The 72,089-nt window shown below is 44.7% G+C and overlaps 2 protein-coding genes and 1 long non-coding RNA gene across 3 annotated transcripts; 1 reads left to right on the top strand and 2 right to left on the bottom strand.

Annotated features, from left to right (window-relative positions):
* Window positions 1-2,392: 2,392 nt before the first annotated feature.
* Window positions 2,393-5,480, bottom strand: LOC120673639 (cinnamoyl-CoA reductase 1-like). Its single transcript, XM_039954588.1, has 5 exons — window positions 5,169-5,480; window positions 4,903-5,057; window positions 4,590-4,775; window positions 3,164-3,516; window positions 2,393-2,854 (listed from the first exon to the last, which is right to left on the bottom strand). Exons 1-5 carry the CDS (start codon window positions 5,311-5,313, stop codon window positions 2,662-2,664), a joined length of 1,032 nt encoding a protein of 343 aa, XP_039810522.1. The 5' UTR covers window positions 5,314-5,480; the 3' UTR covers window positions 2,393-2,661.
* Window positions 5,481-31,504: 26,024 nt separating this feature from the next.
* Window positions 31,505-32,335, bottom strand: LOC120673633. The gene is made up of 2 exons (XR_005674709.1): window positions 32,061-32,335; window positions 31,505-31,680 (listed from the first exon to the last, which is right to left on the bottom strand). It is a non-coding gene; the product is annotated as an uncharacterized LOC120673633 (long non-coding RNA).
* A 9,592-nt stretch (window positions 32,336-41,927) lies between these two features.
* On the top strand, window positions 41,928-43,390 carry LOC120673624 (glycine-rich RNA-binding protein 7-like). The gene is made up of 3 exons (XM_039954571.1): window positions 41,928-42,122; window positions 42,223-42,301; window positions 42,448-43,390. The coding sequence occupies exons 1-3, from the start codon at window positions 42,114-42,116 to the stop codon at window positions 42,867-42,869; spliced, it is 510 nt and encodes a 169-aa protein (XP_039810505.1). The 5' UTR covers window positions 41,928-42,113; the 3' UTR covers window positions 42,870-43,390.
* Window positions 43,391-72,089: the final 28,699 nt, after the last annotated feature.

The following is a 72,089-nucleotide window of genomic DNA, read 5'->3' as shown; positions in this document are numbered from 1 at the left end:
GCCTCCAGTGACGTTTCAGCAATGCGTCAACAAAGCAAAACTAGTTTCCTGACAAAATTTCCTTTCGTCATCGAAAAAATATTTTAGTGACGTTTTGGTTGTTTCATCAAGGCAGACCTAACTCGATGCTCCGTTTTTGACGAACCGAATTTCGTCACTAATCGTCAAAAATTCATCAGACGAATTTGGATCCTTTTGTGATGAAAGCTATTTGTCATCGATGCATCAATTTCCACTAGTGTATGTGAATGAAATCCCGCTTCCTAACCTAAGAATTCGTTTATATAAGAGCCGGAGTCTAACGTTTGAATTGCAGCCTATGAAAGTTCCTCGCAGAAGTAGTGTGTCCAGAAGATGACTAGAAGCAGGTCAAGAAATGCCGTGATGGACATGCCACCTCCTCCACCACATGCTTTTCATGGTTATGCAGGGTATGCTCCAGCTGGGGGAATGCCCAGGTCCTCATCCGGACAGCAACCAGGTTTTGACCAATATATCCCGCAACCCGAAGCTAGTGGATCATCATGGCAAAGCGCAAGCAGCGCCGCATGGGAGCAGCCCGCAAGGACTGACTGGACTACGGTGGTAGCTCTAGTTGAAGCAGGGCACCCCCACTCTTTGCAGCTCGCCGCTCATTCTCGGCTCGACGGTACCGCGACCTCAGTCAAGGACCACGATCTCAATATACGGTGCAGTGACATAGACAACAGGACGCAGCAAATCCAAGGCACCCTCAACCAACACATTGAAGATACCAGGGGCGGAGGACTCGGTATGGCGAGGTGTGGCGCTCGCCATACCTTGATTTGGCCACGAATGGGTGCAATAGCTCATAGCTACTGCCATCTTATGCTCCTATGTTTCTGATCTGAGCTTAGAGGAAGGAAGAAGACGCCATGTTTTGATTTCGCCATACCTCAATTCGATTTCGTCCTCCGCCACTGGAAGATACCACACAACAGCATACTCAGCAACAAACTAATTATAACGCCATGCATGCTAGAGATGCTGAGGAAGCAGCACGAAGACAATCAAGCATTCTACCGATTCCAGGGATATAACTCTGGACCCGGTCAGTAAACCAACTTGGGGGAGGGAGCCCCGGAAAGTAACATGTATCCTTGCATTTGCATATTTCCCTTTCTTCGTTGCATTGCATATAAAAAAATTATAATTTCTCTTTAAGCTTTTGTTTCCTTCAGTTTAATTGTTTTTGTTTTCCACGAGCGGTAAGAATGTTTTAGTTTCCAGTTGAAATGATGAACAATTGCTCTATTTGATTTTCTCTTCATGCTCAGTTTACAACTCATATTCTCTAAGAATTGATCAGTCTATTGTGCTCAAAGTTATCGAGTACGTTAGATCAGTCCGGCAGGGTCTAGGTGTTCACCAATTTATCGATAAAAGTTATCAATCCGTTATAGATTAATCCATTTACTCTAGATTTTTATTGCTTTTATCACAAGTTGTCAAGAGAAGTTATCATCTTGTTAGATTAATTGATCCATTAACCCGACTTGTTGTTGCTTTCATCACAAGTTATGGGCATCTACTTAGGTCTCGATTAATCCTTTTAATCTAGTTTGTTTTAAGTTTTTATCAAAAGTTATCCAGCCTAGATCTACTCGTTATCGGCTTCTTTTGTGTCATCACAACCATTCCCGATTGAATCTGGATCTAAGTGTTGTCTGCAGGTCACGTCATTCTAGGCGCGTCTTGCCTCCTACTGAATCGACTGTGCAATAGCCGATTTGCTCACGTCACTGATATCGGCTGGCTAGCCGATAGCCCCCAGAATTTAACACTTATCCTCCTTATCAATTGCAGGTCAAATTAACTAGCACACTGAGTGCACAACACATTAGGGCCGGGGAGATTGCTTCACTCCGTCGTTAAATTATAAAACTAATTACATGGATGGACGGGAAATCACGAGATGAATCTATTAAGCCTAATTAATCTATCATTAGAGGTTGTGTTACTATAGCATGATATTGTCTAATTATGGTCCAATTAGGCTTAAAAGATTTGTTTCGCAATCTCATCCAGAGTTGTGGAATGAGTTTTGTCAGTTATCCACATTTAATACTCCTAATTAGTGGTCAAATGTTCGAAGTTACTGTGGCGCTAGAAAAATTTTCGGAACTAAACGAGGCCATTGTGTAAAGCTCATTTTATTCTTGAGAAGTTGATAGTCAAAATGTGAAATAATGGTCGTCAACACGAACATCAATTATTAAAATTAGTTTGGTAGACACTCAAAAAAATTATAGGTTTAGAAAAAGCGTGGAAGAACACGTATGCAGGTTTTATCAAAGGAGTTGCATCCGCTTTATTTGGTCCTTCAATCTCTACTCGAGGACAAGCAAAAGGCCAAGTGTGTGGCATAGGATAGCAGCTAAAAAGGAGCCCAGTTATTGCTCAGAGCAGTTATATAAATTACAATCATATATATTCCACAAAGATGTGTTGCATGTGTACGTCATACAGCACTAACATTTGGGTCGTTCGGTGCAGTGTTTGTCACGCGTACATGCATGCAACCACGAAAGTTGCCATATATTAGGTTGATAAAAAGGTTTGCTTATAATATATTAATCAGCTAGCTCATGATATGCGTGGCAGCATGCCGTAGGCCATCAGTAGTGAACCTTGCGATGATCATGATGTCATCAGTTGGTCGGGGTGGTGGTCGTCGTTTGGCGGGAGGACGGGCAGCATCCCTTTCTCCTGGAGGCTCTTCACCGTCTCGTACAGGCACTGCAGCACCGGCACGAACTCGATCCCTAGATCCTTGAGCCGCTGGTTGCTGAACTTGTATCCGGCCACCGGAGGATTCACCTCGTCCTTACACCTAGATATATGCGTGTACAGATCACCAAAATTAATCTTATTAGAGATAAAACTAAAATTAAATGAATGGTACAAACAGTGCACGGATCGGAGTCACTTGTGTAAATAAAGATAACAACCGTGCTGCTGCTGCTGCTGCTAATAATAATAATAATAATAATAATAATAATAATAATAATAATAATAATAATAATAATAATAATAATAATAATAATAATAATAATAATAATAATAATAATAATAATAATAATAATAATAATAATAATAATAATAATAATATAACAAGCTAGCTTTTGCCTTGTCCACGTACTTGGTGGGTATGGGGTACTCCGGGAAGAGCTTGGCGAGGATACGGCAGAGCTCGCCGCGGTGGAGGGTGCTCTCGGCGCAGATGTAGCGGCCGTGCGCGTGGGCGGCCTCGTACACCCGGACGTGCGCCTCGGCGACGTCCTTGACGTGCACGTAGGCCTGCGCCGCGTTCACGTACGTCTTGGCCGACCCCGTCAGGTACTTCATCACGTGGTCCGTGCTCGCGTTCACCGTCGGCTGCAGCAGCGGACCCAGCACCAGCACCGGGTTCACAACTACCAGGTCCAGCCCGCGCTTCCGCGCCACCTCCCACGCGCCCTGCTCCGCCACCGTCTTCGCGTAGCAGTACCAGTTCTGTACGTACAGTAATGTCGTCGTCGATTTTGTAGAGCGTATCACATAATTTAAATGGTTTGCATGGCTTGGCTAGAGGTGCATGCATGGTGTCATTGTAAAATGTATGGAAGTAAAACTTGCCGTGACCATCCAAAGAAAAGCTAGTTTGCATGGAATAAAAATATGCCATGATTAACTATATAACAGGCCAAAATGAACGTGATTTATTTATAATAAAAAAGTACTTTAATACTAATTCCGTCCCAAAATTATTAGCGGTTTTGGCTTTTCGAGATACAATGATTTTAATGTGCACCTAGACACGATATATATATCTAGATGCATAGCTAAAGTTATGCATATAGAAAAGCCAAAATGATTAATAATTTGCGACAGAGGAAGTAGAAAAGTGTGTGTGTACAATCTTCAAACGCATGGTTTGGATCGAACTTGACCTAATAAAATGATCTGCTATCTCCTTATTGGTGTCCAAACAGTGCAAGCTGACGTATGTGTGAAACAAAAAGCTAGCTGCGCCCATGGTGATAGTTATCTTATCTGTTTACCTACAAGCATATATGTTGCCCATGTTTGGTCTCACCTACAGGGTAATGCTAGAGGGATCCCAGCTACATGTGGAGTAGGTAGCACATAAAAGTATCTGGAGTAGTTAAAAATGGCAGAGAAGAATATGGTCTGGTTGGTATTTGATGCCTGGACGACCAAGAAACTACACCTCATGACTTGTGTGGGCTGTGGCAGTTCACAGATCAACTTCATACGATGCCTTTTTCACCCCCGTTTGGTGAGGGTTTGACAGACAAGCGTGCTACAACAGAGGCACCGGCCCCATGGATTCATAGTCACACGTTACTAATTTTCTTCGGTGCCATCATTAGTTCTCTCATTGTGTCATCGTCTCATTATATTTCTTCGGAAAGGTGCAAGCATGAGGACATTATTTTATGGGAAGGATAAGAACATTCTTCATTTAATGTAAAACAAAATTAAGAACGTTAGAAAATTATAGCTAGTAATTACGCTGTCTTAGCTCCAATGTAAAAAAAGAAAAAGAAGAAGGTTTAGCGTACCTCGGTCTTCTTGCAGTACTCGAGGTCGCTCCAGCAGGTGTCGTCGACGGGCTCGTTGGGGTCGCGGTATGGGTTCATGTACACCGTGCCGATGGAGGACGTGAACACGACGCGCTTCACGCCGGTGTCCGCGGCCACCGTCATCACGTGCCTTGTGCCGCGGATCGCCGGCTCGATCATCTTCTCCTGAGAGTTCTCAGGTGCACGTTTCGACGAGACGATCCGGTCAGTCTTTGTGGCTGCTACTCACGGTGCTGCCAAAGAAAAAGATGTATATATAGTCCAATGCAAGACACAGGCATGTTGCACATACGGGATCATCGGTGACCGGGGAGGCAGCATGGAAGACACCCTCGCAGCCGGAGAAGGCCGCGAGAAGGCTGTCGGGCTCCAGCAAGTCGGCGCGGACGAGAGTGAGGCGGTCGGCGGCACCTTCAAGCGCCCTCAGGTGGTCGTTCTTGGGATCAACTGCGAGAGTCGTCGCACAAATAGGGGGACGACAATATGGCTATAAGTAACAAATAAATTTTTTCCAACTCTTGTAATGTTTGTAAAACGCAGGATCGAATGGAAACCCACCAGGGTTCCTGACCGTGCCGCGGACAGTGTAGCCCTTCTCCAGGAGGCGCTTGACGAGCCAGGAGGCGATGAATCCTCCGGCGCCGGTCACGCAGACCGTCAGGCCGTGGCCGGAGAGGGCCGGCATGGGCGTCTCAATCGGCATGGTGTAGTATCCCGGCCTCCAAGTCAAAAGGAAGGTGTGTGTTTGTGTGATGTGAAATGGTGCCTACCAGTTAGCCTGAGACAGGTACTCTTGGTGAAAAACTGTTCTCCAGGTATGCTCTAGAAGAGAAAGGCGATTACAGTGCTGGGGTATGTATGCAAGGAGATCAGGCGAGATTGTGGCCATATATAGGGCTGGGGAAACTCAGTGCGAGAGTAGGTTCAAAGACGGTTGAAAGGGTGGGGCCCTGAGCGAGAGAGTCCTAGCCTGGGAGTAGTTGGTGAGAAATTTTCTTTATTTGCTTGTACTCTACTTGATGAATGAATCTGCATGAGGATTATTAGTACATCTTCTTTTTGGATTTAAAATATTCCGTGTAGTACATGGTAAGAAGCTTCTATTTGTCAGTGTGGGATGGTAGCAGAGACATGGAGACGGCAGACTAAGGTACCTATTGATGGTTTGCTTTTTCTTAACCAGTTGATGAGCCGAGTCGCGCGTAGGCCACCCAGCAGCTCCAATCCGGATCTGCAAAGAGTTGGTAGCAGCTAACTAGTCGTCGGGAGCGAACGAGGCATCCACACGATTCAGGGGCGGATGATGGCATGATTCTGGACGAAGACAAACTTTATACTAAAATTGTAGAGGTTGATGAGAAATAAATTTTTTAGTTGACAACTTTTTCATTTATGGCAATTTAGTAGTTAAAAAATTATTATAAGTTCTCTAGTTTCAAAATCTAGAAGTTTTGATTTGTTTTCAAACAATTTTAGAGTACTTCCATATCAAAGTTGTAGTTGTACAGATCTAAAATTTTATATTTTATATATTATGTATTTTAGACTATTTAGGATCACAAGATTATTTATTACTTCTGCTATACATATGGTTATGACTATATACTACTCATACTCCCTCCGTCCCAGTATTAAAGCATAATCAACTCGAATTCAAAGACCAAAAAATGTATTTAATTCTCTCTATCAACACTAGTACTAGTGCATCGATATATGTGCCTCTAGAGGGAACGCGTCTTCTATTACGAAACTTGAGTAAAAAGTCGTTATGCCTTATATCTTAGAACTGAGGGAGTACAACTTAAACTTATATTTTCAAGTTTCTATATTCTTAACCTTCATATACACTAAAATATATATGGTATATTTTCTACGATATCTATAGTTCACAATAAATAACCATAGTACAAAAGTTTTAAATTTTTTGACTTGTTCTACTATATTTAAAGATTTAAATGAATTTTTAGAATAAAATAGAAAAATATTTTTACGGGCGAGTGATGACTTCACCTGCCACTGGAATGGATTTCTACAAATCGATTTCAGAGTTAATATAAAAGCATATAAATAGAATCACGAGTGGCTATGTAGTGTGGTGGAGAGAAGGGTACACGCGGGGCTTGTTGTAAGCGGTTTGAAGCCTGATTTATGCAAGAGTGTATATTTTATTAAAAAAATAGTACCTCACTAGTAGAGGGGCTTGTGGTGGTTTCCGGTCGGTTGGCTAGGATATTTTTTCTTTTGTTTTTTAAGTTTTTTCTATTTTTTTATTTTTTTGAAATCGACTTGTAGGGGCGGGTCATGGTGTCACCAGCCCCTACAAATGAATTTGTATGAATGGGTATGCTACCTGTTCATACAAATCGATTTTTAGCTGCGAGAACTAAAAAAACTTTTTTAGTAGTGGCAACATCTATAATCAGGTGCAATAATAATCAAATAGAATATCAAAATTTCGAACTCGTAATGTTCTGTTTCAAAACAATATGAATTTTATTTCCTCTTACGTGCAGCATATTTTCAGGTCAGAAAACATTGAATGTCATAGTGATGGACTATCGTGGTTGGTAGTTTATCATCATGCGCTGTTGAAAAATAGACCATGAGTAGTGACAAGGGCAAAGTTCAGACGCATCGACCGTTGTCCCATTCATTTTCATTGGAATTTCGCAACATAGTGGCTAAAATAGTTTTCGATTAAAAATGTGCAACGTGTTTGTTTCATTTATAATGAAAATAGTGGCCAACGTATCTGATGACTATATTTAAGGCGTCTACAAATTGAAAATTGACATAAACTTTGCATCATATGCGCATGTCATCAATCAGTCAACCGTCAATTGTACATATTTTTTGCAGTAACTCCGGTACACCATAAACCGGAGACATAGTAATTATCTTTTACGACTCACAGCAAAAAAATTTACTGAACAAAAGTTATATATCTATTATACTGTTACTAAAAGGGAGCAAATTCCAGTATTCCTGGACAACTACTACATAATTTACAGATAGAGTAGATGAGCTAGTGTTCGCCGACCATGCAGGGGGACTTCTAGAAAAGCAGCTGAATGTGTTTTAAAATTTGGACGAGCAACGCTTCCTGGACGATCGTGGGCGATATGAACGTGACAATGTGAGAAGCAGATGCTTCGGCTTTACTGCAGGTTTTCCTTCCATCCCCTGGATGTCTTTTTCAAAAGACACGCTCTTTCGACTCTCCACTTGACATATGGTGCCTCTTTGATTGACACGGTCACTACTCACTCATGCGGCATGCCAATACGACTAAGCAAGGGAAGAAACGTGGGACAAAGTGGGTAGAGGTGTGAAGCGTGCACGAGACTGAAAATAGTGACGGCAAACTCGCAGAAAGCTGTCTCAGGTCGTTATGTGTACAAAATTTCTCTGCTTTCAGCTACTCCACGGTCTACTTTTCCTCTAAAATCCTTTCGTGTGCGATTTGGGAAAGATGACCTTTGCTGCTTCAGATTCCCCGGCCCCACGCGTGTTCCTTGTGCTTGGATGGCTTTTTACCGCTTCGCATCAAGCCCAGCTAACAATCTTGCTGTAAATTACAAATAGGCGCCATCATTGGGATGCTACCATTGGAGCTGACGAGGGAGTAAAAAGGAGCAAGAGGCCATAAAAGGCTCACGGTAAAACGAGGCCTGTTGTTGGAACCGAACTTCACTTTTCCCCGGAGTTTCTCTAAAACCCATACAGATCAGGTAGCTTCAGGAAACCGGGAAGATCTTGCAGTACACACAAGGACCAGAGCTGGTTAAGGAGCAACATCTAGTATTGTACATTCAGTCTAAAGGAGTAAGTATTGAGTTGATCAGCTGGAAGCCTAGAATTGTGTGCCAGCTGGGAGAATCGCTCTTTCTACTGACGCGGTCAATGCGTGCTAAGCACGACTACAGCAAGGAAGCATAGGTAGAATCATACGGGATAGGACGACCGAATGAAGCTACCGTGCACACCTCATCGACCTAGTATTTATTTCATTTACTAATCGCCCAGCTAGTTTAAATGGTTTCACATGGAACTACTAACCTAGAAATCAAGGTTAATGTGACTAAAGGAACAAATCTAGAATTAGCCAATTTTCTATTTTTTTGTGTATTTACCTTTTAAACTACTGTTCTGCTTTAGGATAACATGAACACACCAGATCCCCTCAAGAACTTATTGTTGTAAACCATGGTACCTCATCTGGTTCTAGCGTTAGGTTGGGGAGAGTAAGGGCCAGAGTGCACAAACCGTCACGATGAAGAACGAATGAGTCTAGCGCTAGTTGGCCCTAAGTTTCCGCCGACCAATGCTAACACCAGTCCGAACACAACCGTTCCTCGAATTTTTGCAAATGCTCATAAGGATCTTTATTAATTGCTCCAGAGAAGGGTCGCTTCTGAACCATGGCTATAAAGCCAGGGTCAAGTTCATTGCTAGATGAGTAAGATGATGATGGCTCAGAAAACTTGCCCCTTACAGTAGAGAGCCGTGGAAAGGATAGCTGCTCCATGGGTAGCAGGATAAAGGTAGAATCAAGGAAAAAGAAAAAGATATGAAGACGAACTAGGTCCTAAGATAATATAGCTGTCATTCCCCGGTGACGGCGCCTGAAAGCACACGGATATCGTCGTAGGTTTTCACCCAAGAGTATTCTAGGGTATCATATGCACAGGGGAACGTGAGTATACTACCTAAGACTCTAACTCATCCAAGGACACCACACTACTGAAGACATAAGGGGCTGAGAGGATTTCCTAAGGCTCAGAACTTCAAATAAGACAAGATCTAAAGTCATCGTTTACTTCGGGCTAACGGCTTCCCCTAGCTAAAAGCCAGACGCTCCAAAAACTGCGTACTATTATGTAACCGAACATGGAGGATTACTGGGCTCTAACAGGGTTGACACCACCTGCAGGCTACCTCTACAAACTGTGGGCATATACATAACAACCAAGCGGTAAAAGCCAGCCTAGACACTAGGTCTACGCTACCTCGTACTAGCTCTAGAGACATACAGGATTATCCTTCTCTATCCGGAGTCCTATTCTAGAGTCATCCACTACCCTTGAGTGGACGCTCGATCCCGTAAATGATAGAAACTAGTACTTGAACTTAAACTCTATTTTTAAGGAACAAAAGGAAATCACGAATACTTACTATAATTGATAAGCATCCATCGCGGTACAAGTGAAGAAGAATAATGACAGACCCGGCACTTCCCCCAATTCTCCCTCAGTCTCGATCCAGTAGACCAGCGCCCCTCCTGAGTACCTCTACCCCTAATCTTTACAAGATCACTCTCAACTCTAAAAGTGAGTGAAGAATGAAGTGTGGGATGTGTGTCCTAATTCTCACCCCCTCCCCTCATATATATAGGAGGGAGCCAGGGCCTTGCGTCGCCGTGTTGCAGCCATGCCTCCTCAAACTGACATTCTCCACCAATGAGGAAGCGCCACCTCAAAGCTTGAGTTGGTGGGGCCCACTGGGCTATCAGCTGACCAGGCCCAGCTACTAACCGCCTTCAACTTTGGCCCAGGGGTTGACAGGTGGGTGTTTTGGTCTTTAACACGTGGTATTGCTTCTGATAAGTCAGTTTAGCTGTTGCATTTGGGTCCATAGATCCTCGCGCTCGCATCTGATTGGTTGAGAAGAGATCACCTCGGATCGCTTGACGTGTCATTGCTCATGGGCTGCGCCTCCTTCTCATGTGAGGCTGCCAAATATGCCCTTTTGGCCCTTGGGGTTTCTTGGGCTTGGCCAGGAACTTAAGCCTTGGATAATATTTGCTAATTTCATGCATTTTCGGCCCAAATTCACCTGGGCACATTCTCAGACCAGCATCTATGGAATTCGTCAACATATCATCCTAAGCTAACATTATTCCTTCTGATACTCCACTTTTTGCGCGATAGTTGACAGTCAAAATGGGTCGGAATGGATCGTCAACATGGTGCAAGGAACACAAAGATTTGCCCTGGTTCAGGCTGCCAAGAGTGTAATACCCTACATCCTGTGTGGTTGTTTGTATTGTCTTGATGGTTGATCAATGATTATATGTTTTAGCGGGGTCCCTACCCTTCCTTATATAGTATGGGGGGCAGGGTTACATGGAAAGTCCTAGTCGAGTACTATTGGAGTCGTTCCCAATGTTTATCGGGTAGTTTCCTCATATTCAACTAGTTCAACTTCTGTACGAGTAGTTACAATACGGCAAGGTACATTCCATGCGCTATCCTTTACTCTAGAATATTCTAGGTGAAAGGATCTTAGTGATGACTAGAGGGAGGCGTGAATAGGCGAACCTGAAAAAAACTTAAAAAATCTTTGCAGCGGATTAGTCTGTCAGAACTTCCGACCTGTAACATCACTGTGTTAATCATGGTGCTAATCACGTGCTTAACTCGATAATCATGGGCTTAAGCTTGTCATTAGCGCTAATCAAGTTTGAATAGTAAACATCAACTTAGCAGAGTTCGATCCAGTTTGTCTCCCTGATCCAAGGCTCAAATCAACTTTTGTCCAACATCAAAGTTGTAGATCTTTTCATCCTCTACAACTTTTGTTTTGGCCAAATTTCAAGTTTAAATATGGAATTTTGAGTATTGGACGGTCAAAGTTGAGCGAAAATCAATTCGAAAACATTACTGTGCTAGCTGCGACGTCGTACGCCGCCCATACCGGCGACCGCACACAGCGCCGGTGACTCCACGCATCGGCCATCGCGGCGAACCTCGTCCTCCGCATGCGCCATCCTTATCCGCTCATGGAGCCTATCCATTTCTCCCCGTCTGCTTCTTCCTCCTCGCGCTCGAGTCGAGCCAAGCCCGAGCAGACCTGCTGCAGGCCCATGCACCGGCCATTCCCCGCCGCCCGCCTCGATTCCTCGCGCCCCAAGCCGCTCCACCTCGCCATCCACCTCCGCCGCCCCTTCTCAAGCTCGGCCGAGCCCTACCCCGGCCGAATCGGCCCCTCCACCGCCGACCCGCCATTGCCGCTCCACCGGAGCTCCGCCCTCTCCGTCGACCTTCCCTCTCTGGCCATCCTCCGCCCAAATCGAGTGCGCGGTGAGCTTCCCCGCAACCTACTCATGCTTCCCAACCCCTTTCCCCTCCGATTTCCGGAACTGCCCTCGCCGAGGCGCAGTCGCGGGCAGCCCCTGCGTGGGGCCATGCACCACCAACGTGTGCCCCGAGGCCGCCTGGCTTCCCTAAGCGTCGCGCCGCCCCTCCCCGCGGCCGCCTTGCTCTGCATGCGCGCCCCGCGCCCACCGCGGGCCGCCTCAGCACGGGCCCGCGCAGAACTACTGCGCGCCCCTGCTCCGCCCGGACGCGCGGGCCGCGGGCCTAGCCGCCCCTCCATCGACCGGCCTCGCCGCCGCCGGGAGCGCCGCCGCTGCCGTGCCTGGCCGTGGCCACGGCCATGGCCATGGCGCGAGCAGAGCAAGGGGGCTGGGCTGGGCTCTCACTGACCCATGGGGCCCAGCTATCAGCCCCTGTTTAGGGTTTAGGGTTTTCCAAAAGTATTTATTTCGGCTGGAAATTTGTAAAATGCATATCAAATTATAAAAAAATGCTAAAAATGCAAACTCAATTTTGTTAGATTAGTTAGATCTAGTACTTCAGAGGAAAATTATCCATGCTTGTGTTATATCAGTGTTGCATGTGTTATATTTAACTTTGTGCTTAAGCTTATTTAATTTATTTATGCAGCTATAGTTGTCCAAAAATTATGGAATTTATGCAGTAGCTTACTCTTTGAATGCTTAGTTCAATGTAAAAATTTCATGTCCAGAAGCTATGTGCATGTTTGTAAATCTGTTTATGTTCTATTTGTCTTGTTGAGGCTTAAATAAATGTTTTCTGTTATCAATAATTGTTGGTAAGTTTTGTTGCATGCTTTATCACTAGCTTGTCTTGCTGGTAACTTTTTGTTACCAAATCTTGCCTGCAAGTTATGTTATTTTCCCTTGTTTAATTCCTAGCTATAGTTTACCTTTTGTGATGTTGCTAATAAATACTTTTGTGCATGGTAAATTCAGTTGTTAAGTTCTTGTTCATGTGTAAATCATGTTAACTATGTAATGATCAGAATGTGGGTTGCTTTTATTTAACTTGCTTAAGTCTACATGTTAGTGAAATAAATCTTTCTATAGTTGGTCCTTCTTTCTTATGCCTTTGCTTAACTTTTCTAAATAAGTTTGGTTATGCTTCTTGAAGGAAACACTTCAGGCTAAATTAAATTGATTGGACCCTCGTATTGCAGCACCAACTCTTTTGCCTTTTGAGCTTGTTTGTTGTGTTCACTCGATAAATGGTTGCCCAGTCATGTCTTTCTTCTTAATCGTATCGCATTGCATTGCATCATGTTCGTGCCCATGCAAGCGTGACTTTGTGCCTGCCCTGCTTACCCTTTTTGCTGTATCGTCTACTGCACTTCCATGCATTCAGACATTCGCCTTGGTGCATCTCATTTAGGTATGCTAGATGTATAATGCGTGGATGTGGAGCACGTGCCGACAGAACCGAACCACAAGACGGTGTTGGATGGACGCATCCTGAAGAGAGAAGGACCAGTTGAAGCAACCGAAGACCCAGCCCAAGGTCGGAAGGGCCCAAGTCCTTGATAGTACTAACACTGACTCAGTGTTATCCCAGGCAAGCCCCGGAGCATAACCCTTGCTTTTAGTATTCAATGTTTATCTATGTATTTGTGCATTTATGTTTATAGGAGTTGTATGAAACCTTAGTATGCATGTTTTTCCATAGATACATGTGAGTCTCTACTAGTGTGCAGGTCGTTAGTACTGCAATGCTTAATTAGGATTCGGTAGAAGTCGAGTGATTTCTATCACTCGCGAGTTATATGTCCTTGTTTCTAATGGCAAAGTTACTTGAGAATGAACGAATGAGAAAAAGAGAAATGGAGATCGGGCGGAAATGAGTTGAATTATGGATATGGATTGGATGAAAAGAAAATATCCGCCTGTGTCGATTGAGGACTGTACCGTTGTTGGCAGTGTTGATCAAGTTTGAACAGTACTAACCACATGCCGGGAGTAGGAGGTAGTCGAAATCGGTAAGCTAATTACCTGAATTGCAACGATACTTTGAATCACGACCTGCTACTCTGGGAGTGGAATGATGGCGGGTGTTGGAGTGTATGTCACCTCCGGGTTCTCCGGGAGTTCACCATGAGGGGCCCTTCACCCGGGTTTTGGCGGGCGTGATTTAGACGTCGGGGTGATGATGGGAACAATTGACGTGTGTGGCCCGACGGGGTTTTCATGTGTTGTGTGAGTTAGGTCCACCTTGCAAGGTTAAATCGAATCGATTCGCCATCTCTCTCAGTTAAGAGAACCTTGGTCACTTTGTCACATCGTAGTAAAGGGTTGAGATAAGATTTGAAAGGTGAGCATATGCGATGTCTTTTGTTTTCTGAAAGATAATAAGATCTACCATGTGTGTTCTAGCTGTTTAGGAAAATCTAGTTGATACTTGTTAAAAACTAAATAGAGCTAAAATATTGAAAGTAAGGATCTAGTATTAGTAGCTTTTCAGCAAAACAAACCCCAGAGACAAAAGCTTGCATGTCTAGGAGTCGGCTAAGTATATACCATAGTCGGGTAAACCTTACTGAGTACTAGTATACTCAGGGTTTGTTGTTATCCTGTTTTCAGGTATTTGTTGTTGGTTGGAGCTAACCAGGATTCACACCGGTGGGCTCGATGTGACATCCTCACGCCTTCGTATTTATCGTTGTTTTCAAACTAAACTTCTATTTGAATTCCGCTGCATGTTGAGCTCTGATAATTTGTTTAAAAACTCATTTTGTAAAGCTCTGTTGTAACTTAAATTTGAGAATTTTTGTTTGATTGTAATCATCTGTGCTCATCTTCGTGCGAGGCTTCCAGTGTTTTTCGATCCTTAACCCGACAGACGACCGGATTACACCGTTTTAAGTGCGCGGTAACTTGATTGACCATTAAGATGATAGTTAGCGCACTTAAGCCGGTTTAATTTGGGCGGTTCTGTTACAGCTGGTATTAGAGCCGAAATGCACTGGGGATGTTTACTTGCATGCTTAATTAAGTTTAAAATTGACAACTGTCTTGCAAATTTGTTGGTTTCGAAAACTTGATGCTAGTTGCGCTAAGGAATAAGATAGATAGCTCGTATGCCCTATCTATGTTATATTAGTTAGGTGGCATCTATATATCTATTTTATTTCAGCACTTCCAGCACTTTACTTTCTGTTAAAACTTACTTTCTTGCACAACTGGTATCTAATATTCTGTAACGATGCACCTACACTAAGGTAAGCAAGGTAAGCATTCTTGGTAGTCCTTTAGAATAGCCCACGTGTTTCATACGTGTGTGGGTCCCATATGATGAGCATACGAGGAAGTGATAAGGCTTAATTCAAACGAGCCTGTCACTATCTGACGCCTGATATGGAGTGCGAATTTCCTACTGTGTGATTGTAACCACGGCCATCTCGTAAGGCAATGTTACGAGATGTAGACCTATCATGCGGTTGGCCAAGACCGTGACCCTTAGGACACGTCTACCCTTGGATGTCCCGTAAGTCAAGTGTATGGGAAGTGACTACGTTATTATGACGTATGCAGCGCAGCCCATTCAGCGTCGAACGTTTGGGTGCCATCTCTATAATGGATGGTAATGTATGTGTGAATATGTAGGAAACTGCATATGCATTACCCGTGTGGCGTAGGACACATGGGGGCCGTTCGTGAGTGCTGGCACCAAGGGTCCAGAAGTGGTTATATATATACTATGTGTTCTTTTGCAGGTATACTGACCACGTTACGCGCGTTACGTAATCTTGGATCGTAAGCACGACTAGTATACATAGTAAGAGTACGTATTGTGCCACCAATTGTCCCCGTATGCCTAGTTATTGGCAATTGTTTGGGTGAGGAACGAATAGAACGTCCATGCATCATGGCATATCTTGGATTGTTTGATTGTCTTGTTTGTTACGTCATTCTGCTAAATGTGCAGTTTTTATCTAAATGTCCGCCTAGGTTTTCTGTTGTGGTAGTGGGCTAATGTAATTTGCTAGCCGATCTTGGGTTGAGAAGCTCTTTTGGAAATTAGAGGTTTTGGATCATGTGAGAACTTTACTAGTAATCTTAGCTTGTCTATCAATCAATCCCTTGATCAATGCCTTGAACTTGTTCTAGCAAAATTGTTGATACTTTTTCTCTTGCTAGCGGAACCTTGAGGTTTGTCAACAAAACCTTTTGATCCATGGTTCAATGAACCTTCTATTCTATCTCCATTTTGGCATTTTGATTCCCATAGTTAAAACTTATACCTTCGTTCTTGCTCAGTTAATCTTGAATAAATTAAAAAGGTTCATGACAATAATGACTTTTGCATACAGTTCTTATTGCAACAGTCGTGCATCACATCATGTCACGTCATTGGTCAATGCATTGTGTTACATTATCATCCGGAATCCATAGACTAACTACCGGGCATGCGTTCGAGTACAACTTCGGGTTGTCTTCGGTTTCCTAAATCTATCTTGTCGCTGCTGGCACTACTGGATTGCTATTCCTCTTTTTCTTGTGGTGGTGTTTAATCACATGACCATGATGCCGTGTCGGAACCTAGGGCCTCATGTGCGCTGTAGCCACATGATTGAGCCACTAGGAGCGCACTGGTGCCTAGGTATATGTGACGTAACTCACTGCAATCCCCTTTTATGCAACCTTACTAGTATTCTAACTTTTGATCCTTCCTCAAGGATATAGAACTTACCAGGTGGTAGTCTCGCGAGAACGGTTACGGGGTGTGAATCATGTGCATCCTCAACTCATACGTATGTGCATCATACTCATGTATCCCATAGCGAGCATCACTCAAGAGCATTGTCATTTTGCATCATGATGTGTGCATCATTGAGTCGACATCATGACAAATGCATCATGTCATATGCACCATTTTATTTTGCGCATGGAACATCCCATCATGGCATTACACTGGCATTGCAATCATCCGTTTCATGAATGCATCATTGTCATGGGTATCGAGCATTTGCACTCTGAGTTGCATTTTGTCATTATCCCTTGACATACTTGCATTGCATTGGCATAAATAAACATGTTTTGCAACTAACATCATGCAGCTCATTCTAATAATAAATCCTGAGCAAGGATGTTTCGAAATTTCCTCTTAAACCCCTCTTCCATATTATCCTTACTTGCCATCCGTAAGCCTTGTGATGAATCTCACCGACATTTTTTCCCTCATGTTGTGATCTCAGCTCAGTGAGAACATGACCCCTTCGTCTCGTGACCATACCTTGTTTTGTTTAACCTTTTTCCTCCTGGATCAGAAAGCTTTACAGTGACCGTTCTAGTCGAATAGCCATGTGAGAATCGAGTTCGGGTGTTTCTTAAAATCATCGTCGTCATCAGGAGGCATCCCTAGTTATACGTAAAGAGGAAGTTGCTCTCACTTTGATTGGAAATCCTGGTTTTGGAATGCGTGCGTGACCTTGAGTTCCCTAAACCACCCTGCTTAAGTTTGGAGCTAGAAACTCTTGTATGCAATGCTAGTTACGGTTGTTTGTACGAAGTTATCCTGCTGTTGAAAAGGTCTCCAACCTTACTCTGTTTCTTAGGTGAATAATGGAGTATGCAACGGGAAGCAGTAGGAAGGACCCCGACCAGTGGCACATCAACCTTATACCCTCCGACGTTGTGATAACCAAAGCACCAATGAGGCAATTTGAGCCTTGCCACTATTGTAAGATGTACGACCGCCCCTGTCTAAGAAGCAGCTTCAATGAAAAGAAAAGTGATCCCAGTGAAGTACTTGAAGAATATACTAACCCCAGACCTGAAATAAATTGGAAGCAAGAGGAGACACATAATGTTTACTCGGACTCCTTAATGCCACCATCGCGACTTCCGATGGAACTTAAAGATCACCAGGTAGATTGTCGGGCTCCCAAGCTCGGCGCAGGCAGCATAGACTTGAGTGGATGGGAAATTACGTGCACAGAATTCTTTCCACGTGGTAGAAGGCAAGCTAGCAGTACTACTAATGTCAACCCAACTATAAGAGCAAGAACTCGTTCACCTGTTCGGGGTTCAATGAAATCAAAGAAGAAATGTCGCTGCACTAGTTGCCGACCTTGTTTCAAGTGTGGTGAATACGGCCATTTTATTCGAGATTGTCGTTCATCCACTTGGGGAAATCCACCGAATTGGGTTAGCACCTCTAACAATCTGAACTGGACAAAGCTACTATCTGACGTTCTTGCGTCGGGAGACGAGACAAGCGAGCTACTTCGGCAATTGGCCGCACAGTGCAAACTCTCTACACAAGATCAGAGGTCAGATAAGCAATGTGACAGAGAAAAGTTATATAAGTGGCATCTTCAGGAAAGGATGGTTCATGCTGAATGTGCTACCCCCAAGAAAGATTCCAAAGGTAAGTCAGTTTGAGGAAGGTAATTTCAGGATAGTGTTAATATCCTTGGTTAACAAACATCTTCCATCCTTATCTATCACTTACGCACGTGAATCTCAGGACGAGATTCTTTTAAGGGGGAAGGGTTGTAACACCTCTGTGTTAATCATGGTGCTAATCACGTGCTTAACTTGATAATCATGGGATTAAGCTTGTCATTAGCGCTAACAAAGTTTGAATAGTAAACATCAACTTAGCTGAGTTCGATCCAGTTTTTCCCCCTAATCCAAGGCTCAAATCAACTTTTGTCCAACATCAAAGTTGTATATCTTTTCATCCTCTACTACTTTTGTTTCGGCCAAATTTCAAGTTTTAATATGGAATTTTGAGTTTTGGACGGTCAAAGTCGAGCAAAAATTAATTCGAAAACATTACTGTGCTAGCTGCGACGCCGTACGCCGCCCATACCGGCGATCGTGCACAGCGCCGGCGACTCCACGCGTCTGCCGTCACGGCAAACCTCGTCCTCTGCGCACGCCATCCTTATCCGCTCGCGGAGCCTATCCATTTCTCCCCGTCTCCTTCTTCCACCTCGCGCTCGAGTCGAACCGAGCCCGAGCAGAGCTGCCGCCGGCCCATGCACCGGCCATACCCCGCCGCCCCGCCTCGATTCCTCGTGCCCCAAGCCGCTCCACCTCGCCATCCACCTCCGCCACCCCTTTCCGAGCTCGGCCAAGCCCTACCATGGCCGAATCGGCCCCTCCACCGCCGACCCGCCATTGCAGCTCCACCGGGGCTCTGCCCTCTCCGTCAACCTTCCCTCTCTGGCCATCCTCCGCCCAAATCAAGTGCGCGATGAGCTTCCCCGCGACCTACTCATGCTTCCCAACCCCTTTCCCTTCCGATTTCCGGCACCGCCCTCACCGGGGCGCAGTCGCACCGCCGCGGCTGCCATACCGCCGCCACGCGCATATCGCGGGCAGCCCTTGCGTGGGGCCGCGCGCCACCGCCATGCGCCCCGGGGCCGCCTGGCTTCCCTGAGCATCGCGCCGCCCCGCCTCGCAGCCGTCCTACTCCATCGTCGCCAGAACGCCGTGCGCCACCGCCTGCGCGCCCTGCGCCCACCGCGGGGAGCGTCAGCGCGGGCCCGCACAGCACTGCTGTGCGCCCCTGCTCCGCCCGAACGCGGAGTGCCGCCGTCGCCGTGCCTGGCCGTGGCCACGACCACTGCCATGGTGCGAGCAGAGCAGGGGGGCTTGGCTGGGCTCTCACTGACCCGTGGGGCCTAGCTGTCAGCCCCTGTTTATGGTTTAGGGTTTTCCAAAAGTATTTATTTCGGCTGGAAATTTGTAAAATGCATAACAAATCATAGAAAAATGCTAAAAATGCAAACTCAATTTTGTTAGCTTAGTTAGATCCAGTACTTCAGAGGAAAATTATCCATGCCTGTGTTATATTAGTGTTGCATGTGTTATATTTTACTTTGTGATTAAGTTTATTTAATTTATTTATGCAGCTATAATTGTCTAAAAATTACGGAATTTCTGCAATAGCTTAATCTTTGAATGCTTAGTTCACCGTAAAAATTTCATGTCCAGAAGCTATGTGCATGTTTGTAAATGTGTTTATGTTCTATTTGTCTTGTTGAGGCTAAAATAAATATTTTCTGTTATCAATAATTGTTGGTAAATTTTTGTTGCATGCTTTATCACTAGCTTGTCTTGCTGGTAACTTTTTGTTACCAAATCTTGCCTGCAAGTTATTTTTTCCCCCTTGTTTAGTTCCTAGCTATAGTTTACCTTTCGTGCTGTTGCTAATAAATGCTTTTGTGCATGGTAAATTCAGTTGTTAAGTTCTTGTTCATGTGTAAATCATGTTAACTCTGTAATGATCAGAATGTGGGTTGCTTTTATTTAACTTGCTTAAGTCTTCATGTTAGTAAAATAAATCTTCCTATAGTTGCTCCTTCTTGCTTATGCCTTTGCTTAACTTTTCTAAATAAGTTTGGTTATGCTTCTTGAAGGAAACACTTCAGGCTAAATTAAATTGATTGGACCCTAGTATTGCAGCACCAACTCTTTTGCCTTTTGAGCTTGTTTGTTGTGTTCACTCGATAAATGATTGCCCATTCATGTATTTCTTCTTAAACGTATCGCATTGCACTGCATCATGTTCATGCCCATGCAAGCATGACTTTGTGCCTGCCCTGCTTGCCCTTTTTGCTGTATCATCTACTGCACTTCCATGCATTCAGACATCCGCCTTGGTGCATCTCATTTAGGTACGCTAGATGTACAATGCGTGGACGTGGAGCACGTGCTGACAGAACCGAACCACAAGATGGTGTTGGATGGACGCATCCTGAAGAGAGAAGGACCAACTGAAGCAACCGAAGACTCAGCCCAAGGTCGGAAGGGCCCAAGTCCTTGATAGTACTAACACTAACTCAGTGTTATCCCAGGCAAGCCTAGAGCATAACCCTTACTTTCAGTATTCAATGTTTATCTATGTATTTGTGCATTTACGTTTATAGGAGTTGTATGAAACCTTAATATGTATGTTTTTCCATAGATACATGTGAGTCTCTACTAGTGTGCAAGTCGTTAGTACTGCAATGCTTAATTAGGATTCTATAGAAGTCGAGTGATTTCTATCACTCACGAGTCATAGGTCCTTGTTTCTAATGGCAAAGTTACTTGAGAATGAACGAATGAGAAAAAGAGAAATGGAGACCAGACGGAAATGAGTTGAATTATGGATATGGATTGGATGAAGAAAAAATATCCGCATGTGTCGATTAAGGACCGTACCGTTTGTTGGCAGTGTTGATCAAGTTTAAACAGTGCTAACCATATGTCAGGAGTAGAAGGTAGTCGAAACCGGTAAGCTAATTACCTGAATTGCAACGATACTTTGAATCGCGACCTACTACTCTGGGAGTGAAATGATGGCGGGTGTTGGAGTATATGTCGCCTCCGGGTTCTCCGGGAGTTCACTGTGAGGGGCCCTTCACCCGGGTTTTGGCGGGCGTGATTCAAATGTTGGGGTGATGATGGGAACAGTTGACGTGTGTGGCCCGACGGGGTTTTCATGTGTCGTGTGAGTTAGGTCCACCTTGCAAGGTTAAATCGGATCGATTCGCCGTCTCTCTCGGTTAAGAGAACCTTGGTCACTTTGTCACATCATAGTAATGGGTTGAGATAAGATTTGAAAGGTGAGCATATGCGATGTCTTTTGTTTTCTGAAAGATAATAAGGTCAACCATGTGTGTTCTAGCTGTTCAGGCAAATCTAGTTGATACTTGTTAAAAACTAAATAGAGCTAAAATATTAAAAGTAAAAATCCAGTATTAGTAGCTTTTCAGCAAAACAAACCCAGAGCCAAAAGCCTGCATGTCTAGGAGTCGGCTAAGTATATACCATAGTCTGGTAAGCCTTGCTGAGTATTAGTATACTCAGAGTTTGTTGTTATCCTGTTTTCAGGTATTTGTTGCTAGTTGGAGCTAACCAGGATTCACACCGGTGGGCTCTGTTTTCAAACTAAACTTCTATTTGAATTCTGCTGCATGTTGAACTCTGATAATTTATTTAAAACTCATTTTGTAAAGCTCTGCTGTAAATTAATTTGAGAATTTTTGTCTGCTTGTAATCATCTGTGCTCGTCTTCATGTGAGACTTCCAGTGTTTTTCAATCCTTAACCCGACAGACGACCGGATTACACCGTTTTAAGTGCATGGTAACTTGATTAACCATTAAGATGATAGTTAGCGCACTTAAGCCGGTTTAATTTGGGCGGTTCTGTTACACGACCCTGTGTAGAAAGTTCCGACGAGAGTTAAGAATTTGAACGAAGTACAAGATTTTAGATGAGCCTGGGAAAAGTGTTTGAATCAAAAGTTCGCCAATATGTCCTAGAGTAACCTGCAAGTGAACTTATGCAACGGAACAACACATAAAAGTAGATCGGGTTAAAATAAACTCTAGGTCAACAAGAACAAGATATGAACAACAAGAACACGTGAAACAAGATTTGTTCTTGAAGTTCACTCCCACGAAGGGAGGTACATCTCCGTTGAGGAGCTCACGAAGAGCAAGTTTGTCCACTTAACCTATTCCCTCTCCCAACCAACCACGAAGGAGGATTGAGTTACTTACTATGAAAATCCACGAAGGATTGGGGTAATACAAACTTCCCAGGGGACGCACACACGAGAGGACGCTCCACGGACGACGCCAAACCGTCTAGAAGCAAGCTTCAAGAGTAACAAACGTAAATCGAAGAATGGAGATGCTTCAAGTGCTCATGAGAGGGAGGTGGCAGCTCACACAAGTCAAATCTCAAGCCTCACACTCAAATCTAGCTCTCACCCAAGCCCTAGCTTGAATATCTCAAGGGATTGGCTCTTGGAAGGAGTGGGGAGGAGTTTTGGAAGCTTGAGATTGTGTTTGAGTCGGGGAGAAGCAGCAGCAAGTGAAGTGGGGGTGAAGGGGTATATATAGGCGAGCTCCAAAAACTAGCCATTACAGTGCTGGTTATGTACTTGTCGAAACTTCCGACACTGGGTCGGAATTTCTGACGAATTAAATTCAGCTAAATCGAGGACCCCTGGTCGACACTCTTGAGAGAGTTCCGATGGGGGTCGAAACTTCCGACCCCTGGTCGGAACTTCCGGCCCCTGCTGTAAAAACAGGACTAAGTGTTCAAGTGAGTGCTTTGTGTCTCTCATGGGTTGTCAGCATTTCAGTTAGTCACTTTAGCATCTCCACATCATCTTTTCGCATCCCTCTTAATAGTACAGTATTTCCTATACTCAAATTCAAAATAGAAATTTATAAAAGATCTTCAATGAAGCTCATACACCGTCTCTTAAGCAAATATGGCGCGTTAATTGCTCTTTTTCATTTCAATGATTTTTGAACCTGTACATTTCTCAATAAACGCATTAGCTCCTTAACTGTGAGTGTCATTAACACCAAAACCCACTTAGGGGGCAAATGCACTTTCACTACGCCGCTAAGCAGTCTTGCTGTCTTACACCTAGATCTAGTTGCTATGGTCTTTTTTCACCTCAGCCTGACCATAGCCATCGGAGTTGGATCTTGGTGTTGTCTGCAGTTTGCATTATCAGAGACATGGCTTCATTTCCTCACGAATCGGCTGGATGATAGCCGATCCACGCATGCCACTGACATTGGCTAGCTAGCCGATAGCCCCCGGAATTTAATGTTTACCTTCTTTGTCAATTGCAGGTTAAATTAATTGGCACGCCCAGTGCACCGTACGCGCGCCGATTGGGTTCAGTATGACGGAGCAAAGTATATCTCTCCAGCCCTAGCGTACGTGGAGCGCGGGGATCCCGTACGGTGGGATTTTCACGTCAACACGCTTCTTGGCATACCTGGTGGGACACGTCATCAACATTCATGACAACATCATGTATGACTACATCAACATGGTCAAATTGATCAACAAAGCCAAGGCCACTGATGATGACACCCATGCGGAGGTCCAAATCAACAACAACATCAAGGTCACCAAGGAGCAAGTCAGTGACGAGCAAAAGCAAGAGCTAGCTAAGGCAGTTGAGGGCTTTGAGGATGAATGTCTCCTGACATCTAGTATGGTCGGCAGAGAGGGCAAAGTGATTCGGAAAGGTAACTTCCCAAAGTCGTGCCGTATTGTCGTCACTGAAGATTTTGTCAAGTTCAGGAGATATTCAATCTAGCCATGCATCATGCTCTGGTCATTCAGTCGAAGGTCATGACGAACTCAGTCTAGATGCAATCTACAAGATGATCAATGTTGACGGTCCTTAAGTGCTAAAATCAACCATCAACTCCTGCAGTTTTCATGATAAATAATCACCAAACTTAGATATATGGCTTATAACTAATCAATTCTACGAGTTTTGGTGAATTATATTTGCAGGCGCCGACATGTGGAATACATGAGAAAACATTAGTAAACATAGAAGAAATGAATAGAAGACCCCGTACTATGTTTCACTTACAAAGAGTGCCCACCTGGCAGAGCAAATGGGCACTCCTCGCAAGATGCACCTGAGGATAAGCTTCAGGGCCCACATGTCAGCTTGCCAGAGGAAGGTGGACCTGTGGGAGGTCCACCAGGGGTCGGCCGAACCTGGACGGCCTCCCGTCCAGGTGCACTTTGGGGTGGAGTGGCGCCTACTCAACCTCAACCCGAAGAGATAAGGTTTCCACATAAAGGATCACGTGGAGTAGCCCTACTCTACCACCACTACTATATAAGGGGGCCTCCTTCCCTCCTACCTATTCATTCATTCACACACCATTTCTCATGTGAGGGAGAAGAGTAGTGAGGTTCCACCACTTGTATCATTAGCCTAGGCAGTGTGTGAGGTAAGAGTGCGGAGAAGAGTCGGACTTGTAGGCATCTCTTCGGCTTTGTACCTCGATGGATACGGTACATTTGGCGGATTCCACTATTTGATGAGTTCTGGTTAAGTTATTCTTTTTTGTTTTCTTTCATTTGCGGGATTATCGTCCGTTCGAGTAACGGATACTCTAGAGGAGGGCTCCTAATAAAGATGGGATAACCCTGCACGACTCTAAAGTAGTAGTCGAAGGCATATGCGTGGTGTATGGGCCTTAGATTACCTTTGTTTGCTCCAAACTCCACAGTGTAACTGGGATTGGTGGCAGGTGGTGATAGTCTTGTCCGTCCTCTATGGAGATAGTCTGCATGGTTAGTGCACTCCTCGACGTTCGGGCTCGGTATTAGAGCTAGTATCCGGAGAGCCTTGGCAGACCAGGGTCAGACCGGCCCCCGAAGTAAATGAGTGAAGCACAAGTTTATCATCCCTTGAATCATCCTTAGATCAGGACCACACTGTCCTAAGGTCTCTCTATCTCTCATCCTTCATAGGGCAAACCTAGCTAGAAGACTGTTACACTACCGTTTCCCGTGGAAAAAACGATACTCTGAATACTCTCGGGTGAAGTGCTACAACGGTATTTCTGTGTGCTTGTGGATTTCTCTATGAGAGTTAAGAAACACCAACAAGCATTTCTAGTGTCGTTGCTGGAGAATGGTTGTTGTAGTTGTTGACGAAGCTAGTTTGTCCATTATCTTTTCTTTTAACTTTTCTTTTCTTTTATTCTTATTCCATGGACACCCTTTCTATCCACCAACTCTCTGCTCTCTCGTGCGAGTTCTTAGAGCCACCAAAATCATTCAAGCCAATCACAGCTTCTTGCTTTGAACTCTGCCCTAGCTTCATAGCCATGGTTCGAGAACAACCCTTCTCAAGATATGAACTTGAAAACCATTACCACCACCATCGACAGTTCGAGCAGATGTGCTCTTGCTTGTCAATTGCAGGCATGGCACAGGAAACACTTCGGTGGAAATTATTTCTTTCTCCCTTATTGAGATAGAGAAACAATGGTACAAGTTTCGTTTCGATTTGAGTCCTCCGTGATTGAAAATTTGAGTGCTTGATTTGTGCTCCCGAGCATTTTTCTTTTTTCACCTATTTTTGGGTGATTTTTAAGTGTTTTTCGATTCGCGAGATTTACTTGATCTTTTTGGAATCTTTTTCTTGGATCCGCTGGGTCAAATAGTCACGGATCTTTGGCTCAAGTTTCGTTTTGATTCATGGAGATTTGAGGAAGTAATTTAAGATTTATGTTTCGGATTTGGTTTTGTTTCTTCCCCTTTCTTCCTTCTGTTCTTGAGCAGATCTCCTGTCACGCGGCGCGTGCCACTCGTCCAGCGAAGCGGGGCCAGCTGTGCAGGAAAGTGCGCATGCTCACCTAGGCAGTGGGTGGCGGCTCGCAAGGCCAGCGCCCAGCGGCGGCGGCCGGCGCACTCGACTGTCAGCCAGCAGGGAGCAAGCCGGGGCAAGCGGCGGCGCTTGTAGGGGTGCAATTATACATCGCTGCCGGCGATGATTCCTCAACCCATCACCTCAAGCGCACCTGTGGAGTAATTTGTGCCACAATTAAGCCACTTAACTACCCGTGTTGTGCTTCCAAGAGGAAAGATTCTATCCATGCAAAAGAGAACAGAGACGATGATGTCACTCACGTGCATGTAAATTCGTAAACTAAAAAAAACTATAAATACTAAACCGAACATTCATATTAAATTTGAGTTGTACTATTATTTTTCTTATGACAAGATCTTCAAAATAAGACCACACTTGCCTATATTTGCTCGATATTTTAAAATATATATTTTTAAATAGCGATAATGAATTTTGGCTACCGGGAACAAATATTTTAACAAGAATAAATGATTATTTTATACAAACAAAAAGTTAAACATAACGAATAAATAATAATACACAATGAACAAAATATTACATGTTGCGAACATTTGATTGTATATGATAAGTAATAGAAAACAGATATCACGAACAAATAAGTCAACATCACGGAATAATTTAATTTACAAAGCGAAAAAATAATTTGATGTTGGGAACAAATTAGTGACATACAAATAAATAATTTTACTTAAATATAAATGCATCTATATTGTAAAAATATTTAATAATATATAATCGTAAAACGAATACAAATGATGCAAACTATGGCAAAAAGTAGAAACTAGTTTAAGAAGAATAAAGAAAAAATCCAGTTACAAATACAAAAGGAAAATAAGTAAAAATAAAAGGAGAAAGGAAAAATATTTTGTATTTGCAGGTTTACAATAAAATAGGAAAAGAAAATGAAAAGAACGAAGAAAAGGAATAAAAGAATAAGAAATTGAAAAAAAGAAGAAAAACTACTCCCGTAACCCAAGCATAGGCTGCATGCATACATGCACATGCAAAAGAATAAGAAAATAAAAACATTATGTTTGTAGGGGCATGTTGACCTAAGCATAGGCCGCATGCACTGATGCAAATTTAATTGCTTATGTTCTATTTTTCTCATTACGAACTAAGATAAATAATTCATCAAGTATACATTTGTTGAGATCTAGGTGTAGAGATCTAATACGAGTGATACAAATTATGGAAGAAGTAGTTGAAACTAGTTAAAGAATGAACCAAAAAGTGAAAAAAGAAATATAAAAGAAGATAAAAATAAAATACTATATACAATATTAGGAGAGAAGGAGGAAAATAAAAGAAGTAAAGGAATAAAAATATAAAGGAAAATGGATAAAAACTAAATTACCGACAAGACTTTTTTTTTGGGCAGAACTAACGACAAGACTAGGTATGAGTTGCATGCTCTGCATGCACAGGCAATGCCCATGCAAGTATGCATGCCGGTCGTTGATCTTTTCTAAAAAATAATTTATTATGAATTTTTGCACATCCAATTATAGAAATAAGAAGATAATACAAATTATAGGATAAAAATCTGCATGCAAATTAAAGATAAATTAAATTAGTAAATAAGAGAAAAGAGGAAGAAACAAATAGAATGGAAATAACTTGATTAGCAAAACAAAAGGAAAGAAGAAAGTGCCTATTGCAACGAAAGGATAAAAGAAGACATAATGGAAGGAAAAAGATTACGAGAACCGGAAGTGAAGAAAGAAATAGAAGAAAACAAGCGCACCTCGCAAACAGTCAACAAACAGTAAAACAAAAGGAATTTTTGGGATATCTTGATGAGGATGATGATATCTTGAGCTCTTGGCCCACAGATTCTGTGTTGGGCCAAGTTCACGAAATAAGCCTATGCAGAATTCGTCTAGGCGATGGAGTCCAATTTTATCAGGCGGGCGATATACAGCCACCGCGCCCTTGCAGCCACCGCACTTGAGCACTCCGAGCGTGCAGCAGCGCTTGCTTGCTGCAGCACGCACACGGGCAACGAGAGGCGGAAAATCACGCCGTGTCTATTCATCGTATCGTTCGCGCGGGTGCGAGCGCTCCTGTCGCAGAAGGAAGAGAAGGAAGAAAAAGCTGTCGCCACTATTCATCTTTCTCGCGGAGACGAGCACGTTGGTGAAGGGTGAGAGGTGGGGCAAGGTCGGCTGGGGGTGGGAGGTGGGGGGAGCGGCCGCGGCGTGGTCGCCGGCGGCCGGGGTGGTGGAGGGCGGCGGCGGCAGACCTTTAGGGTTTCGGGTTGCCGGGGCTGCCAATGGCCGGTGGCCGTAGAAGAGGGGGCCAAGGGCAGCAGAGGACCAGCGGTGCGATGGTTCGGCCGGCGGACGGTGAGGTGGCACGGGAGCGCCGCCGACCGGGCAGGAGCCCCGGTGGGCGGTGGTGGCGGCGGGGGCGAGAAGGCGTCGGCGGCGCGACGGCGAGCTTGGTTAGGGTTGGCGGTGGCGGAGACGCCGGGGCGGCGCCGAAGCCGAGGGAGGTGGGGGTTGGTGGGGGAGCGATGCCGGAGAGACTTCTACGACACAATCGTCGCCAATCGCAAATAGCGACAAATAGACGCCCTCGGAAATCAAAGTAGCCCCCCGTGGGCCGGTGCGCCGGATATACGAACGCTCCCCGAGGCTCCATCGCAGCAGGTTGATTTCGAGATTGGCTGTGTTTACCTCCCCAAACTCCTCCAAACTTTCCAAACTTTCCATCACATCGAAATCACATCGAAACATTAAATATAGCAAATGACTCTTGCATGGAGTACTAAATGTAGGTAAATAAAAAAATTAATTGCATAGTTTTGATGTATGTTGCGAGACGAATCTTTTGAGCATAGTTAGCCTATAATAGGACAATATTTACCACGAACAAACAAAAAGTGCTACAGTATCCGATGTGACCTTTTCCACCGTATTTTCGCAGACTAAACACACCCATTAGCGAACTGACTTCGATTTTCTATTCCCTATATATACGACAGTTTTTAAAACTTGTATACTGCAATATACGGGCCCACTAGAGACAGCTTTCCCCTGCATTTCTGGATCCCTCCACGCCGGTCTTCAGCTCACTCGTAATCCTTTCCTTTTCTCCGGGAGCCAGATCCGGATTCCGGGCAGCTAGCAACCGCGCGCACCGGCGGGCCTCCTCTGCGCGCCGCGCGTTGGGCGGACTGGCGGAGGCCTGGCGGGGAGGGGCCGCGACCGCCGGTCTGCTGCGGCGGGGAGGAGCGGCGACCGCCGGCCGGCCGGCGAGCGGTGGGAGGGGCGGAGATACGCGGCGGCGGGCATCCGCGCGCATCGGACCGGCCGCAGACGGGGGTGGTGGTCGCGCGCACCAGTTCGTCGGAGCTCTCCGGTTTGCGTGCTCAGGGACTCATGGCATGGGGTTGAAGAAGCAGCAAATCTGCTCAAGAAGCTAGACAAGTGGTGGGCATGCGCGCGCGCTGCGGCAGGTGCTACACATTTGCAATTAGTTACTGATTTATTCATGTTCTATCCTGAGCACCACCACGTCACTTGCAAGCCACAGATCTTTTTTAGGTTCTTGATTTCTTTCCTAGTATCTTGTCGTACGAGAACTGCAGTCTAGTGGCAATGGGGAACAAGAAAAGGTGATTTGTCTTCCGATATTTATTGGTCCATTTTTTAAAAACATTTTATTAGCCAGTTGCTTGTATTGCATGAATTTCACATTCCGAATGGAAATATGTTCATCGTGTAAATCAAACAACGTTAAGAATTTTTTGTTCTATTGAAAACGACATGTACCAACTTGAGTTTCATTTTCTTTCTGAGCACAAAATATGTATTTTATTATTAGCAATCTAGTGCATGACTTTGAATTTAACTTTACTGATGAACAAAAATATGAGCACCTCTAGATTTAACATTTTTGAGATTTTTTTGTTGTGCAAAATAATGCATCAGTTTCATATAATTTGTTCCCTAATGGAACAATCATGTGAATGACTTTGAATTCGGTTTATTCATGCACAAAATTATGTGTACCATTACATTTAACATTTCTGATTTTTTTCATGCACCAAAATATGTGCACCTTTATATTAATATTTTTTTTGTTGCTGAACTTTTCTTGCATCACTTTGCAATGCAAGTGGAATCTCTATCCGCGCACGAAAAATATATGCATGTTATCTACCGAGATAATTAGACATATTTAGCGTCCTAAAATATATGTGCATCTTGAAGATGTTGTAGTAATTAAATTAATTCACTACGAGTTACAAGAAATATTGTAAATACTTTTCTTGCATCACTTTGCAATGCAAGTGGAATCTCTATCCGTGCACGAAAATATATGCATGTTATCTACCGAGATAATTAGACATATTTAGCATCATAAAATATATGTGCATCTTGAAGATGTAGTAATTAAATTGATTCACTACTTGTTACAAAAAATATTGTAAATACTTTTGTCACAAATTAATTCAACATTTCTTAGGCCCTGTTTAGTTTCCAAAATTTTTTCTAAATGTAGTTGAAAAAATAACTAATTACACAGTCTAACTGATTAATACGAGATGAATTTTTAAGTCTAATTAGTTCATGATTGGACATTATTTATCAAGTAACAATGAAATGTTTTATAGTATTAAAATCAACAATTTTTCACCAACTAAACATGACTTTATTTTGTCTTGCACAAAAGTTTATTAAATATGATATAGTTTTGTAACTATTTTAATTTACATAGTACACCAATTTATCTACAGATACATGATAAACAATTTAGAGGGTGCCTCTATGCAAAAAAAAAAGCGTGCGTCTTGATTAAGAAAATATAAAATGAATATGTGCCGCAACCACGATCGTGTGTATCATTATTTTTTTGAAGTAAAGTGTGTATCATTATTCTTAATCAAACATTCTATGTGCATGCACCATGTATCCTACTCATATTTTTTGCACTGTAAGAAATATTTAAATCTAATGCATTCTCGATGCATCTGCGTGTAGTTTCTTATATTACCGTGAGCAACTGTTGCATCTGCGTTTGTACCGTGAGTAGGGGTGGTAAAGGGCCCAACATTTTGAACTAGAAAATCTAAGGATCGGGCCCTAAAAGGACCGGGCTCTAAACATATGTATTTTTGAACTAAAAATTTTAAGGGCTTTATTGGACTGTGAAGAGGCCATTAGGGCCATGGCCCATTACCACCCCTAACCGTGAGCAATTGTTGATCCATAGGTACAGCACTACAGCTGCAACTTATTTGTGTGGCGCAACTGTTGGAGATTCCACTCTGGAACACTTAGAGTTTTGTTTAGTTTATTTTGCAAAAACTTGTAAAGATGTAAATAGGGCATTTGAAGTATTAAATGAAGTCTATTTGTAAATTTTTTTGCATAAATGGGTTGTAAATCGCGAGATGAATCTAATGATGCTAATTAATTCATGTTTAATCAATAATTAACGGATGGTTACTGTAGCATCACTGTTGCAAATAATTAAGTAGGCTCATTAGATTCGTCTCGCGATTTACAGTCCATCCATGCAAAAAGTTTTGTAAATAGACTTCATTTAGTGCTTCAAATTAACAAGATTCTGTTTCACTTTAATGCGTTTACGTTTTTTTTCGTTTACATATAAAGACCTAAACAGAGCTTTATTTAAATATTATCAGTCTGTACTACTGTTTATCAACAGTGTAGCTCCCCTCCGCAGGCTGGAAGCCTCGGGTCGTGGTCTTCTCGATAAATGCGCCTCCAGTTCCTCCCAAATAAAAAAAGAACCACCAGCGCACGAACTGTTCATAAGGGCCTGTACAACGTCAATTAATGAGTCATCTATTTGCGGTTAATCACGATTACCAAGAGTCATTAACTCCCGAACCGGACTATGCCGTCGCCTCACGAGAGGACGGCAAGGGCTCGTGTCCCAAAGCCAAATCGCCAGAAGCAGCCCCGTTGTACATCTCGCCTTCACTAAGGCTGACCATAGCGGAGGGAGCAAGAGTAAATTTGCTCTCTCCTCGTTTCCAACGCCCTCTCTGTCTACAGTGCCAAACAGTACATCTACAGTGCCAAACAGTGTATTTGCTCCTTCATTTCCTCCTTCCACTGTGGACGGTCTAAGCGACGGCTTCTGCCGATCTAATGTGGCTGCTGAAATTTGGCGCGAACAAATCGAGAGAAAGATACCTGTAGCCTTCTTCCACCCGCTCTCAGTTTCCCGCGAGTGGCGAGGTCGGCGAGCTGCTCTAGAAAGACTAGCGCAGGCCTCCTCCAGGAGCTGCTCCAGGGGACGCGCCGGCCGGCATCTGCTTGGGGGAGGGCGCGGCGAGCCGAGGCGGCCACCGGGGCCGAGCGTGACAGGCGCTAGCAGCCGGGGCGATGAGGTCGTGGGGGGAGGCGACGGCCGTCAAGGAGCGCTAGGAGTGTGACCGAGAGAGTCAGAGAGGAGAGATTGAGATGAGATATTTTACCACTTTGACACTATGGTCCTTGCCATTTGGCAATATAACATAGTCATTAGGAGAGATAACAATGAACAGATAGTCTTTGACAAGAAAAGAGTACCGGCAATATTACATAAATACATTATTTTTGTTTATGCTACCATTTTAGAGCATGTGCAACAAACTAGTACATAAAGATCAATTGTATTGTTGATCACCACATTATATGTGCCAATACATGGATTAAATGGCTAACAGACACACTAAAACACACATCACTATACAAATTGTCTATTCTGTTATCTGTATGTGTTATTTTAGACACTTACGGCCAGCAGCCGTCTACACGATTGTACGTGCCCTAAATACATTGAAAATAATCCACCCGTACCTGTTCTTCACGACTCTTAATGCGATCCTGTCCGCACGCATCCGGCGCACCTGCCCCACGCGGCTAAAAATCCGCGCGCGGGCCCAGGAGGAGCAGCGGCCCACGCGCAATCAGCAGGCCGGAGCGGCCAGTGCGCCAGCGGCAGTCCAGCTCGGGCACGCGGCCCGGTGTTGGAGCAGGCCGGTTGCAGTGGCTGATGGGCAGGTGCAGGAGTGGCTCTGCAAGCAGCCCACGCATAGCCAAACAGGCCAGCTAGCAGGCAGCTCGGCACCGGAAAACCTATTTATCTTCCAGAATTTTTTTTTCAACATAATTTTCTGTTTGAGATTCTTGAAAAGAACCACAGCTCTTAGATCTATTCCAAATTCTATCTTCATCTCCCTCCCCTCTCTTCTCTCTCCCGTCGCCGGCCACCCGCGCCGCCCCGCACTGCTCGCGCGCCCCATGCGCTGCCCCCACGCCGCCCCACACGTTGCCCCGCCGCCGCCGCCGCCGCATGCTCCACACGTCGCCCCACGCCTACTCCACCGCAGCGCGCCCACGCCGCCGTCCGCGCCGCCGCCTCGCCGGAGAAGAAGCCACTTGGTCACCGTTCAATATTCCAACAGTTTGTACTCCCAATTTCAACATTTCGTCTTCACAATTCAACATTTAATCGTCAAATGTTGAACCTATTTAATAAAAATATTGAATTAATCATACCAAAATGTTAAACATAGATAGAGAAATTACACAAAATAATGGGCTATATGGGCTTTAAAGCCCATGCGCTGCCCCCACGCCGCCCCACACGTTGCCCCGCCGCCGCCGCCGCCGCATGCTCCACACGTCGCCCCACGCCTACTCCACCGCAGCGCGCCCTCGCCGGAGAAGAAGCCACTTGGTCACCGTTCAATATTCCAACAGTTTGTACTCCCAATTTCAACATTTCGTCTTCACAATTTCAACATTTAATCGTCAAATGTTGAACCTATTTAATAAAAATATTGAATTAATCATACCAAAATGTTAAACATAGATAGAGAAATTTACACAAAATAATTGGGCTATATGGGCTTTAAAGATGGATTGCTTGTTTGATGTGATTCTTTTTTCCCCTCTCATGTTTGTTTGTTTTATGCTCTCTTAAGTAAGATAGTTTAATTAGAATATAAAAAAAAAGATAGTTTAATTAGTCTCTGGTCTAGATAATACTTGTTAATTTGCATGCTTAGTCGGATCATTACTTTTGCTAATCTTTTGCGAACCGACCAAAGGTCCGGTGGCTAGCTCCGGCAGTGGCCGAGCTGCCCGCCCGGGTTCGAGCCCCGTCGGGGCCGAATTTCCGGGTGTCTCACGAGGTTTATCCCCAGAGAGGTACCGGGGTGCATGTGTATAGATGTGTGGTGTGTGCGTATGTAAGCCTCGGCAGGCGCGTTCTCGGACTTCCCGGCAGCCCATTTGCGTTGAGCGCGCCGTCATCGTGGATGTCCAACTGAGTTCTTATATGATTCCCCAGTGCTCCTGGGTGCTTTCAAAAAAAAAACTTTTGCTAATCTTTTGTCACATGCTTGGTCAAGTGAAGTTTTGGTGATAGCTTTGCACAAATGAATTACTTTGCTTTGGCTTCCACTTTGTGTCGTGCTTTCGGCGTTCTGATTGATTGTTGCTTCCATTTTACGCCGAGCTTTTTCTAACCGTTTCTAGGGTGAGCTTGTCACGAGTTGGCTTGCGTCACTTCAGCGGTTAGATGAGAAGCGTGTCGGATCAAATGTGGGGTATAGGCTTTGTTCTCATTAAAAAGAATTTTTTAAGAGCTCTCATTCACTTCTCCTCTCTGGCCACCTATCCGGTCCTTCACAAATAGAGCGCCAAACATTTCGTGAGAATCAGCCCAAGAAAGCACTAAATAAAGCAGCGCCATACTTTTCTTTGGCATGCACGCCGCAGTTTAGTCATGAACAAAATACTCCCTCCTTCCCCGTTTATAAGGCATGGTGGAACATGACACGGTCTTCTAAACAACACTTTGACCATTTATTTATCATATATTATATCACTTTTGATTATAAACTTATAATCATTGTAAAATATATTTGATTATGAATCCAATCATATGAAATTTGCATTATAAAAATAAAAATTTAATAGTCAAATTATTGGTCAAAGATGACAAGGTTTGAATCTTGATATACGTGTATGCCTTATAAACAGGGAAGGAGGGAGTACTGTAGAAGCCACTGTTAATTAGGCGCCGAAAGCTGTAGCGAGATCTTAATTTGGTCAAGAACTAATTAGTAACCAATGCAAACGGAGCCACAACAGGTCAACATTCACACAACCTGCGAAATCGCACCACGTAAAGCGTTCCCAGACGTACGGCTACCTCCAGCAGGAGCCAGAACTGTCAGCACATAGAAACAACGTTGACGTGAAAAGTAATCGGTATTCGCTGCTTTCGTGCACTCTAGATTTCGTCAACTGTGCAGCTACAGAGTAAACATCAATAAGAGCCTTGCTCGTGAAAAAAAAAAGATTATTTACGTGTGGTGTGACCTGCAATCTGCACTCGTAGCTAGGCACAAAACTGATATCGTCAACAACATAATCGTCTTTGGTGTGCTTTGTCAAAACGCCATCCAACAACCATTCTGCACAAGAAAGCAACTTTTCCAACCAATTGAGCTCTTTTCGACCAAAGGCATCCAACCAATTGAGCTCTACGGCCCAAAGTTATGGCCGTATGTTTATTTTTTGGTTCATGAATTCTGCAATTTACCGGATATTAAACATCATCTCTGCGGTTCTTTGCCAGCTTGACTGTAGTTGTGCCATATTCTAGAGCATGCCGCAAAAAATTGATAATCTATTTGCTCCGCCAAAACTATATATGAATATCTGCTCGACTGCATTTCAGTCCAGCAAAGCGATTTTGGCTTTTGATTAAATCCTGAAGTTAGTATTCGATCGATTCATTTTAATTGGTCCAAACTCTAATCCAGTTCAAAGGCCATTTTCTTTTGTACCCTATATTTGTTGACCGTTAAACTTATCATCTTATAGGCCACCTCTATCACAATTAATATACTGGTGCTGATATTTTGTGATCCACACACGACAGATGTAACTAATAACACGACTTTTTTCCATTCTGAGATGTTTTAAATTTAAATGCTCATTTTGGGGTCGGTCGGACAATAATGCACTTTTACATAATGACTATCGAACCGGCGGTGATAGACTATCACCGCCTGTTTCATGTAGAACCGGCAGTGACAGTAGGCATCACCGCTTGTTCGTATTATGACCCGACGGCGATTGGTTACACCATCGGGCGTAATACGAACTGGCAGTGGCAGTGATGCCTACTATCACCGCCGAGTCGTATCACGAGCCGGCAGTGATTGACATGCCCTCTTTTTTTTTCTTCTCCTAACACTACTACAGAAATCCTTTTTGGAGGCGGTCAAATTCGCTTTTCCGAGCCGGTTAATCTTTTAACCGAGGCGGTTGTCTTTACTCAACCGCCTCGGTTAATCTTTTAACCAAGGCGGTCCGGGAGCCTGCCCACACTACCGGACTCACCATATTTACCGTGTGCCGGATACACACGGCAAAGCCCGGATTGCACACGGCAAAGGCTTTGCTGTGTGTTGCACCCGGCAATCCGCTCACGGCAAATGCCGGCCGGCAAAGCTGGCTTTTGCCGTGGGCCTTTTTTCGTGCACTCGGTAAAAGAGTTTGCCGTGTGTTGAACTGGCACTGGGCAAATATTTTTGAAAAACATAAAAAACAAAACTCTCGGCCCCACTGGCAGGCCATCGCTGCCGCCACCAGCTCGCTGCCCACCACCGGAGCTCCCCACCGCTGCCCGCACCAGCCCTGCTGTTGCCGCCTCGCCGACTGCCTCGGCCCGCCGCCCCGCCACACGTCCGCCGTGCAGAGGATGGCACGGGCGCCACTGCCTCGGCCCGCCGCCCCACCTTTCGCCTTCGCGGCGTCCCCCGCCGTCGCCCCGCAACGCCGCCGCCGGAGGAGGCCGTGCCGGGCTAGATCCTCCCACGCTGCCGCCAAATCCGGCCCCGCCGGTCCGCGGTCGAGGCCCCGCCGGTCACGTGCTGCCGCCGCCACCGCTCAAGGTCGCGGATCCAGTCCCCGTCAGTCCGCCACGGACCTCGAGCGTGGACCGACAGGGGCAGATCCACCCCGCCGCGCGCCTTCGCGGTGTCCCCCGCCATCGCCCCGCAATGCCGCCACTGGAGGTGGACGCGCCGGGCTGGATCTGGAGGTGGCCGGCCGGGCTGGATCCGTCAGAGGTGGCTGCGCCGGGCCCCACCGGTTTACGCTCGAGGTCGAGCGCCGCCGATGCCACTGGTGGCCGCCGCCAGCTGGTGCTTGAGGCCGCGTCGTTGCCGGGGCCGACCGGTGCTGGTGGCCGCCGCCGGGAGGGAGAGAGAGGGAGTGCGGGAGAGATGAGGGAGGGAGAGAGTGCGAGAGAGAGAGATGAGGGAGGGAGAGAGATAAGGCGCCGGTCTTATCCGAACGGATGGAGAATTTTTGCCGTGTGTCTAGATGCACACACGGCAAAGAGTTTTTTTTGCCGTGTCCCTCTTGGAGGCACACGGCAAACACATATTTTAAAAAAATTCTATTTTATGAACTAATTCGATTTCATAAATTTTTATTATAAAAATTGATTGAATGAACATTAAAAATACTTTGCAAAAGACACTAAACAATTCATGTTTGATGATTCTTTGAAAAAAACTATTATTTCATGTAGTTATAGCTCAATTTAAATGTATATCAAATGATATGGTTTACCTGCAAAAAAAATTAAAATTAAGAAACGGATCCGAAAAATTACCAAAATTTGGCATTAAGTAATCTAAATTGTGTATTGCATAAACAAAAAGTTGTAAACTGAAAACCTAATTCGGCCGTCACTTTGACTCAAAATCAGAACGATTCCTTCTCGACTCTATGGATCTTCTCCGAAAATGTTTCGATCTATAAAGAGCATACATCAAACTTGTGTGAAACCTTTCCAATTTTTTACCATAGACTCAGCACATGAAATTATGATACCATGACAAATTTAATGATTTTTAGACTTCCCATGTTATTTATAGAATTTTAAAATGATTCAGACTCATGTTCTCGGTCATGGTTCGGGAAAAAGATGTTCGATATTGCCTCCCATTTCATGGATATGGCTTCAGATTGGACTCAATAACATGAATATGATTTTTCGATGGATTTTACTCGTTATTCAAATCATTTGCAGTTCAAATTGTTTAATGAAATTAAATGACTAAATATAGCAAATAGACTAAAAAAATACCATATATTAATATAAAGTACCATATACAATATGTGTATGTCTAAAAAAGTTGGGAGTGTGGAACCACTTTTTTTAAAAAAACTTTGCCGTGTGCTAGGGCTCAAACACACGGCAAACAAAAAAACACTTGGTAAAATTTTTGTTTTGCTGAGTGCAACTGTTTGCCGTGTGCTTTCCCTTGTGGCACACGGCAAATACCTTCTTTGCCGTGTGCTCATATTTTACCGAGTGTTTGTTTTCCTGCACTCGGCAAATGGCTCTTTTGCCGTGTGCCCAAGAGGAGACTCACGGCAAAGTCTTCCGCTCACGGCAATTTGAAAGTTTCCGGTAGTGCCGCCTCCGACGTCATTTTTAAGTGCCTCGCAAAATAGAATTCTATAATAGTGTAACCTTTCTTTTTCCCTTCACCCTTATCCACCCGATACCCTTCTTTCTCTCCATCTTCCATCTTTGTCTTCAGCAGATCTCGCTTCATCTCCTGTCTCCTCCTCCCTCTTCTTCCCTGCCGCTCTCCTTTTCCCTTCTCTCCACCACAGCCTTATCCCTCCTCCCCCACCGCCTCATCCTCCCTCCTCTTCCCTACCCTTTTCCACACTGCACCCCTCCTCCCCCGTGGCAGCTTCCTCTCCGAGGCATGCGGCCGCCTCCCCTCATCCTCCACGCCGCCTCCCCCGGTGTCCCTTCCCTCCTTGCTGCCCCTCACCTCCCCCGCCGTAGCAACGCGAGGAGAAGCGGCACACTGAATTGTGTCACGTGATGTGCGAGCAGGTGGGATGCGGTGGCTGCGAGGAGGTGGGATGCAACAGCTGGAGGAGCCGAGGAGAAGCGGCGGCGGTGGGAGGATGCGTGGGGTAGCGGTCGAAGGAGGCAAGGAGTTGGGAGGCGGCGTGAGAAGGCGACCAGTAGGGCCGTATTGTTTTTTTTTGAGAAGTTCCATACCGCTTGGTCATAAACCAGTGGTAATGGGTATGACCATCACCATCGACTTAAATTCAACGGTACCCAAAACCGGCACTTATGGACTTTTGCAACCGGCGGTGATAAGGGTAGGTGTAGTAGTGATAGTGGTACAAACTTTCATGCACATAAGAACAATGATTATTTTTACACTTAATAACAATTTATCTGTATATTCCCCAGCATTTTACAATCCACAATTCGCTAAAAACAATTCAGCCGTATTATTGGGGAAGAAATACAGATATGCCTTGGTGTCATGAGTCATGACTCTTCAGGTAAGCAATAAACCACATTTGTATTGTTGCACGTGGGTTTAATTGTTTTATAGGCGACCTACCTAATAACCGGGAGATACAAGCTAGAACGCAGTAGATGGAGATTAACACCGAGAATACTGAACTCCTCCACACCACACATGAGGTTCATCTTTTTTAGGCACACGTTACTTGGGCAATCATCAATATATCACCATCGTTCTTGTAGCTGATGGAAGATAAGCGACCAAAACGCATGATTGGTCTCGTCATCTTCCGGACACGGCCACTGCAGGCGCGCCACATCTGCAGGCCTGCATGGTAGCCACGGGCTAGGCCGGCTGGACGAGATGGGACAAGAAGCAACATCTATCTTTGTGCGGTACAGTGTGGGCAACCGTACGTCTGATTTTATCAATGGCTTCACGACAAGAATCACTGGCAACTCAAGGAATCAAATAATGGCCCGGGGGGTGACCATATGATACTCTGGTAGTCTGGTTTGTATGCTTGTTCCTTGCTAAAATTTTGCAGGAGGAACAACTTTGAAATTGTATAAAGGAACCACAGAAGTGATGATCAGTAACTAGAATCTCCATCTGAAAGAGATTTCTTCAGCTAATCAAACAAATTTGCAGTGACCCGATCGAGGGTGACAAGCGTTTCTTTGTAAGATTTTGACACAGGAATCGTGAAACTCTATACTTTTATTTGGATGTATAGTAATTCACATCAAGGAAGTAAATCGTTTTCCACCTTCACTAAAATAACATATGAAACTGAAAAAAAAACCTACGCTAGGAATTATACGTGGGAACTAGAGGATCAGAATATCAAATTAAGCAAGCGCGCTACACTGGATACTATTTTTTTCACTGATTTGTCTGCGCAAAGTGACAATTAAAGTGAACTTATTTTAATTCTAGCTAATCAATAGCTGTCAACTAGATAATTATACTAATTAATCAACTATATGACATGTAAATATCTTCGTCTAGTGACAACTTGGATAGCAACATGTTTTTGGATCTTCAAGTTCGGCAACTTTGTGTTTATCCAACAAGATAAAAAAGTATTCAGTAGAAAACCTATCCGTTACAGATGATTTGACTTACACTTGCTACTTCGTAACGATTTTGAAGTTTTTATATCTTATTGCCTTGCTTATCTCTTGTTAATGACATAACTTCTCTTTTTTAAGCAGACTGCTGTATGTCATACGAAACTTCCACTGACTTGTGTGCTTTACTTAGCAGTGATGTTACAATAACATAAAGATATTTTGGGGGTCCCTCCAATAATTGTTCTTGGAAAAGGTTAGCCAATAATGAAGAGTACTTTGATAGTGAAGCAGTACTAAAATTTTTAAGGAGACATGGTCCAGCTAATAGCATATATACATGTTTTTGTTCTTTCTGCTTGACTGCGATCTTTGGCTAAATTCTAAATAATGTAACATCATCTGAGCTATCTTGAACCATACAACAATGTCAGCAACTGTGTTAAACTCTCGCGTGGACATTTTCTAATTGTAACTATATGCATGTATCCAGCTGATATCATAGTTTTCACCATGCCCCCCCACCCCAAAATCACAATTTACATTTATTTTCTGGATATCATCTGAAGTCTGAGATCCCAATCAGGCTTTCAAAAACTGAGAAAGAATATAATTAAACAACCCATAGTAGCGGGATTATGTCGATATCATTGATAGATGCTTAATCAATTTTTATCCATTTATCTTCAGCTTTTGACAGCAAACTTTTTATTTGGTCAAGCATACAACATTGATTTGGAAATGTCATGTATCAGAAATGGTCAAGATCGCGCCGAAAGAGAAGCTCCAAATGCCTCAACTTCAAATGCCATGATTTCAGTTTTTTTTTTGTTGTTGTCATGCTCATCTCTTTCACTACCTTTGAATGGGACGACAGAGCATCCAAAAACTATCACCAACAGCAGACAGCACACAACAGCTAAAAGATGCCCCAGCGTAATAGAAACAGAACATGCTGTTCGATTGCCAGCTATCAGTTTAAATCATTTTTCAGAAGCCAAGAGCGAAAATTTCGTAAGTTTCATTTTCCATATGACTTTCCTAGTAATTTCCTAGGTATCAAATAATTAGTATAATGACGATGCTAACTGCTAAAAATTCCGTGATGAGATAACAGCTAGCCCCAATTATATTAGTAAGCTTAACCCAACTAATTGATAAATAATACTGCTATACCTTAGCAAACAGCACCTCCCCCTAGAAAAAAACTTGTTGCAATCAGCAGAGAGAGAGAGAGAGAGAGAGAGAGAGAGAGAGAAGTAAAATATGGAAAGAGAGAGCGACTTGACCTGTGTTGTGTTGTGTTCAAATCAGCTATAATCAAATGCGTGGAAACTTCTGCCACACCACCACCGACCAGACCCTACCAGCCACTCGCTGATGTTGAGTTTCCACGAGCACCCAGCCAGCTTCACCGTGAGCTGGGCAATTGGCACAGTGCGACTCGTGGATTATTCACGCATTTCAGTAGCCGTGCGCTGCTTGCTGATTGATTGGTTGTTGTTTGTTTTGTTCCATTTTGCTAACCTTTATTTTTTCTCTCTAGAGCCTTCTTTGCTGCTTCCTCCTCCCTCCCTCCCTCCCTCTCTCTCTCTCTCTCTCTCTCTCTCTCTCTCTCTCTCTCTCTCTCTCTCTCTCTCTCTCTGCAGCCTCCCTATAAATAGGGTGAGACAATATCTCCGCTCTCACAACTCACAGAACTTGCATCACCAATCGCACAACATACTCTTGACTCTAAGTACAGTCCAGTACCGTTGTACGGCCAGGACAGGATATTCCTGTGAAGAATTCAGTTCACTACAAGAAAGATGGGCAAGGTTGGTTCCTGTTCCTGCAAAAGATTTCCATCTCTTGATTTTCTTTTCTGGTCTGGATGTCTTTGTTCTGAATTTGTTTGGGGGTTCTTTGTCGCTGCAGCAAAAGATTGTGCTCAAGTTGCCCCTGGATGACGAGAGGAAGAAGAGGAAGGCCTTCAAGGCAGCCGTTGGCATGAATGGTAAGATCAACTAATTGCAGCAATTTGATTGGCCGCTCTGTTATGAACTTATAGAGTTATAATCAGGCTCGAAACAATTAAACATAATCAACTCTGTTTCGAGAAGTCTTCATCAATTCTGACGATCAAGGTACCGAATCCCGCAGGTGTGACATCCGCCACGATGGAGGGCGACAAGATCATCGTGGTCGGCGACGGCGTGGACCCGATCACGCTGACCACGATGCTCCGGCGCAGCCTCGGCTACGCGGAGCTGCTCAGCGTCAGCTCCGGCGATGACAAGAAGAAGGGAGACGGATACGGCTACGGCGGCGGCATGATGTACAGTGGCGGCGGTGGCATGGGCTACGGCGGCGGCTTCGGTGGTGGCAAGGAGGGAAAGGAAGGAAAGGAGGGCAAGGAGAGCGGCGGCAAGGGCGGCGGCGGCGGTGGCTACGGCCAGTACCAGGCGGTGGCGCCGGTCTCGTACCCGGCCTACCAGCAGTACAACGCGATGCCGTCCTATCCTGTCTACTCCTACCCTCCTTACCCGCAGCAAGAACAGGATCCTGGATGCAGTATAATGTAAATCTAAGAGCGAGCCTCATGTGCTTTGTCCAAGTTATAATCTGGAAAGTTGAAGGTGGCAAAAACTTGGAGAGGAACTCGTTGCCAAGATGATGCATGAAGGCTTCAACTGTGCAAGGCCGGATGTGATGCTAGCTGTGAGCAACAGAGCATCATCAGTGTGAGTATGTACAGGGTTGGTCAGCAAAAGCAGGTGGGTGCAGAGTTGAGAGTGGTGGTGGAGTTCATGGAAGGGAAGGCAGGGCTGTTATTACGGAAGCTTAGTGCATACAAGATGGTGATGATTCTAGTGCAAACTGAGTAGCTGCAGTGTTTTTTCTTTTGGTTTCTTTGTTGGTGGGGGGGGGGGGGGGGGAATGTAGTGTTTGTTGGAGAAAAGGAGGCAATAAAGAAAATCTGTACAATAATATCTTGGGCCTATGCTTGCAAAATAATTGAGTAGCTACTGCAGTTTCTTAATGAATTGATCACGTTGTTCATATATAATATATCAAACAATGTAAGCTGGCAGCATATTGATTAGTCTTGAGTTCAAGCCTTATTTTAGTACTCTTGTAGTACTATTTTACATAGTAGTACCACCGTATTGCTTGCACATGTATTCCTTTCACCCTTTGCTTCTTTCCTAATAACATAGTGTCCCTTAACAAATAAGATATCAAGGGGTTGCGCAGAGCCCTACACGTGTGTTCCTCTAGTGTCGCTGCAGCAAGGTTCCACTGAAATTTGGGGATTCTAATAATTCAGCTCCCATCCCACTACTTTTTTTTAAAAAAAATAAAGGCATGAGCACTGCCAGATCATATAAGGAGGAGTAGAAAGCAGTTCGTTACATAGTTGTGATTACATAAATAAACTGAAACACTCAAACTCAAACAAGACCTAAACACTAAAAACAAAAGGAAAGAAAAAAAGGTAACAAAAATTGACAATTTTTTTTGCCTCATCATGATCGCAGCCATAACTATAGTAATAAGCATACCGGAAAGAAAAAAAAATGAACTGCCATTGCGTGTAACTATAGTTATGGCTAGCCAGGGTATGCTTGTGTGGACAATAAAAATTGGGGTAAATTGTTTAATTTTTGAACCATAAATATATTTTCTTATCCGTCTTTAATTTTCTGTCTAGTTCTGCCACTTACCCCTCCATCTCCACTTACCCCTAGCAGGGAAAGTGCAGTCACATGCGACCCTCCATCCAAACCCCTTTTCGAGCTAGACAAATAGATCCCATCCACCGCATATCCATACACAGTCCCATCACTACGGGACTCAGTTTGTTTGATGTGTGCTACAGGCACACGGCAAATGCCTGTTTCCACATGGCAAAATCTTTGCCGTGTGCAACACACGGCAAATAGACATCGGCAAAAGCTGCCGTTGCTGTGTGCGATTTATCGAGCAAACAGCAAAGTGTTTGCCGTGTGCTAGGTCGACCCATGGCAAAAAAATGTATCGTGTGTCAGCTATTTTCCATGTGTCTTGTTGCCCTGCACATGGCAAATAGAGAAGTTTGCCCTGTGTCTGCTAGTTGTCGTGTGTCTTCTTGTCCTGCACACGACAAAAGCTGTGATTGCCGTGCGTGTTTTGTTTGCCGTGTGTTTCCCATGTGGCACATGACAAACATGCTCTTTGCTGTGTGCACAATATTGAGCACACGGCAAAGGCCTAGGCACACGGCAACTTTACCGTTTCTCATAGTGCATCGTCGCTGCATGGTCCCGCAAACAAACCAACTAAGGCCTCCTCCAAACAAGGGCTCTTAGCTAGCTCATAGAATTTTTTACTCCATGAACAATACCAAAAGTAAAGAGCTATCCCTTGTTCAAGAGATAGCCTCGTACATGAACTTCGAGATTACAAGAGGATGACGTGTGGTACTATGATTCACAAGCTTTCCTCCATATGTATGTTGTAGGTTTGGTTTGGTCCGATTCTATCCTGCTCCACCTTCATTATTTTTTATTGTTCTCTTTGAGGGCCGCAATGTGTGAGCTAACAAAACGGGCAGGGATTGCTTCCACATACATATGAAGGTAAAACAATTATAAAAAATATTATACACTAGAAACTTAAAAAATAAAAAATCTATCTTATGAAATTTGAATTCAAAAAACACATCATAGCATGGTATATGTATTCCTTATAGTAGTACGTGATGAATCAATTAAGAAATTTGATACCCTCATATTTAAGCAGAACTCCAAACTTTGCACCCTGAATTCAATAACCTGTTAGTAGCTCCTTTTGAACTTTGTACTTCCAAAACCAAAACTTTAATTCAAACCTCTCACTACAAATTCAGAAACTTTCTACTCTAGAGTCCATAACTTTGTCCACACAATTCAAGAATTTCCACAATTAAATTTTAAAATCTATACTACAAGATACAAAGCTTTATACATGGATATTTAAAACCATTTACAAATAGATTTAGAACTTTCTACATAAAAATTTTCTACATAAATAAATAACTAATGCTAAGGTCAATAAATTATGTATCCAAAACTCTCAGTTTGAAGGTCAAAACCTTATTACTTAGATATTGGAAAATTTTAAATTATGTATGAAAAATATTCTACACCTAAAATTTTCAGCTTGCATATTAGAATATTTCTACCTGAATACTGAAGTGAAACAAGTAGTGTAGTTGGAAGCCTGGAATGTCATATCTATTTCAAAAAATTCAATTTCATATGAACTAAATAATTAAAGTAGAGAAAATTTCCTATTTGGCCCTCCATGGCCTCTTTTTTTTCAAAACTTCACTATATGACCCCTTAACTTCGTTTCCTCTCTGGCCCTTCTATTAGTTTGAGTGCTAACGGTGTTAGCAGCAACGTATAAAAGACCATTTTAACCACTGTTGAGAAATTCCATAATTTGACCCATTTAAAGTTAGTGTTGGCGTTTCTTTGCTCAATATAATATGAATTCCACAAGCGCACAAAATCACCGCTGTAGCATTTCACCTTGATGTATTCCAGGATATCGTAACTTTCCTCAGGAAATCACTATGGATAAAGGGTATAAAAGAATCGAATGACAACTTTACTAATTATATCAACCGACTAACTTAGAGGGGGTAAGCCTGATAAGATAAATAAGATAATGGCCAAGCAACGACCATCTGACACAGGGGACTCTAATCCTTGGAGAGGTAAACAGCTGGGAGGACAACGAGCTAGAAAGACTCCTAAAACACTTCTAAACTATCGAGCTAGCCTTAAAGGATCTTAAGATGCCTAGAGGGGGGGGGGGTGAATAGGCAATCTGCAATTTAAAACACTTAACAAAAATGTCAGACGCAGACTATCCCGGATACTCCGGGTATATTCCCGGATACTCCGGGTTTGGCTGGACTGGAGTATCCGGTGCTATATCTGGAGTCTCCGGGTTTGAACAACCTAAAACCAAACTGTAAGAAACTCTGTAAGAAAAGTAGATCGAGCTAGAGAATGAGTACCATGGGTTCCTTGAGGATGATATCCAACAAACAAAGTTCACTAGAAACTCGTGAGTGAGTAGATTGAGCTCAAACCCTAGAAATGAAGTCTCACAAGCAAAGGGCAATAAAATCAAGTAAACTAGCACAAAGGAGACAAAGATTTGTTTCCCGAAGTTCACACCCGAAGGTGCTATGTCTCCGTTGAGGAAGGATTCGAGAGACGGTGCTCAAGAACCCCTATGCTCCTCTTCCAAGGGCGAGATCACCTCTCAAGCCCAAGGTTACTTACTATGGATTCCTCGGCGAGGAATGGAGATTACAAACTTCTTGTGCAGCTCACAATCTTGGTTGAGCAATCACAAGCACGCCTAGCCGTCTAGGAGCACAAGGCTCCAAGAGTAACAAACTTGAATCCGCGGGCTTGACCAAAACCAAATGCTCAAGAGATGGAAATGAGGCTCACTAGCACTAATCCTTGCTCTTGCTTGCTTCTCACTCAAATCCCTCAAGGGAATCACTCAAGAATGGAGAAGGGAGAGTGAGAGAGCTCTTTTTGGCTTGGGTTTGAGTTCAGCTCGTCAAAGTGGCAAAAGAGAGAGGCTGAATGGGTATGGAGGGGGTATATATACTCTTCAGCCTCAAAAGAGCCGTTGGGCGAAGGGGTACCCGGAGACTCCGGGTATATGCCCGGAGACTCCGGGCAACCCTAGGTGTAGAGAAAATGGCCTCTCATGCCATATTTCAATATAATGTTTTGGTGATTGATATAGACAACACAACACTTGGACTAATATGATTGTTAAGATAACCATTCTCAGGCTTTTAGGTTCAAGTGATGACAAAGGGAAGATAGGCGTAGAAAGGCCCAAAGGGCCGCCCCTACGAGGGTTCCGCTACCCGGTTAGTGGACGGGGGTCGAGGGGGAGCCGCCCCTTGCGGGTCTCAGGGCAGCGCCCTGAAACCTCTTCAGTCCAAGGGACAAGAATTGAAGAGACCGTGAAGAAATCCAAGTCGAAAAGATCAAGACAAAGCAAAATTGCTATCACCGGTTAAACCGATGATGAGCAAATTTGTACTCATCGGTGCAATGCACTGAGCACCGGATTAACCGACGTTGGGTGTTTTACACTCACCGGTGTAATGGACTTGGAGGCAGAAGAAACAACAGAAGTTTTACAGGCGCCGGTTAAATCGACGATCAAGGCAAAGTGAGCGTCGGTGCAGTTGTCCAGAGACTCCATTTTTCGGGGGGTTTCTGAGATTACATACGCCGGTTGAACCGACGTTGGTTTTTGAGAGCGTCGGTCGATTGATCAAATAGCCGTTGGAACAGTAACGGCTAGTTGCTTGGAAAATACACTCACCGGTTAAACTGGTGATGACAAAAACAGGAGCGTCGGTTTAACCGGCGTTAAGGGATTTCGTCAGCCTTTTTCCCAACGGCTAGTTTGGAGGGTTGGGCTATATATGCCACCCCACGGCTCATTTGAGAGTGCTGGAGACCAAGGAAGTATACAAGAGCCAAAGATCATCTCCAACCACCATAGAGCTTCATTGTACATCATATAGGCTTAAGCACACTTGTTAGAGTGCTTAGTGCTTGATTAGGGATTAGTTCTTGCGAGAGCTCCCTCGAGAGAAGTCTTGCTGTGGCAAAAAAACACTTGTACTCGTCGTGTGACCCTCCTACTTGCTGTGGAGAGGCAACGACACTTTGTGCGGGGAAGGATACCCCCTCTTGGTGAGAAGCTCCGATAGTGAAGACGGTGCCGTGGTGACGCTTCGAGATAGACGGTAGCGGTGACCTCGTCTTGGTGACTTGGTGGCACTTAGCCTTTGCTTGCCGGGTGCCTTGGTGGCCAACGCAAGACGGTGATCAAGCGAAGAGACTCGGCATCACAGTTGTTCGTGTTGGACAAGTGGCCGTGGACGTAGGGAGGGACTTTGGTGTCCTAACCGAACCACGTTAAATCGTGTGTCTTGGTGTCTTCACGGGAGTTTGCATATCCTCTCCCTTACCGCTTTACTTACCGCATTACGTTTCCGCATTTACTCTTTCTTGCTTACCTTTACTTTCCTAGTTAGTTTGATTAGGATTGGCTATAGGTTGCAAGTCTTTTGGGGTAAGTAGAGGGTAGCATAGATAAACCTTAGTCATAACTAGCATGTGTAGGACATGTTAGGTTTATCTTATGCAATTAGATTGAGCCCTAGGTTAAAAAGCGATTAGCGACCCTATTCACCCCCTCCCCCTCTAGGGTCGGACACCCCGGTGATCCTTACACTAGGTTTTCAGACTTTGAACAGAGCCCGGACACTCCGAGCAGCAGGGTCCGGAGTATCCGGCCCTATACCCGGAGTATCAGGGTATGGCAGGGGAAAAACTCCGGTTTTTGCTCCTTTGAGTTGTTTTGTGGCTCACAAGTGTTTGTCTAGGTTCTCTTGAGCACTAGTTTCAAATCAAAGCCCTTGAATCAAGTCCCTCTTGATAGTACGGCGTTCCTATACTCAAAATTCAAATATAAAATCTAATTCCATGAGTATCCTTTGAACTCCGCTTTTTCATTTCCTTTTTGAGGGGTCGTACATCGTCACTTGATTCACCTATACAAACTCACCACCTGCACACACACTCAATTACACAATTAAATACACATGTGTTTTGTCATTAACACCAAAACCCACTTAGGGGCCTAGATCACTTTCAATCTCCCCTTTTTGGTGATTGATGACAACCCACATATAACTCATTTGATAATCATAAAGCGATAAAAATCTAGCATATAAGAGCTCCCCCTTAATATATGCCATGAACTTTGAATTTCAAATTTGACTTGTCATGTCAACAATCTTGGCATATATATCAAGAGAACTACAAAAGCTCTTATATGTTTTACAGTGGGGTGAACAAGTGAGTGTAAAGACAAGTGTGATGCATATGACATGTTATCCACTCAATAAAATGTGTATCTGTCAGCTGGACCCGGAGACTCCGGGTATAGGTCCGAAGACTCCAGATAAGGAATCCGGAGAATCCGGCCTGTATCCCGGAGTATTCGACCCTTCTGAACCATAACACAGAAAAACAGCAGTCAGTGAGCTCAAACAAGACACATACTAGCAGAAATTTCTTAGAATAAACTTAAGTTCGATAGCTAAACACAGAGTAGCACACAATACAAGTTTCTCACACCACATAGTCCTTACAAGGATCAAGGAAGTTCAAAACGTAAATATAAAACGACATGAGTTCGAAACAAAGGGATACAAGGGCGACACATGCCCAAATGAGTACACAAATGGCCTTTCACTCCCCCTTTGTCATCAAGTGCCAAAAAGGGAATGAAAAGAAGCATGAAGTTCATCTACTCATCATCTTCATCTTGAGCAGCATCCTCGGAGGTATCCTCATCTTCATCGGAGTCGGGGTGCTCACGATAGCCTATGGGCTCATCTTCTTCGGTCTCCTCTTCCTCATCAAAGATCTCTTGGCCACTTGGAGGAGTACGGCGGGAGGAAGAAGAAGCACAGCGACGAGGAGAACGGGGCTGACGACGAGCACATGGAAGTGGAGCATGAGTAGCGGCAATAGAAGCCTCATCGGCGGCATCCCACTCAGCAAATGGATCATCAAAGTCTGGGAGCTCGCGGTGAGCATCCAAAGGAATTCCCAAATGACCCCGAATCTCATTGATGGACCTTGTGTTCTCATGCACATCATTTGCAATATTCCTACACATCCCAAATAAGCTGCGGAGGGCCCTCTTCACAAAGGAGTCATGATGACGGTGACAAGACGATGAAGAGGCACCCACAGAAGATGGAGCATGATCATGTCTTGGGTTCCTTGTTGCACCGGCATGAGCTGGAGGAGGAGGTGGTGCATCACCTGAGCGGGCACGCAAGTGGAGAGGCTCATGCTTAACTGTCGTTGGAAATGTGACCTTGGTCACCCTCTCTATCATATACATGATGTATGGTGCAGCAGGAAGGGACTTCTTGGCCTCAATCATAGTCCTTCTTAGCTCATTCCAAATGAAGTCCATAATGCAAAAAGTTCTACCACTTGGCAAAGTCCGGGCTAGAAGATTCACTGCATAGTATCTAAGTGCCACGGGATCACCATCCTTTGCATCAATGGTTGCTCTAAAGAATTGATTCATTGCATAGTAAACCGTCAAAAGATGGTTTGCCTTTCCTTCTTGAGCACAAATAGGATTGTAGAACAAGGTGGGTACTTGATATGTCTTGAGTTGTTCCTCAACATGAATGGGATCTCTCTTCTCATCCTCAGTGCCAAGTCCAAGTAATCTAGAGAAGGTCATGTAATCCACTCCATATTTTGCTCCTTCGGTGGTCCAATAAAATGCAATCTCATTTTCATCATAATATAAAGAAGAATGAAATTGAGCAAGGATCTCCTCATTCCAATCATAGCGAAAACGCATAATATCATAGAGACCCATCTCCTTGCACTTTTCCATAGCCTCATTAAAGAATGGATCCTTCATATTCTCATAATATTTCCAATCCACGTACTTGCAATGAACAATGGGAGCACGAGACTTACGCATCACAACTGAAGAATAGAAATATTCATGAAGCTTGCACCAAAAGCGCCGCTCAAGACCTTCACTCTTGTCATATCTATAAACTTTCTCTTTGCGTGCCTCCCTAAGTGCCACATCTTGCTTGTAATAGTTTCTTTCCATCTCTATTGTGAAGCCAGGCACTATCCCAGGTCGATGAAGTCTTGGAATGTTAGGATAAGTGCGCTGCCCGGGAGAGTACTCAACTACCAAGCGAGGAGGGGTCTTAGGACATATGTCATGAGCAATACCCTTGCTTGTCGGAGTCGGACGGGATGGAGGAGCCGCGGCTCGGCTTTGCAAAATGTAAGGAGCTTTCCTTGGCTCCTTAGAACTACTCCCAGCGGGTTCCTTCCCCGCACGATGACGTGGACGCGACTCCCTTGGAGGATTTCGAGGGGCATCTTCCCTTTGAGTGTGAGGATCATGACGACGCTTTTGTCTCCGTTGCTCTGCATCCTCCAAGGACTCACCAGGATGTGGCCTCACCATGCCTAAGGATAGAAAGGAAGGATCAAGACCAAGCTGGATAAAAATTGGAGGAAAAAGATGTGTTTGTGGTGTCCAAGTCCGGAGACTCTGGCTATAGCACCGGAGACTCCGGCCCAGAGGGTCCGGAGTATCCGGGTATATATCCGGAGTTTCCGGATTCAGGCAACTGAAACCTTAGGTTTAAAAAATCTAAGGATTTGACCATGGGATTTGAATGAAACTTGAGCCAAAGGTTCCTACACATGCTAGGAAGAGATGCCCTAAAGATTTTTCAAAGAAACCTACGACATTGGGAGATCGGGCGATCCGAAGTTCAAAAGTACCTTTGAGACCGTTGAGAGCACGGGAACTTCAAATCCAAGGCCTCCCCGGAGTTTCCGGAGGGGAGGAGAGTCTTCCTTCAAGGATTCACGAGTTTTTGATGGCCGGAAGGTTGGAATCGCCCCTAGGGCATGAGTGGGAGAGTAGAGAGAAGAGGGGGCGGCAGCTGTGGTAAAAATAATGAAAGGAACCATTCTCCCCGACCCTCCTCGCGGTATATATAGTAAATTTCAAATATCCGGAGTATCCGGCCTCAGGGCCGGAGTATCTGGATAGTCCGGAGTTTCCGGGCCCTGGGCCGGAGACTCCGGCTCCCCTTGAGACTGAGCAGAAAAGAACTCCAAGGAACTTGATCTAGATGGATTTGATATAGATAGATTTTGAGGATCTAATGGTGTGAAAGAAATTACTCAACTTGAGATCAGCCAACATTCAATCAAGGAGAACAATGATCTCAAGTGAGCAAAGTGAATAACCAAATTTTTTCATAAAACAAAGGTCACACAATTTGAAAGTTTTCAAGATTTTTTGTTGTTGTTTTTGTTTTGAGAACCACTTAATCTATGATCACTCAAGTGTATGCAGTAATTCAAGCTAGGTTACGAGAATCCAAGATGTTTAGTTCACTTCTCAAAGCACAAAACCTTGACTCATCTAGAGGCTTAGTGAAGATATCGGCAAGTTGCCCGTCGGTGCTTACATGTTGTAAAGCAATATCTCCCTTAGCCTCATGATCCCTTAATAAATGATGACGAATATCTATGTACTTTGTTCGGGAGTGTTGTACGGGGTTGTTTGCTAACTTGATTGCACTCTCATTATCACAAAATAGAGGAATTGCATCAAAATGACAACCAAAGTCACTCAACGTTTGTCTCATCCACAAAAGTTGTGCACAACACGCACCGGCGGCGACATATTCGGCCTCCGCCGTGGACAAGGCAACCGAGTTTTGCTTCTTAGAGCTCCAAGCTACTAAGGACCGGCCAAGGAATTGACAAGTCCCCGTAGTGCTCTTTCGATCCACTTTGCAACCGGCATAATCCGAATCGGAATAGCCAAGTAAATCGAAAGATGAGCCCTTGGGATACCATAAACCAAGGTTAGGAGTGAAGACCAAATATCTTAGGATTCTCTTAACCGCCATCAAATGACATTCTTTTGGATTAGCTTGAAATCTTGCACACATGCATACACTAAGCATAATATCGGGCCTAGATGCACAAAGGTAAATGAGGGATCCAATCATGGAGCGATATACCTTTTGATCCACGGCTTTGCCATCTTCATTGAGATCGAGATGCCCATTGGTTGGCATGGGAGTTTTGATGGGCTTGGCATTTTCCATGTCAAACTTCTTGAGCATATCCTTGATGTACTTGGTTTGACTAATGAAAGTGCCATCCTTGAGTTGCTTGATTTGAAATCCGAGGAAGAAGGTCAACTCACCCATCATAGACATCTCAAATCTCTTTGTCATAATCCTACTAAAATCATCGCACCAAGTTTTGTTAGTAGAGCCAAATATAATGTCATCGACATATATTTGGCACACAAAGATATCTTTATCAACTTTACGAGTGAAAAGAGTAGGATCGGCTTTGCCTATTTCAAAGCCTTTTCTTAAGAGAAAGTCCTTAAGGCATTCATACCATGCTCTAGGGGCTTGCTTGAGCCCATAGAGCGTCTTATGGAGCAAGTAGACGTGGTTTGGGAATTTTGGATCTTCAAAGCCCGGTGGTTGCTCAACATATACCAATTCGGAGATTGGTCCATTAATGAAAACACTCTTCACGTCCATTTGATATAGCTTTAAATCATGGTGAGTAGCAAAGGCAAGCAAGATACGAATTGACTCAAGCCTAGCTACAGGAGCATAAGTCTCACCAAAATCCAAACCTTTGATTTGTGTGTAGCCTTGAGCAACCAACCTTGCTTTGTTTCTTGTTACCACGCCATGTTCATCTTGTTTGTTTCGAAAGACCCATTTGGTTCCAATGATATTTTGCTTGGGTCTTTCTACTAAGGACCAGACTTCATTCCGAGTGAAGTTGTTCAATTCCTCTTGCATAGCCATCACCCAATCCGAATCATCCAATGCTTCTTCCACCTTAAGAGGTTCCAAAGAAGAAACAAACGAGTAATGTTCACAAAAAGTAGCCAAACGAGATCGAGTGGTACCCCTTTACTTATACTTCCAAGGATATTATCCACGGGATGGTCCTTTTGAATTATGTGATGAACTCTTGGATGTGGAATGGAGGATTGATGTTGGATTGGTTCAGCTTCTCTATCATCTTGAGATTGGTCTTGACTTTGAGTTGATGCTTTGGCTTGAGTATCCCGGATACTCCGGTCTGGAGTCCGGAGTCTCCGGCTTCATATCCGGAGTTTCCGGGTTTTGCAGCGGATGTAGAGGTAGATGGCCCTTGAAACATCAACACATCATCATCGTCATTGTCCACTTGTTCTTGAGGCTTTATTTCACCAATAGCCAACTTCTTGATAGCTTGACTTGATGATTCTTCCATTCCTACAACATTATCAACTTGCTCCCCTTGAGAGCCATTAGATTCATCAAATGTCACGTCACACGCTATTTCAACCCAACCGGAGGTTTTGTTGAAAACACGATAGCCATGAGCATTTGAGGCATAACCAAGAAGAAAACCTTCATCAACTTTAGGTGCAAACTTAGAGTTCTTGGGCTTCTTGTTAAGAATGAAGCACTTACTTCCAAAAACTCTAAAGTAAGACACATTAGGCTTTTTACCAAGTAGGAGCTCGTATGCCGTCTTGTTCAAGATCTTGTGAAGATATAGGCGGTTGATTGCATGACATGCCGTGTTGATTGCTTCCACCCAAAATTGATCCGAGATCTTGTACTCATCAAGCATTGTTCTTGCGGCCTCGATGAGAGTTCTATTTTTCCTCTCAACAATTCCATTTTGTTGAGGAGTGTATGGAACCGAAAATTCATGACCAATGCCCTCTTCATCTAGAAACTCTTCAACATTAGTGTTCTTAAATTCGGTGCCGTTGTCACTTCTCACTTTCTTGATCTTAGTCTCAAATTCATTTTGAGCTCTTTTTGCAAACTTCTTGAAGGTCTCTTGCACTACACTTTTGTCATGCAAAAAGAATATCCAAGTGAAACGAGAATAATCATCAACAATAACAAGACCATATTTGTTACCACCAATGCTAATGTACGCCACTGGGCCAAAGAGATCCATATGTAGAAGTTCAAATGGCTTGACGGTGGTGACGATGCTCTTTGATGGATGTGGAACACCAACTTGCTTCCCGGCTTGGCATGCACTACATACACAATCTTTCTGAAAAGAAACATTTGTTAGTCCTAGGATGTGATCCCCCTTTAGAAGCTTGTTGAGATTTCTCATCCCAACATGAGCTAGTCGGCGATGCCATAACCAACCCAAGCTAGACTTTGCTATCAAGCAAGCATCAAGTTGAGCCCACTCTTGAGAAAAATCCACAAGATGGAGTTTTCCCTTGAGCACCCCCTTGAAAGCAATGGAGTCATCGCTTCTTCTAATGACGGTTACACCATCGTTAGTGAACAAACAATTGAAGCCCGAATCACAAAGTTGTGAGATGGACAACAAATTATAACCAAGTAACTCAACTAAAAGAACTTTTGAGAGAGAGAACTTTGAGTTTAGATTAATGTTACCAGTACCAAGCACTCTTCCCTTTTGATTTCCGGCAAAAGTAATGAAATGATCTCCACTTGATGCGGTTATTGTTTCAAACATACTCCTTTCTCCGGTCATATGATTTGTGCATCCACTATCAATCACCCAAGTTGATCCACCGGAGGAGTATCCCTACAAAACACAGTTACTCTTTTCTTTTAGGTACCCAACAATACTTGGGTCCTTTAATGTTAGTCACAAGAACTTTGGGCACCCATACATGGTTTTTTACTTTTGTGTTCCATGTACGGTGGCCTACAAACTTGGCAACCACTTTACCATGGTGGTTCCTTGTCAATACATAATCGGCATAAAAGGATACATGAGATGATTCTTGTGCCTTGATCTTAGTTGGGTTAGAGGCCTTGAACTTATCTTCTTTGAATGAGGATGCAACAATCTTAGCACCCTCATCACATGTTGTACCTCTCTTGATGAAGTTGACATGACCACTTTCTTGAATCACATCATTTGTCTTGTGAATGGGAGTGGTCATGTTCACTAGACCTCCTTGAGCACCCAAGGCAGTCTTGTTCTTGTTCTTGGTAAATGGAATGGCATGTGGGGTACCTTACCCATTCCTACCAAGTCCCTTACCCACTTCAAACCCAAACTTGCTCATGTATCTTGACCCATATCTCTTGGTGTGTTTCTCAAACTCACCTACCCTTGTAAAGGGAATTTTCTTTGGGACTTGAGTATGTGATGGAGCCTCTTCTTGCAACAAATGAGTGAGTCTAAAGATTTCTTTCTTCATTGCATTCATCTCAACATGGTTAGTAGCACTAGTTTGAATATCAATATTAAAGCACCGTGCACATCCATTACTTGTAGAAGGACTAGATGAATTAGATGTCTCTTTAGTCTTAGAAGTACTTTCCCAAAGAGTATTAAATTGAACTTCAAGTGCCGTGTGATTAGCTTGTAAGCTTGTCATGCTCTCTTGAAGTTTCTCATTATCCTTCCTTAGGAAAGTGTTAGTGTCATTGACAAAAGAAAATTTTCTAGTCAAATCATCCACTTTTTCTTTTTCACTAGAGAGTGATTCTTTCAACTCAAGAAGAGTGCCATCCTTGACTTTGATTGAGTTCACAAGCATCTTGTTTTCCTCCCTTTCATAGGCGAGGTCCTTTTCAAGAGCCTTGAATTTTTCTCTCTCAAGTCTAATCAATTCTTCTTGTGTTTCAAGAGTCTCATCCGCTTCATCTAGTTTCATAACTAATTTCATCATTTTAGTTGCGGCCCCTTTACCATATTTCTTGACTAGTTTAGTAACTTCTACTTCATTATCCAATTCATCATCCGATGAGTTTGGAGATGTTACCTTGGAGTTTTTGGCCATGAGGCACATGATAGGAGCTTCATCCTCATCGTCGGTGAGATCTTCAAACAAACTTGGAGGATGTGGAGATGATGCCTTGAAAGCCATGGTTGCAACATCTTCTTTCTCGGACTCACTTTCTTGTTGTGAATCCCATTCTTGACCAAGATAAGCTTCTCCGGCTTGCTTCTTGTATCTTGATCTATCTCTCTTGGATGTGCTTTCTTTGGTGTCTTTGTTCTTCTTCTTCTCTTCCGGGCAATCGGCAATGAAATGCCCAACTTTGTTACACCCAAAACACGGCCTATTAGATCTTCTTCTGGCTCATACTTCTTGTTCCTTCCAAAGTTTCTAAAGTTGCCTCTCTTCAATACTCTTGTGAAGTTCTTGATGAAGAAAGCCATTTGCTCATCATTAAGCTCTTCATCATCATCACTACTAGTATTTTTTGAGGATTGGTTTGCCTTTTCTTTGCCTTTTGACTTAGCTTGAAGTGCCAACCCACTATTCTTGGCCGCTTGTTCTTGAAGCTCGGCTAGATCTTGGTTGATTTTGACTCTCTTCAATTGATCATGGTGAGCTTCAATTCTTCCAAGGACATTCTCAGCGGTGAAGTGTTTGAATCCTCTTTCGGCTCTAATCAAGCTAGGTAGAGTAACATCCCTAGCCATATACATGGTCAAGAGCTTGTCCACAATCTCACGGTCACCCCACTTGTCACCACCAAGAGATTTGATTTGGTTTGTGATCTTCTTCATACGGTTATACATTTCTTTCACACCTTCATCCTTCTTCATGGAGAACAAGCTCAATTCATCTTCTAAAGTTTTGATTCTTGATTCTCGTACTTTTCTTGACCCTTGATGGTTCACTAGGAGAGTGTCCCAAGCATCTTTGGCGGTTGGTGCATCCTCTATCTTGTCAAACTCTTCGGGACTCACGGATGTGTGTAGGATGTTCAACGCTTGGAAATTCCTTTGTAGCACATATGCTTGAACCGGGGTTGGAGTTTCATCTTCATCCAGAATTTCACACCCAACTTCCACAACTTTCCAAAGATCCTTGTGAATTGCATTCATGTAACCAAACATCTTAGTCTTCCATTGATTATATCCGGTACCATCAAAGAAAGGTGGCTTGCCCATATGAATTGATGCATTGTGCTCACTAGGTAGAGAAAAAGTATAATCATGAGCAACTCTTTGATAATCACCTTTGCCTTTTGACTTTGATGAGCTGCCCTTTGTAGCAGCACCGTCCAAATTAAACCGGCTTAAATGCACTAACCATCATCTTAATACTTAATCAAGTTACTGTGCACTTAAAACGGTGTAACCTGACAGGCTGTCGGGTAAAATCCCGATTAAACTACTGTACTCCAGGATCACAATTGCACTTAGACCCGTATGACGACGAGCATAGGTGATACCAGCACACAGAAGTCTTCAAATTAATTTACAACACCGGTTTTACATAAAAGGTTTAAATACAAACAACAGAGTTCAAACGCACAACGGAAGTTTAAAACTGAGTTCGAAATACAATACGATAGCCACGATGACGATAAAAGGGTGAGCTCCACATCCTGCCCACCGATGTGATGCCAACCTGCCCAATCTTCACGGGGAAGGCGGGGCCCACTCGACGGTCCAACCCAGAGGAAGCGGCTGTCCAATCCAGGACGCATAGATCTCCTCGAAGTCAGCGGGAACACAACCTGCTTAAAAGGTTTCAACAACAACCCTGAGTATACTAATACTCAGCAAGGCTTACCCGACTTTGGGTATACTTAGCCCAGTATCTAGACATGCAAAGCTTTTTGGCTCTGGAGTTTGTTTTGCTGAAAGGCTACTACTAATGAATCCTTACTTTCAATATTTTAGCTCAATTTAAGTTTATCAAGTGCCAACTAGATTTGACTGACATCTAGAGCAAGCATGGTTGATCATATCAATCTTTATAGAGTGACATCATTATATCACCAACATTCCAAATCTTTACTACGATGTGACAAAGAGATCAAGGCTCTCATAACCGCGAGTCACGGCGAATCGATCCGATTTAACCTTGCAAGGTGGACCTAACTCACACGACACATGTAAGCCCCGTCGGGCCACGCGCGTCAACTGTTTCCACATTACCACGGCATCTGAACTACGCTTGCTAAAACCCAGGTGATGGGCCCCTCGCAGTGAACTCCCGGAGAACCCGGAGGCGGCATCCTATCCAACACCCGCCAACTCCCACGCCCAGCGTAGCATGACGGAATTCAAATCACCGCTGTAAAGTGGTACACAGCTTACCGGTTTCGACTACCTCCTACTTCCGGTATGTGGTTAGTACTGTTCAATCCTCGATCAACACTGCCAACAACGGAACGGTCCTCAAGCGACACAGGCGGAGATTTCTTTTCATCCATTCTATACCATTAATCCAACTCATTTCCGCCCGGTCTCCATTTCTCTTTACTCAACAATTCATTTCAAAGCCACAGCTAAGGAATAAGATCCTAAAACTCGCGAGTGACAGCAATCACTCGACTTCTACCGAAATCCTACTTAGCAGAGCATTGCTAACGATACCTGCACACTAGTATGGACTCATAGGTACCTAGTGAGAACATGCATAATAGGGTTTCATACAACTCCTAAAACTTAAATGCGCAAATACTTAAATAAACATTGAATAATTTAAATTATGGTTATGCTCCGGGGCTTGCCTTGCAGGTCAGCGGGGTTAACAAAATCTTCTGGAGCGGGCTCAACGGCGTTCTCCAGCTGCTCTTCTGCTCATGGCTCCTAGACCAGCTCAGCAACTAGCTCGTGGACAGCTGCGTTCGCGGCGTCTACACGAATAAAATATGCCATGCAACAATTAGAACACAGTGCAATGCATGAGCACTTACGATGCGATGAAAAGATCAACACAAAATAGCCTGAAGTGTTCCTTCCAAAAACAACTACTAACTTTGCTTAGAGCAGCATGAATTAACACAGAGGCTTGCTTTGCTAAGGTTACGCATACATGAAATAATAACTAACAACATTTATATAAGGAAAAGAGCAACTAGGGCAATTTATAAGTAAAAACCCTAACTTGCATACAAGCTCTAGCACAAGAATTTACCAGCTTAACTTGAAAGCAGTAAGCATGCCACCCAAATTTTTCTAACATTTATTGATATAGAAACACATTTCTTTTAGCCCTAGAAAAGGAAAACAAACACTAATAGATGCACAACCAAGCACATAGGCTATGCATCTGTAAATTTTACAGTGGATTACACATGCAAGGATAAGGCTACTACAAATTTTTCATAATTTTTAGAGCAACAGAACAACTGGTACAAAATAAACTAGGTTAAACACAAATTGAATTTTCATTAGAGCAAAAGTGACAATTGCTCTGCACAGCTATTTTTCTTCTAAAGATCTCAGTTTTAGAAACCTAACAAAATTTACTTTGCATTTTTAGGAATTTTATACGAATTTTTACGCAATTTAGAACTATCAGCCGAAAAAAATAGAAATGGAAAACATGAAAAAGGGAGGGGGGGGCTGACAGCCGGGCCCCACTTGCCAGTGGCCCCGCCCGCCCCCCACTCCTCTGCTTTACGCGCGCCGTGCGCCACGGCCGTGGCCGGCGGGGAGGCCAGCACCGCGGCGGCGGCGGCGTCCTGGCCCGCCCGCTGCTCGCCGGCGGTGCGGCCTGGCCCGCCCGCTGCTCAGCAGCTCGGCGGAGCCGGCGCCCGCGGCGGCGCAGGGGGGCGCGCGCGCGGCGCGGCTAGCGGCGGTGCAGGGGATAGGGCGACGGCGGCAGTAGCGTACCGGCCCGGTCAGGGCCGGTCAGCGGCGAAGGCGGGCGGCAGCGCTGCCAGGGGTTCTAGGCGGCCCTAGGGCGCGCGGCAGCGGCGCACGGGGAGGCGCAGGGAGGTCCGGCGGCGTGCGCGGGCGGCGGGCGGTGCAGCTTTGATTCGACTACGGCGGCGCCGATTCGGGTGAGGAATAGGTCGGGGAGTAGGAGGAGGCCGCGATTGAGCTCACCGTGGGTCGATTTGGGGCGGAGGATGGCCGGGGAAAGGAGCTCGACGACGATGGCGAAGCTCGATGGAAATAGCGGTGGTGGACGGTGTCTGTGCTCGATTTCGGTCGGGTTTGCGCACGGTTGCGCTCGTGGAGGGTCGGATTGGGTGGACGGTGAGGCTGTGCAGCTCGGGGTGCGACGAATCGAGGCGGGGTGGTGAGCCGCGGCCGGCGCGGCGGACGGCGGCGACTCTGCTCGACCTAGCTCCGCTCGAGCTCGAGGATGGGGATGGAAGGGAAGGATGGGAAGGTTCAAGGCGTCCGCGTGGCTAAAAGCGGAGCTCAGACGCCGAGGTCGAGCGCGATTGCCGACGCGTGGACACGCTTGCCGGCGACCAGCGGCGGTATGGGCGTCGGGAGCTTCACAGTAGAAGCACTGGAGACTACTGTTTACTCGCTGAACAATTTTGACTCCAGTTTGACCCGCTAAAACTCCAAATTTCATATAATAACTTGAAATTTGGCCAAAATAAAAGTTGTAGAGGATTAAAAGATCTACAACTTTCGTTTTGGGCGGAAGTTGATTTGGAGCTCAGATCAAGGACAAAAACGAGATCGAAAACGGCTAAGACAAAGATTAAATCGCGGACTCGGTGAACGCTAATGACAAATTTTGAGTCCACGATTAGCGAGTTAACTCATGATTAGCGAGACGATTAACACAGGGGTGTTACAGCCTTCCCCCCTTAAAAGAATCTCGTCCCGAGATTCACACACGAGAGAATTCAAACAGGCGGAAAGGGTTCGAAGATGTAGTACCTGGATGAGCGTTTAAAAACTCCGGATACTTGGATCTCAGGAATTCCTCCTTCTCCCAAGTAGCTTCATCTTCGGAGTGATTACTCCATTGAACTTTGTAGAATCGGTTGGTGGTGCGACGAGTAACTCGATCCTTGCGATAAATAATCTTGATAGGATGTTCTGGATAGGTGAGATCAGACTCTAATTGAATCGAATCGCTTTCTACAGCTTCCGTCGGAACTCTAAGGCACAATCTGAGTTGTGACACATGGAAAATGTTATGAACTGCCGAAAGATTCGCTGGAAGATCCAACCGATAAGCCACAGAACCACATCGTTCCACAATTGGATATGGACCGATGTAGCGGGGAGCTAGCTTTCCTTTTATTCCAAACCTTTGCACGCCTTTCCAAGGTGAGACTTTCAGATAGACGTGGTCACCGACCTTAAAGACGAGTGGATCTCTTCTTTTATCTGCATAGCTCTTCTGTCGAGATTGTGCAATCTTTAAGTTGACTTGGATAAGACGAACTTGTTCTTCGGCCTCTTGAACCATGTCGGGCCGAAAGACAATTCTTTCTCCGGTTTCAGACCAGTTGAGAGGTGTACGGCATCGACGACCGTATAATGCTTCAAATGGTGCCATTTTGATGCTCTCTTGATAACTATTGTTATAGGAGAATTCAGCTAATGGCAAACATTGATCCCATTTCTGTGGATAGGTGAAGACACATGCACGAAGCATATCTTCCAAAATTTGATTTATCCTCTCAGTTTGGCCGTCTGTTTGAGGGTGATATGCAGAGCTGCGAATAAGATGCGTTCCCAAGCAAGCATGTAATTGTTCCCAAAAACGAGCAACGAATTGCGTTCCACGATCAGAGATGATAGTCTTTGGCACACCATGTAAACATAGTATGCGATCCATGTACAATTCCGCATATTGCTTGGTCAAGTACGTCGTCTTAACTGGGAGGAAATGTGCCGACTTGGTCAGTCTATCCACTACAACCCAAATAGAGTCGTAACCCTTTTGAGTTCGAGGTAAGCCGACGATAAAATCCATACTTATATCTTCCCATTTCCATTCTGGAATATTCAAGGGCTGGAGAGTTCCAGCTGGTCTGAGATGACTAGCCTTAACTCTTCGATAGATATCACACTCTGACACATACTTGGCTATTTCCCTTTTCATCCGAGTCCACCAAAATCGTTGTTTTAGGTCTTGGTACATCTTGTTGCTACCCGGATGAATTGATAGTCGTGAAGTATGAGCTTCGGCAAGAATTTGTTTTCTGAGCTCAAAATTCTTAGGCACCACTAATCGATTTTTGAACCATAACACATTCTCGGTATCTTGGTGGAAGCAATTTACTTTAGGATCTCCTTCTGATAGTCTTCTCTGAATTTCCTTCACCCCCTTTATCTTGCTTTTGTGCCGCTATGATGAGATCACGAAGAGTAGGAGTAAGCTCTAGATGGGCCAATGTGCCCTGTGGTACAATGCTTAAATTCAATTTTTCCATTTCATAGCAAAGGGATTCGCTTAATGGTATAGCTGAAATGCAATGACAGTGAACTTTGCGACTCAGCGCATCGGCAACCACATTTGCCTTGCCTGGATGATAATGCACTTCGAGCTCATAATCTTTAATCAACTCAAGCCATCTTCTTTGACGCATGTTCAAATCAGCTTGAGTGAAAAGATATTTGAGACTCTTGTGATCGGTATAGATGTTGCACAATGAACCTAAGAGATAGTGTCGCCAGATTTTCAGAGCATGGACCACAGCTGCTAATTCAAGATCATGAGTGGGATAGTTTTCTTCATGCCTCTTAAGTGATCGAGAAGCATAAGCAATCACTCGGTTTTCCTGCATCAAGACACAACCGAGTCCTGTGCCCGAGGCATCACAGTAGACATCAAAAGGTTTTGTAGTGTCGGGCTGGGCCAAGATTGGAGCTGAAGTGAGAAGTGTTTTCAATTTCTGGAAAGCTTCCTCACATTGGGCACTCCAATAGAACTTGACACCCTTTTTCAGAAGTTCAGTCATCGGCTTCGCAATTCTGGAGAATTCTGGGATAAATCGCCGATAATACCCGGCTAAGCCCAAGAAACTGCGGATTTCAGGAACTGAAGTTGGGGCTTCCCAATCGAGTACATATTGTACTTTACTGGGATCCACAGAGATGCCCTCAGCAGATATGACGTGACCGAGGAAGGGTACTTCCTTCAGCCAGAAGTCACACTTGCTGAGTTTGGCATAAAGCTGGTGCTCTCTCAGACGCTGAAGTACTATGCGAAGATGATGGGCATGTTCTTCCTCATTCTTGGAATAGATCAAGATGTCATCAATGAATACCACGACAAACTTGTCTAACTCCGGCATGAATACCGAATTCATGAGGTACATGAAGTAAGCGGGGGCATTGGTTAATCCGAAGGACATCAACAAATACTCGTATAAACCATAACGAGTAGAGAAAGCTGTTTTTGGTATATCCACCGGTCTGATTTTGATTTGATGATAACCAGATCGTAGATCTATTTTTGAGAATACCTTAGCTCCAGCTAATTGATCAAAAAGAATATCAATACGAGGAAGTGGATATTTGTTTTTGATGGTGACTGCATTCAGAGGTCGATAATCCACACATAGCCTCAGTCCGTGATCTTTCTTCTTCACGAACAGAGCCGGGCAACCCCAAGGTGAGGTGCTCGGACGAATAAAGCCTTTATCTAGCAACTCTTGTAACTGGATTTTTAATTCAGCTAACTCAGTCGGAGTCATTCGATATGGCCTTCGAGATATGGGCGCTGTACCGGGCTGTAATTCAATGACAAACTCAATATCCCGGTCGGGAGGCATGCCTGGCAAGTCCTCCGGAAACACATCGGGATATTCACAAACCACCGGAATTATTTCTAGAATTTTCCCTTCAAGGTGGTATATGACAGTGGCTGGAATTGCATGCTGGGAAAGATGAATATCCAGAGAACCATACATGGAAGAGTTGAACTGAAGGATACGAGAAGAGGTATTGATGATAACGCCATGCTTCTTCATCCAATTCATTCCAAGTATGATATCTATCCCTTGACTTGGAAGAACAATGGGAGTGAGTGGAAAATTTTTCCCACCCAAGCTAAGGGGAACATTTCGAACTACTTGGCCAGCATTTAACCGGTTGCCAGGTGTCTGAATAATGTAGGGTCTATCTAGGCATGTTACTTGTAAGTGAAGTCGTGCCACACATGCTTCACTGATAAAGTTATGAGATGCTCCCGAATCAAATAACACAGTAACAGGGCAGTGATTAACGGAGAACGTACCCGCCATCACTTGGGTGCCCTCCGGAACTTCTTCTAGAGCGGTGTAGTTCACACGACCAGTCTTGGCAGGTACAACCTTCTTTTTCTGATCCTTCTGGCTGGAACCTTGACTCAGTGCTGGAGTCTTGTAGTTATTCTGCCGAGGTGGCAGACGACAGTCTCGTGCAAAGTGCCCCAGATTACCACAATTGTAACAGGGGTAGTTGTTGGGGCGAGGTCCTTGTAACATTAAAGGCCTCTGCTGCTGTGTCGGAAAACGGGGTGCCCACTGCTGCTGTTGCTGTGGTGGTCTTGCAACCCAACGGCCCTGCTGTGGAGGACGGTTTGAAGCCTGCTGATTCCCTGTCTGAACCAGCTTGTACCTCTGGGGTGCATTGCTGGATGATCCAGCAGGTGCCTTTCTCTTCTTGTCAGCTTTGTGCGCCAGCATGGCATCTTCCTGCGTGATGGCCTTATTAACCAGATCAGTAAAGTTGTTGCATGTGGTGAGAGCTAGCTTATCCTGAAGCTTTGTGCTGAGTCCCCTCCTGAAGCAATCCTGCTTTTTTTCATCCGTATCCACATGGAAACCACCATACTGGGATAGCTGATTGAAGGTCTGAGCATACTGGAGCACAGTGTTGTTCCCTTGCTTCAGGGCTAGGAACTCTGCCATCTTTCTCCGCATCAAACTGGTAGGGATGTGGTGGGCTTTGAAAGCTGCCACAAACTCATCCCAAGTGAGACGTGTGCCAGCGGGAAGTGGAGCCTTGTGATTGACCCACCATATTTTTGCAGGTCCTCTCAGCTGTTGTGCTGCAAAAGCGGCTTTGTCCATTTCAGCGCAATTGAGGATGCTGAACTTATCCTCAATGGTGCAAATCCAAGCATCTGTCTCCAGAGGATCATCGGCCTTGTGGAACAGAGGTGGCTGGGTGGCCAGGAAACCGACATAGTCAGTTTCTGCTGGTGCTAGCGGGGGAGCGTGTCGACCTCTGCCAGCATTTGCTTGGGCTTGCACAACTGCCTTATCAACTCCGTCTGCTCGTTGCGGTCAGCGATAAGAGCTGCAACAGCTTGAGCCAAAGAGGGAGGTTGTTGGGGCAGTGCTTCGTGATTATCATTGTCATGATTATCACCCATCTGCAAAAATAATCATTCCCCTGGTTAGCCATTTCGCTAGCAAGACTAATCCATGCAAGTAAAGAATGTGCATATACAATATGAACACACGGCATGAATCATTTCTCTCGCGAGATGGTTCACCAAGGGAATTAAAATTTACTTGCTTCGGTTGAAACCGTTTCACTCAACAATTTCCGTCCAGAGTAGTTCTAACGTACGCAATACTAAACCTCGCTCAACAATGTTTCAGATTTAAAGACGGTCAAAGCGCAACTCAAAGCTGAAATTCCACACACTGACAGAAAAGATCATTACGGGAGTAAAATTTACATTAAGCAGCCACGATGCTTAAGCTAGAACAAGGGCTATTACATAACCAAAGCCCTGCTGCAAACCAACTAACATTAGAGAAGGGTTCACAAACGACCCAACAACACACCACTACGGGGTCTTACACGACCCGGCTACACACCACACTAGCGAGGGGTTATCCTACATGACTCGAACTACTGAGCCACAAAAGAATTCTCAACCCAAGGTTAGCCTAGAGCACTATGTTGGTCATTCTACCCAACTATCCTACAGTTAGGCTACACTGCAAGGGGAGAATCAACACTATCCATGCACATCCTCACGGAGTCCCAGGTCCTGACTCGACTCCAGACACTCCCTCGATCTCCTCAGGGTCCTCTTCCTCTTCTTCCTCTTCTTCTGGCTCCTCCTCGGCTGCCTCGGCCTGCATGTCTGCTGCTGCCTGCACCTGAGCCTGAGCGTCCTCAATCCACTCCTGGGCCTGCTGAAGCTGACCCTCCAGGTGATGCACCATCTGAGTCCTGTTCTCCAACTCCTCCTGCAACTCCTGAATCCTGATCTTCCTTGCTCTGGACTTGGCCTTTAGGGTCTTGATCTTGTCCTGGGCACCAATCATGTGCTGCTCATGGAGGTGAGCCTCTCGAGCTTTGCTCCTGCATATCGCATTTTCCTCGCGAAGCTGCTCATACATGTTGCTCAAAGCTGAGGAGTAGCTGAACGAGAGTGCTGTCCTGACGTTGTAGTCGGGCATCATGTAGTTCATGTTGCGGTTCACCCGATCTGCATAGGCCTGAGTGGTCTCATCCTTCAGAGGAAACACACTGTAAGGAGTATTTATCACCTCTGCATTATGCTTCTATGAGAACTCCTCAATGGCCCTCCTAGCTGCAATCTCCCAGGAGTCTGCCAGCTTCCTACCATAGACAGTGAGCTGCCACGAGTCCCATTCCAAGCGAGCGGGGCAAGCAGGAATCTTCACTATCATCTGACAGCGCTCGGTGCCCAGCAAGCTAGACTCGTGTCCTGAGTACTGTGGGGGCTCAGTGTAGTCAAACACCCTGAGCATCTACCACAGCAGACGAGGAAAGTGGCCGGTGTGGAGGGCATTGGAGTGCGCCCAACCCTCAGCGTCCACGATCACGTGCGTGAAGCTAGCCATCTGTAAGAACACATAGCGCTAACGTAAGTCACAGATTTTTTTTAAAAGAACAGATTTAAACTTGGCAACGCAACACAAATAAATTTTTAAGAACACATAGTAAAAACATGGTGATCCAAATTTTTTTTTGTGAAGCGTAACCGAAGTAACAAGACAAACAACAACTTGGGTATGCAAAATGCAGGATGCATGCACGTTCTAGCGTTTCTTACCCAAACAAGTACCAAATATGGTATACGAGGACAATCGGTGGCACAATTACGTACTCTCCCTATATATAGACTAGTCGTTCCTACAATCAAGGATTTTATAACGCGCTTAACGTGGTTAGTTTCCTGCAAAAGAACACAGAGACAGATATATTATCCATTTCTGGACCCTTCATGCCAGCACACACGAACGGCCCCCATGTGTCCTACGCCACACGGGTAACGCATATGCAGTTTCCCACATATTCACACATACATTACCATCCACTATAGAGATGGCACCCAGACGTTCGACGCTGAATGGGCAGTGCTGCATACATCATAACAACGTATTCACTTCCCGTACACTCGCCTTACGGGACATCCAAGGGTAGACGTGTCCCAAGGGTCACGGTCATGGCCAACCGCATGACAGGTTTACATCTCGTAACATTGCCTTACGAAATGGCCGTGATCACAATCACACGGCATGAAATCTGCACTCCATATCAGGCGGCAGATAGCGACATGCTCGTTTGAATTGAGCCTTATCACCTCCTCGTATGCTCATCATACGGGACCCGCGCACGTATGAAACACATGGGCTATTCGAAAAGACTACCAAGAATGCTTACCTTGCTTACCTCAGCGTAGGTGCGTCGTTACCGAAATAAGGTTTTACAAAAAGTAAAAGCTGGAAGTGCTGGAATAAAATAGATACTTAGTTGCCACCTAACTTATGTAACATATTTAGGGCATACGAACTATCTATTCTATTCCTTAGCGCATCTAGCGTCAACTTTTTCGAAAAACCCAAAATCGCTGCAAGGTAATCACCCCAGTGCAATTTAGAGCTCTGATGCCAGCTGTAGCAGCTCCGTCCAAATTAAACCGGCTTAAATGCACTAACCATCATCTTAATACTTAATCAAGTTACTGTGCACTTAAAACGGTGTAACCTGACAGGCTGTCGGGTAAAATTCCGATTAAACTACTATACTCCAGGATCACAATTGCACTTAGACCCGTACGACGACGAGCATAGGTGATACCAGCACACAGAAGTCTTCAAATTAATTTACAACACCGGTTTTACATAAAAGGTTTAAATACAAACAACAGAGTTCAAACGCACAGTGGAAGTTTAAAACTGAGTTCGAAATACAATACGACAGCCACGATGACGATAAAAGGGTGAGCTCCACATCCTACCCACCGATGTGATGCAAACCTGCCCAATCTTCACGGGGAAGGCGGGGCCCACTCGACGGTCCAACCCGGAGGAAGCAGCTGTCCAATCCAGGACGCACAGATCTCCTCGAAGTCAGCGGGAACACAACCTGCTTAAAAGGTTTCAACAACAACCCCGAGTATACTAATACTCAGCAAGGCTTACCCGACTTTGGGTATACTTAGCCCAGTATCTAGACATGCAAAGCTTTTTGGCTCTGGAGTTTGTTTTGCTGAAAGGCTACTACTAATGAATCCTTATTTTCAATATTTTAGCTCAATTTAAGTTTATCAAGTGCCAACTAGATTTGACTGACATCTAGAGCAAGCATGGTTGATCATATCAATCTTTATAGAGTGACATCATTATATCACCAACATTCCAAATCTTTACTACGATGTGACAAAGAGATCAAGGCTCTCATAACCGCGAGTCACGGCGAATCGATCCGATTTAACCTTGCAAGGTGGACCTAACTCACACGACACATGTAAGCCCCGTCGGGCCACGCGCGTCAAATGTTTCCACATTACCACGGCATCTGAACTACGCCTGCTAAAACCCAGGTGATGGGCCCCTTGCAATGAACTCCCGGAGAACCCGGAGGCGGCATCCTATCCAACACCCGCCAACTCCCACGCCCAGCGTAGCATGACGGAATTCAAATCACCGCTGTAAAGTGGTACACAGCTTACCGGTTTCGACTACCTCCTACTTTCGGTATGTGGTTAGTACTGTTCAATCCTCGATCAACACTGCCAACAACGGAACGGTCCTCAAGCGACACAGGCGGAGATTTCTTTTCATCCATTCTATACCATTAATCCAACTCATTTCCGCCCGGTCTCCATTTCTCTTTACTCAACAATTCATTTCAAAGCCACAGCTAAGGAATAAGATCCTAAAACTCGCGAGTGACAGCAATCACTCGACTTCTACCGAAATCCTACTTAGCAGAGCATTGCTAATGATACCTGCACACTAGTATGGACTCATAGGTACCTAGGGAGAACATGCATAATAGGGTTTCATACAACTCCTAAAACTTAAATGCGCAAATACTTAAATAAACATTGAATAATTTAAATTATGGTTATGCTCCGGGGCTTGCCTTGCAGGTCAGCGGGGTTAACGAAATCTTCTGGAGCGGGCTCTACGGCGTTCTCCAGCTGCTCTTCTGCTCGTGGCTCCTGGACCGGCTCAGCAACTAGCTCGTAGACAGCTGCGTTCGCGGCGTCTACACGAATAAAATATGCCATGCAACAATTAGAACACAGTGCAATGCATGAGCACTTACGATGCGATGAAAAGATCAACACAAAATAGCCTGAAGTGTTCCTTCCAAAAACAACTACTAACTTTGCTTAGAGCAGCATGAATTAACACAGAGGCTTGCTTTGCTAAGGTTACGCATACATGAAATAATAACTAACAACATTTATATAAGGAAAAGAGCAACTAGGGCAATTTATAAGTAAAAACCCTAACTTGCATACAAGCTCTAGCACAAGAATTTACCAGCTTAACTTGAAAGCGGTAAGCATGCCACCCAAATTTTTCTAACATTTATTGATATAGAAACACATTTCTTTTAGCCCTAGAAAAGGAAAACAAACACTAACAGATGCACAACCAAGCACATAGGCTATGCATCTGAAAATTTTACAGTGGATTACACATGCAAGGATAAGGCTACTACAAATTTTTCATCATTTTTAGAGCAACAGAACAACTGGTACAAAATAAACTAGGTTAAAAACAAATTGAATTTTCATCAGAGCAAAAGTGACAATTGCTCTGCACAGATATTTTTCTTCTAAAGATCTCAGTTTTAGAAACCTAACAAAATTTACTTTGCATTTTTAGGAATTTTCTACGAATTTTTTCGCAATTTAGAACTATCAGCCGAAAAAAATAGAAATGGAAAACATGAAAAAGGGGGGGGGCTGACAGCCGGGCCCCACTTGCTAGTGGCCCAGCCCGCCCCCCACTCCTCTGCTTTACGCGCGCCCTGCGCCACGGCCGTGGCTGGCGGGGCGGCCAGCACCGCGGCGGCGGCGGCGTCCTGGCCCGCCCGCTGCTCGCCGGCGGTGCGGCCTGGCCCGCCCGCTGCTCAGCAGCTCGGCGGAGCCGGCGCCCGCGGCGGCGCAGGGGGGCGCACGTGAGGCGCGGCTAGCGGCAGCGCAGGGGTAGGGCGACGGCGGCGGCAGTGTAACGGCCCGGTCAGGGCCGGTCAGCGGCGAAGGCGGGCGGCAGCGCTGCCAGGGGTTCTAGGCGGCCCTAGGGCGCGCGGCAGCGGCGCACAGGGAGGCGCAGGGAGGTCCGGCGGCGTGCGCGGGTGGCGGGCGGCACGTTCCGCGGCGGCGCGGCTTTGATTCGGCTGCGGCGGCGCCGATTCGGGTGAGGAATAGGTCGGGGAGTAGGAGGAGGCCTCGATTGAGCTCACTGTGGGTCGGTTTGGGGCGGAGGATGGCCGGGGAAAGGAGCTCGACGACGATGGCGAAGCTCGATGGAAATAGCGGTGGTGGACGGCGTCTGTGCTCGATTTCGGTCGGGTTTGCGCATGGTTGTACTCGTGGAGGGTCGGAGTGGGTGGACGGTGAGGCTGTGCAGCTCGGGGTGCGACGAATCGAGGCGGGGTGGTGAGCCGTGGCCGGCGCGTCGGACGGTGGCGACTCTGCTCGACCTAGCTCCGCTCGAGCTCGAGGATGGGGATGGAAGGGAAGGACGGGAAGGTTCAAGGCGTCCGCGTGGCTAAGAGCGGCGCTCAGACACCGAGGTCGAGTGCGATTGCCGACGCGTGGACGCGCTCGCTGGCGACCAGCGGCGGTATGGGCGTCGGGAGCTTCACAGTAGAAGCACTGGAGACTACTGTTTACTCGCTGAACAATTTTGACTCCAGTTTGACCCGCTAAAACTCCAAATTTCATATAACAACTTGAAATTTGGCCAAAATAAAAGTTGTAGAATATTAAAAGATCTACAACTTTCATTTTGGGCGGAAGTTGATTTGGAGCTCAGATCAAGGACAAAAACGAGATCGAAAACGGCTAAGACAAAGATTAAATCGCGGACTCAGTGAACGCTAATGACAAATTTTGAGTCCACGATTAGCGAGTTAACTCATGATTAGCGAGACGATTAACACAGGGGTGTTACACCCTTGTTTGAAGAGCGT

The sequence above is a fragment of the Panicum virgatum genome, chromosome 2K (genome assembly GCF_016808335.1).
Source record: "Panicum virgatum strain AP13 chromosome 2K, P.virgatum_v5, whole genome shotgun sequence".
Taxonomy (NCBI): Eukaryota; Viridiplantae; Streptophyta; class Magnoliopsida; order Poales; family Poaceae; genus Panicum; species Panicum virgatum.
Note: the sequence above shows the minus strand (reverse complement) of the source record. Positions and strands in the feature narration are given on the sequence as shown.

Bases quoted from the DNA above. Each gene is read 5' to 3' on its own strand.
- LOC120673624 (XM_039954571.1), top strand. The intron at 42,302-42,447 runs GTAAGATCAACT...CGAATCCCGCAG, and splicing joins GGCAGCCGTTGGCATGAATG to GTGTGACATCCGCCACGATG.
- LOC120673639 (XM_039954588.1), bottom strand. From the start codon at position 5,313: ATGCCGATTGAGACGCCCATGCCGGCCCTCTCCGGCCACGGCCTGACG. The intron at 4,776-4,902 runs GTATGTGCAACA...GAGAACTCTCAG, and splicing joins CCCCGGTCACCGATGATCCC to GAGAAGATGATCGAGCCGGC. The intron at 2,855-3,163 runs GTACGTGGACAA...GCATATATCTAG, and splicing joins GAGTACCCCATACCCACCAA to GTGTAAGGACGAGGTGAATC.